Here is a 62,182-nt window from a genome sequence, read left to right as displayed (position 1 = left end):
GTATTTCCTCTTTGTGGGGCTTCTCAGGTGGTTCAGTGGGTAAACAATCCGCCTGCAATGCAGGAGATGCAGGTTCGATTCCTGGGTCAGGAAGACCCCCCTGGAGGAAGGCGTGGCAACCCCTGCCAGTATACTTGCCTGGAGAACCCCTTGGACAGAGGAGCCTGGTGGGCCACAGTCCATGGGGTCTCAAAGAGTTGGAGATGATGGAAACGACTGAGCATTCATGCACACACATGTCCTCTTTATGGCATGAGCTAAGAGACAACAGCGCTCAGAAGATCAATACTTCAAAATGTGATTGTGACTCATGCGATAGCTTAGACTACTTATAGGACTTCTCCCAGGGAAGCACCACCATCATCTTAGCGCAGACTCCAGCATGACCTGGACCTTTAGGATCTTGTTCCTGCCTTCCCCTTCCAGCCAATCCCTTCAGTGACCCCAGCTCTCCCCGTTCATCACCCTTAACCATACACATCCCACACAAACAGGGTCTCATGACTTTTCAGAACTCATGCTGTTCTGGCCACCATGCTGGCCACTGGAGCTCTACTGTCCCTCACCCTTACTTCAGTTCCTGTCCAGCCCCATGTGCACTGCTACCCAGCCCTTCCACTTCCCAGCCCTTCCAACTCCCTATCAGCCTTTTTTGTCAACACCCAGGACTTTGCTCCTGTGCTAATGCCACAGTGAAGGGGGTTCAGTCCTTTATCCTTGTGCCAGCCTGGGGTGTTGAGAGGAGATGGATATGTGGGTAGTCACAACATGGTGGGCTGCATGTCCTGACACCAAGTGGTCTGAGGGGCAAAAGGGCTCCTAGCCCAGGGCTGCTCCAAGTCCACATCCAACCCGAAACAGAGACGAAAACGACCATCCTGTGGTCTGGCTGCTCCTCTCAGATTGCAGCTGTGAACCACATGGGCACTGGACCCAATCATGATGGACTAAGCTTGACTTGATTCCATGACCCTCCCACATGTCACACCTTTTTCCTTTCCCACTGACAGCCACATGTCTTGAAAGAGTCATCTATACTCTACTTCCTCACCTGTAGTTTGTCTTCCCATGAGTCGCTTGTCAAGGTTGTCAAATCCAGTATCCAGTTCTTTGTTCTCATGTTGCTTTTTTGTTCAGCAGCTTTCAACTCAGCTGAAGGAAAACATTCTCCTGTATACCTTCCTCTCTCAAGTTCATGACTACAATTCCCCAGGCTTTCCTTCTACCTCTATGGCTGCAACTTTGTTCTCCCTTTGCTGACTTCTCTTCAGAAGCAGTCCTTCCTCTGAATGTTCGCATACCCCGGGGAAGAATTATCGTATTTCCATTTATACTCTTCAGGTGTCCTCTTCTAGGCTCATGCTGCAAGTACTATCTATGTTGTTTTCGTTTAGGCGCTAGGTCATGTCTGATTCTTTGCAACCTCATGGACTGTAGCCCACCATACTACTCTGGCCATTAGATTTCCTAGGCAAGAATACTGGAGCGGGTTGCCATTTTCTTCTTTAGGGGAATCTTCCTGACTCAGGGATCAAACCCAGGTATTCTGCACTGGCAGGTGGATTCTTTTTCACTGTGCCACCAGGGAAGTTCCATAAGTACTATCTGCGACTCATGGGGTTGCAAATAGTCGGACACGACTGAGCGACTGAACTGAACGGAACTGATACACCAATGACAAATGTTTATTTCCCAGTCTGACCTCTCTCCTGAGCTTCGGATCCTACATCCAGCTTTCCCCTTGGCAGTTCCCATTGTACATCTAAGAGACATCTCCAATGAACCATGGTTCTGTGGACCTTAGGGGTGCTTTCTCAGCATCCATTCCATCCCTCCCCCCACCTTTTGTAAGCATACACTCCTGCCCACAGCTCCAGAGACTGTCTCTGATTGGTGAAGAAAACTAGTATAACCCTATTCCCACTTGCGACAGTGATTGGTGTCCTAAATGGATCCAATCAAATTGAACAAAAGTTCAGAAACTCTGTTTGATGGTTGGGTAGTCGAAGCTCCTTCTTCTGGTGGGTGTATAGCCATTTTACTCCACTGCAGGAAGCCAGATTGAGGACAAAGCCAGACTAAGGATTCAAGGATCAAAACATGCCTGAAATCTGGACTTCTCAGGAATCAGAGTCAATACATTCCACCTGATGTTTAGACCAGTTTTACTTGTACTTTCTGTTATTTGCCAGTTGAAGCATCATGAACATATGAGAGAAAACACAGAACTCTCATGTTCCTACCACTCTTCAACCCACTTTTTTGTGGTCCTGCCCATTTCAGTTCATGCCACCCCAATCCATTCAATGGTTCAGTCAAAGTCTTCCAACTCACCCCTGACTCCTTTCATACTCCTCTCACACCCTTTGTCTGTCAGCAGCTCTTTCAGTTCTGTTTTCAAAATATAGAAAGAGTTCATCCTCTCCTATTCCTGGCCCACTACGGTCTACTCTCTCTCAGCAGCCAGATGAATCTTTGAAAAACCTAAATTAGATTACATCATGAGCCTGCTTTAAAATCCTGCAACTTGGAATCGAATTCAGAGTCCTTCCCAGGCCGACAGGCTGTTTGGGCTCTAGCTCAGCCTAGCTTTCTGTCACATCCCCTTCCCCTGCCCGCTCCCAGCTGCACTGGCTCCCTCCTCCTCAAAGTCTCCCCGTACTCCCCTGGAAGGCCTCGGCGCTGCTCTTCTGTACCCTCACTTCTTGCTGTGGTGGCTTCTCTATTTGTCGCTCAGGTCTGAACTCAGACGTTCCCTGCCTCAGGAGGACTTATCAGAGGACCTCGTCTCACGGTGCTTACCCAGTCAAACCCTATCTTAGTGCCTTGTTTTATTAACGGCACTTATCCCTGTAGGAAATTGTCTTGTTTGTGCATGTGTTCACTTCTTTATGGTCTGTCTCTCTCCCTCTCCTGGTTGCTCCTTGATGGCAGGCCCAGTCATAGTAACTGTTATATCCCAAGACCTAACATGCATTGCATTTGGACAGAGTGTGAATCTCTGCAGTGCTTCTGGCCATGATAGAAGCAGCAGATGGCTGAGTCCCACTGCGATGGAAGACCTGAGTCCTTGACTAGGCTTCTGGACAGAGTGCGGGTGTGGAGGCAGATGACGGGGAGCAGGGGAGAATCCGTGAGGCTTTCAGAGACCTGGGCTCCAGATAGTGGTTCACATTAGTTCCTAGCTGTCTATGGAAAAAGCGTCAGAGAAAAAGGGCCTGAGAAACATCTGCGGCTACAGTCATGGGAAGCCCCAACTCGGAGAGGCCTTGGGGCGGGGTGTGTGTGGGGAGGTCTCCAGTCACCCTGAGGCCTTTGGTCACAGATTCCACTACTGCTGGGGCCCAGAGGCTTTGGCGTCACCAACCACCTTGACCACTGTCACCCAGAAAGCAGGCATTCTGTTGCAGAGGGAGGGAGTGAGTGGGCCATCACAAGGCCTCTGGGCAGATCCTGGAACTGGCCGGACTGAGGCCACCCGGGCCCAGGCCAGGGAGGGGCCGCTGCATTTCCTGGCACACACTTCCTTTCTCCTTTTAGAGGAGCAAATGTCACTGGGGCCTTGGCCACAGCTTCCTGCCTCCTTCTGAGATCAGAAGCCACAGCTACAGTCTCGGTGGCTACCCTGCCACACTAGCTTCAGAGACCGGGGCCAGGCACACTGTTCCCACCCCCACCTTTTGCAAGGTGTGTGCTCTATGAGCAGGGCATGATTAGTGACACTTACCTTGGTATCTTGGGGAGGGGAAGCTCTGGCTCTGAGGGACCAGATAGCTCTGGCAGAACTGCACTCAACACAGGCCACGCAGAGCTTTCCGCTACTCCAGCTCCCAGCTCTGGAAAAAAAAATCACTGATTCGCTAAGCAATGAGCATGGACGCAATTACTGTGATGAGGGCCCACCTGTAGTCTGACATTCCTGGGCTGTGAGCTTCACTCAAGCTGTCTCTGGTTCCAGGAGGGACACTGCTCCCTCACCTGGCCCTGCCCTCCAGCCGTAGTGAGCCATCTGTGGTGCTCTATGGAGCCACTCTCTGTCATGGTTGCTACGCGGCTTTCTCTGCCTACAACACCTTTCCCTGCTGTCTTCTTTCCTGTCAGCTGACTTCCCATCATATCCTTCAAGAGTCACTGGAAGCCCTCCATCACCCCTCACCAGCTGGGTGGGGACACTTCTCTTTGCTCCCACTGTCCTGGCACTACAGTGTGTTCTCAAGCAGGCTGCCACCAAGACCCTCAAGGGTCCACCTTGGCCACCATATTTTAATTCATTATCCCTCCCTCCTCACCATTCCCAGATCCCTTATCTGCTCTACTTTTTCCAAAGCATTTATCACCTTCTAACATACCATATCAGAGAAGGCAATGGCACCCCACTCCAGTACTCTTGCTGGAAAATCCCATGGACGGAGGAGCCTGGTGGGCTGCAGTCCATGGGATCGCTAAGAGTAGGACACGACTGAGAGACTTCACTTTCACTTTTCACTTTCCTGCATTAGAGAAGGAAATGGCAACCCACTCCAGTGTTCTTGCCTGGATAATCCCAGGGATGGGGGAGCCTGGTGGGCTGCCATCTATGGGGTCGCACAGAGTCGGACACGACTGAAGCGACTTAGCAGCAGCAGCATTGTATTGTCTTTCTCCCTGCCAAGATGCACAAGGGCAGGGATCTTTGGCTATTTTGTTCACTTATGTATCCTAAGCCCTCAGAAGAGCATCTGGCATTTAGTGAGTGGTCAATGAATATTAGGGCTTCCTAGGTGGTGTTAGTGGTAAAGAATCTGCCTGCCAATGCACGAGATGCAAGAGACACAGATTCTATCCCTGGGTCAGGAAGATCCCCCGGAGAAGGAAATGGCAACCCACTTTAGTATTCTTGTCTGGAAAATTCCACGGACAGAGGAGCCTGGTAGGCTATACTCATGGGTATCAAAGAGTCAGATATGACTGAGCGTGCGTGCACACACACACATACACACACACACACTACATATAAATGGAATGAATGAATGAACCACAGTTGTCTGTTTACTTGTTGGTGAGCTCCTTGAGTGCAGAGCTTAAAGATAAGGAATCTCTATATCCTCAGTACCCAGTGAAGGATTGTGCGCAGAGCAGGACTTTCAGCCCGTCATGCAAGACTCTCATTATCTCTCACCAAGATTCTTGCCAGCCTCATCCTGCAAAGTAAAGCAGAAAGGAAGTGGTTATGGCTAAAAGGGTGGCCTCATGAGTTGGCTTTGCCATCCTCACCATGGGTCACTCTTCTCTACCCGATCTGACAATCTCTGGATCACTTCACAAACGGGACAGATGCCCAAATCTCTTGCCAATCAGTGGAGAGTTGAACTTGCATATGAGTGACTCTAATATCTGAGCAAGTGTGTGAACTTTATCAGCATGAGTTGTGAGACCACGATATGCCATGGGTATACTCAGAATTAATTGAGGGAGATTACAGGGGACTGGATGTGTGTGGGAAGGGAATTTCCTACAACTGTCCCAATTCCTGGAACAACAGCAGAGAGGGGAACTACATATTATAAATCAAGGAGGAAGGAATCAATTCTTCATTAAATGGTGATAGAAAAAATGGCTATTTTGGGGGGGAAAGCCTGTTAAAACCCCTACCTCACACTATCCAACAAAATTAACTCCAGTTGATTAAAATGAAATGTAAAAAAAAAAATAGAAGATAAAACATATATCCTCTCATTTCGGGAGAGGATTTTCTAAGAATAAAAATCAGTGAAAGAATTTATCCAAGAGAAATCAAAGCATATATCCACATAGGGACTTGCACTTGACTCGTAGCAGTTTTATGTGCTGCTGCTGCTGCTGCTAAGTCGCTTCAGTCGTGTCCGACTCTTCGTGACCCCATGGACTGCATCCTACCAGGCTCCTCTGTCCATGGGAGTTTCCAGGCAAGAGTACTGGAGTGGGGTACCATTGCCTTCTCCACTCATTCCCTCTGCTGCTGCTGCTGCTGCTGCTAAGTCGCTTCAGTCGTGTCCGACTCTGTGTGACCCCACAGACGGAAGCCCACCAGGCTTCCCTGTCCCTGGGATTCTCCAGGCAAGAACACTGGAGTGGGTTGCCATTTCCTTCTCCAATGCATGAAAGTGAAAAGAAAGTGAAGTTGCTCGGTCGTGTCCGACTCTTCGTTTTATGTGCAGTAGCCCCCAAACTGGAAACAACCCACATTTTCACTACTAGATAAATGGTTAAACAAATTATATGAAGCACTACTCAGCAATATAAAGGAAGGCTCAGTTGGTAAAGAATCTGCCTGCAATTCAGGAGATGTGGGTTCGATTCCTGGGTCGGGAATATCCCCTGGAGAAGGAAATGGCAATCCACTCCAGGATCTTTGCCTGGAAAATCCCATGGACAGAGGAGCCTGGTAGGCTACAGTCCATGGGGTCGCAAGAGTCGGACACGACTTAGCGACTAAACCACCATACATGGATGGACCTAGATACTGTCACACTGAGGGAATTAAGTCATAATCGTATGATATCACTTACATGTAGAATCTTAAAAAATGATACAAATGAACTTATTTACAAAACAGAAATAGACTCACAGACATAGAAAACAAACATGGTTACCAAAGGAGAGCAGAGATAAATTAGGAGCTTGAGATTAAGATATACACACTGTTGCTGCTGCTGCTGCTGCTAAGTCGCTTCAGTCGTGTCCGACTCTGTGCGACCCCATAGACAGCAGCCCACCAGGCTCCCCTGTCCCTGGGATTCTCCAGGCAAGAACACTGGAGTGGGTTGCCATTTCCTTCTCCAATGCATGAAAGTGAAAAGTGAAAGTGAAGTCGCTCAGTCGTGTCTGACTCTTAGAGACCCCATGGACTGCAGCCTACCAGGCTCCTCTGTCCATGGGATTTTCCAGGCAAGAGTACTGGAGTGGGGTGCCATTGCCTTCTCCAAGATATACACACTACTATATATAAAATAGGTAAAGAGGAAAGACCTGCTGTACAGCATAGGCAACTATATTCAATATTTTATAATAATCTATAATGGAAAAGAATCTGAAAAAGAGCATATATAAGAGAAGAGGAACAAAAGACCCTCTTAAAGAAGGTTAAATAGAGAAAAAGTTGGCTTAAAACTCAACATTCAAAAAACTAAGATCGTGGCATCTGGTCCCATTACTTCATGGCAAATAGATGGGGGAAAAATGTAAACAATGACAGACTATTTTCTTGGGCTCCAAAATCACTGCAGACAGTGATTATAGCCATGAAATTAAAAGATGCTTGCTCCTTTGAAGAAAAGCTATGACAAACCTAGACAGTGTATTAAAAAGCAGGGACATCACTTTGCTGACAAAGGTCAGTCTAGTCAAAGCTATGGTTTTTCCAGTAGTCATATACAGATGTGAGAGTTGGACCATAAAGAAGGCTGAGCACTGAAGAATTGATATTTTCAAACTGTGGTATTAGAGAAGACTTTTGGGAGTCCCTTGGACAGCAAGGAGATCAAATCAGTCAATCCTAATGGAAATCAACCCTGAATATACATTGGAAAGACTGATGCTGAAGCTGAAGCTCCAATACTTTGGCCACCTGATGTGAAGAGCCGAAACTCACTGAACAAAACCCTGATACTGGGAAAGATTGAAGGCAGGAGGAGAAGAGGGTGACAGAGGACATGATGGTTGGATGGCATCACTGATTCAATGGACATGAGTTTGAGCAAACTCCAGGAGAATATGAAGGAGAGGGAAGCCTAGTGTGCTGCAGTCCATGGGGTCACAAAGAGGCAGACACGACTGAGTGACTGACCATAACAAAACATTATATATATATATATATATATATATAAATGTATATATAAATATATATATAAACAATCACTTTGCTGTGTACTTTAAAACAATCTTATAAATCAACTATACTTCAATCAAAAAATCATTAAAAAAAGGACGGCACTATTGATACATACAACAGCACAGCTAAATCTCAGAATACTCCTGCTGACTAAAGGAAGCCAGGCAAAGAAAACTACATACTGTTTGAGTCTATTTACATAAAATTCTAGAAAACGTAAATAGTGGTGAATGGGTAGGAGGAAGAGATTATAAATGAGTATGAGGAAACTTCTTGGGGTGATGCATATGTTCACAATCTTGATTATGGTTGCAGTTTTACACTTGAGAGTGCTGTGCGTGCTGTGTGCTGTGCTTAATCGTTCAGTCATGTCTCACTCTTTGCAACCCCATGGACTGTAGCCCGCCAGGCTCCTCTGTCCAGGGGATTTTTCCAGGCAAGAATACTGGAGTGGGTTGCCATTTCCTCCTCCAGGGGATCTTCCCCACCCAGGGATTGAACCCGCGTCTCCTACATTGGCAGGCAGATTCTATAACACTGAGCCACCTGTCAAGCCCTTACACTTGAATACATATGTTAAATCTTACAAATGGTACAATTTTAAAATGTGCAGTTTAGGGACTTCCCTGGTAGTCCAGTGGTAAAGAGACGGAATCCATGTCTGCCTGCCAGTGCAGGGGACATGGGTTCCATCCCCAGTCCAGGAAGATGCCATGTGCCTTGGGGCAATTAAATCCCTGTGCCACAACTACTGAGCCTGCGCTCTAGAGCCCTATAGCCAGTGCTCCGCAGTAAGAGAAGCCAGCTCAATGAGAAGCCTGTGCACCAAACTAGAGAAGCCCCCACTGACTGCAACTGGAGGAAGCTCACACATGGCAATGAAGGTTCAGTGCGGCCAAAACATAATAAACTTTTAAAAATTATTTTTAAAAATGTATGTCAGTAGTATCTAAATAAAACTGCTTTTAAAAAATCAGTGAACAAAAATCACACGTAAAAAGGAAAACAGATTTTTAAACTTCTTTTCAAGTTAAACCTTATATATAATAATATGTACAGGTATTATGTGTGCAATTCAATGGTTTTTTTATATATGTATACACTTCTGTAAGCGACACTCAGATCAGCATCTAGGATATTTCCAGTACTCCAGAAGGCTTCCTAATGGTCCCCCATTGCCTAATATCTCTCTGAAAGTAACCCAGAAAGGCCAGTATACATTCTAGCATACAAATTTAAAACTTCTACGTATAAAATATCAATCACCATGAATTACATTAATAAGTAATTAACATGCTGTATATTTTGCACAAATATCACATACAAAGTGCTGCTAACCTTAATATATGGAAAGCTCTTACAAGGAAAACACTTGACCTGCCAGTGAAAAAATAGGCAAAAGACATGAATGAACAAGTCATGAAGGAAGAAAGGAAGGAGAGAGAGGGGAAAAAAAGAACAGAGAGAAAGGAAAGAAGACATTCAACTACTCAATTAATCAACAAGAATTTATGATGTGACTGTTGTCACCTAGACATTGAGTTGAGATTATATACGCAAAGAAGACACAATTCTAACAGTGTAGTGAGAAAGGTGGACAACTGACCATTAAAAGCGGCAGTCCAGTGGTTAGGACTCCACGCTTCCACTACTGAAGGTGAAGGTTCAATCCCTGGTCGAGGAACTAAGATCCCACAAGCTGCGCGGAGTAGGGGAAAAAGGGAGAACAAAGTCTTCAATCCGCTGAGGAAAAGCACAGGGGCTTTCTGAGCCCCGAACAGGTATCTGACCCAGCTGTCGAGGTTTCCTGGAGGAAGAAATATCTCAGCTAAAGCCTGAGACAGCAGGAGGAGGGAGATGTGGGAAGGTGGGGGTCGGGGGAGGGGAGGACACCAGCATTCATCCTAGAGTGCAAGAATAAGAGAAGAAGGCCCGGGTAGGAGAGAAAGGAGTGTGAGCTGCAGGGGCAGAGGGAATGACGGGAGATGAGGTTGGAGGAATAAAGAACCATGGCCTTGAGCACCAGTAACAGAGAAACCCTGGAGCATTTGAGGAGCAGGAGAGTGAAATCTCTAGACTTGAATGCCCACATGCTTCAGCTGGAGCAAAGCCTCCAGCAGTGCCCTCTTTAAGGGCAGCCTTCTTGGGTAGTGGGCTCACAGCACACACTGGCACAGGAAAAAAGGGAGAGATGAGGCTGGGGGGAAGAACGAAACTGCGACCCAGACCTCACTCCCCTCCTTTGTCACTTGAGGTCCCTGGGCTCCTGGCTTTCCTTATTAAATTCCTTTATTTCCCAAGTAACCAAAGAAAGAAGACCAGATGACAATTACATAAAAGGAGAACATTTGGAAATACTAAGCTAGTTGTGTTTTCCCAGTAAATTCTGCTGCCCCACAAGGCTTCCCCAATTCCAGCAGCTGGAATATGAAGCACAAAGGACTTTCAAGAACAGCTGTTACCTCAGAAACATAGAAAAAGCTTTAGACTTTCAAAAGCTCAGACTCTGAGTGTATTCAGGACACAGGGAACAAATGCAAGAAGATTTAGGGCCAGGTCTTTTGCCCTAATTGATAAAGGTCTCCTGGGCTGGTGGGAAGGAGCGTTTGGTGTAGATGGAGCCAAAGTCCTGTCCCTTCCTTAAGTTTGGCCAGAGGGATTTAAGGGATCTCAGTGTATAAGGGTACTTCTCTTTGGTTTGGCTAGAGGTCTTCCAAACTAGTAGAGGAGAAAACTTGATTTTTTAAAAAAAAGAACTAACCCAAAAGAACAAAAATAAATAAATAAGGCAGGACAAATGAAAGTCACTATGTAAAATGATAAAATTTATCCAGAATACGACAGCAATATTAGATTCAAATTTAAAGCAGCTAAACATTCCAGTAAAAGATAGACTGTCAGACTAGATTAAAAAGCAAAAGTGGTGGGACTTCCCTGGCTGTCCAGTGGTTGAGACTCTTGAGTTCCCACTGCAGGGTGCACGGGTCTGATCCTTGGTCAGGGAACTAGGATCCTTCATGCTGCTCGGTGCAGCCAAACAAAAAAGCAAAAAGGGAGACATATCCAAAGTGTAAAAGAAGTTGAAAGCAAAAGACTAAAGAAGGATATAACACACAAGCAATAGCAAAGAAAGTGAAGTAAGACAAAATTGACTTTAAGACAAATCTTTTTAGAAACAAGAGGATTTTAAAATTCATTGTCACTCTATAACAATGAACAGTTCAAGAAGGTACAATCTAAATATTATATGTATAACTTCAAAATATATAAACGTAACTGACAGAACTATAAGGGTAAATAGACAAATTCACAATCATGGTGGAGACTTTTCACATACACTCTGTGACTGACAGAATAATATACCCCAAATTAAGTAAGGATATAAAGATTTGAACAACATAGTGAGAAAATGTCCCAAATTTTGATAAATGCATTTTGTATAAAAATGCTTTACTCAGTAACTAAAGAAAATAGAATCTTTTCAAGTATACATGGAATATTTATAAAAGTTGACTATATACTATCCATAAAGTAAGTCTTACTTTACCTGGTAGCTCAGCTGGTAAAGGATTCACCTGTAAGGCAGGAGACCCCAGTTTGATTCCTGGGTCAGGAAGATCCCCTGGAGAAGGGATAGGCTTCCCACTCCAGTATTCTTGGGCTTCCTTGGTGGCTCAGATTGTAAAGACTCCTCCTGCAATGCGAGAGACCTGGGTGCCATCCCTGGGTTGGGAAGATCCCCTGGAGGAGGAAATGACAACCCACTCCAGTATTCTTGCCTGGAGATTCCCATGGACAGAGGAACCTGGCGGGCTACAGTCCATGAGGTTGCAAAGAGTTGGACACAACTGAGAGACTAAGCACAGAGGACAAAGTAAGTCTTAACAGATTTCCAAGGGTGACATAATATGGAGCTCCACTATCCAATATGGTAACCACCAGGCACATGTTGAGGAATTGAAATGTGGTTAGTCCTAATTATGATGTGTTGTGTGTGTAAAATATACACTGTATTTTGAAGACAGGACAAAAAAAGGAAAGGAATCTAAAATACAGTATGAATTCTTTTTATACGGATTCCGTGTTGAAATGATACTATTTTGGGTATATGAGGTTAGATGAAACACATTATTAAAACTAATTTCCACCTGCTTCTTTTTACTTTTTTAAATGTGGAAAATTTTAAATTACATATGTGGCTTTCTATTGTATTTCTATTGAGTAGCACTGATAAGGAACATATTATCCCTCCGAAAAACAATCAAGAAGGGACTTCCCTGGTAGTCTAGTGGTTAAGACTCCAAACTTACAAGGCAGGAGGTCGGGTATGATCCCTGGTCAGGGACCTCCATCTCATATGCTGCAACTAAAAGCCCATGTGCTGTAACTAAGACCCAGCTCAGTAAAAAAAAAAAAAAAAAAAAAAAAAAAAAAAAGGAAATTAATTTTTAAAAATTGAGAAGAAATTAGTAGAAAAAAAAGAAAGAAAACTAGAAATCCCCAAACACATGGATATTAAGAAATGCACTTCAAAAATAGCCCACATGTCAAAGAAGAATTCAAAATGGAAATTAGAAAACATTTGAACCGAATAACAAAATTCAAAATGCAATCTAACCAAAATTTGTTAGATGTTACTAAAGCAGTACATAGAACAAATTTTAGAGCAGGGCTTGGCAAAACCTAACCAAAACTCAAAATCCAGCCCAGTCTCATTTTGTTAAAAAAAAAAAAAAAAACTTACAGGAACGCAGGTTCTTCCATTTGTTTATTTATTGCCTGTTTCTGAGTTCATGCTATTATGGCAGAATTGAGCCATTTTGGGAAAGATCTGTCAAATATATTTACTATCTGGCCTTTTATGGAAAAATTATTTGGTTCAGAGCCTTAAGTACATATATGAGAAAAAAGTAAAGAGTGTAAAGTAACAGGTTAGGCATCCATGTCAAGAAATTTGAAGAAGTGCAGCAAAATAAACCCAAAGAAAGTGAATAAAGGAAATAATAAAGAACAGATGGAAGAGATCAGGCGCATTCAGGGTGGTATGGCCATAGACAGAGAGCAAACAATAATGAAATATAAACTGAGCATATGCTAGAAAGGATTAACAAAGCTCAAAAACTGGCTTTTTGAAAAGTTTTAAACAATCAACAAACCTCTAGTGAAATAATAAAAAATAAGTAGAGAGAAGAAAAAAGAACCAACATCAGGACCATCACTACTGACACTGCAGACATTAAAAAGACAGTAGCACAATTTGGAAAGTCATATGCAAATAAAATTTATAGAAAAAACAACAAATTAAGTTAAAATTATAACCTCAAAATTGACTCAAGGAGAAATAGAAAACATGAATAATCTTATAACCGACAAAATGATGGATTCAGTAAAGAAACTCTGACCCCAGGTGGATTCAAACAAGAACTTCTTCCAAAATATTCAAGGAAGACATAGTTCCAATCTTACACAACCTCTTCCAGAAAATGTAAAATTAAGAAACACTGCTATGATATACCCAAACTGGACAGATGATTGAGTCTTTGTCTTTGAGAAGGCAATCTTACTAGAATGATGATATTCTTTATTATCTAAACACGGGGACATTTTAGAGTGAAAGAAAATGCTATTAATAATGATATTAGGATGACAAGTTTTAACTGCGGTTGTCCCAAGTAAATCAGGATGTAATGTTCCTCTCAATCTCACTCATAAACACAGATGCAAAAATCCTAATGAAAACTAGAACACACGGAGACTGGCACAAAGACAGAAATATAGATCAATGGAACAAAATAGAAAGCCCAGAGATAAATCCACGCACATATGGATACCTTATCTTTGACAAAGGAGGCAAGAATATACAATGGATTAAAAACAATCTCTTTAACAAGTAGTGCTGGGAAAACTAGTCAACCACTTGTAAAAGAATGAAACTAGAACACTTTCTAACACCATACACAAAAATAAACTCAAAATGGATTAAAGATCTAAACATAAGACCAGAAACTATAAAACTTCTGGAGGAGAACATAGGCAAAACACTCTCTGACATACATCACAGCAGGATCCTCTATGACCCACCTCCCAGAATATTGGAAATAAAAGCAAAAATAAACAAATGGGACCTAATTAACCTTAAAAGCTTCTGCACATCAAAGGAAACTATAAGCTAGGTGAAAAGACAGCCTTCAGAATGGGAGAAAATAATAGCAAATGAAGCAACAGACAAACAACTAATCTCAAAAATATACAAGCAACTCCTGCAGCTCAACTCCAGAAAAATAAATGACCCAATCAAAAAATGGGCCAAAGAACTAAATAGACATTTCTCCAAAGAAGACATCCAGATGGCTAACAAACACATGAAAAGAAGCTCAACATCACTCATTATCAGAGAAATGCAAATCAAAACCACAGTGAGGTACCATTTCATGCCAGTAGAATGGCTGTGATCTAAAAGTCTACAAGCAATAAATGCTGAAGAGGGTGTGGAGAAAAGGGAACCCTCTTACACTGTTGGTGGGAATGCAAACTAGTACAGCCACTATGGAGAACAGTGTGGAGATTCCTTAAAAAACTGGAAATAGAACTGCCTTATGATCCAGCAATCCCACTGCTGGGCATACACACTGAGGAAACCAGAAGGGAAAGAGACACGTGAACCCCAATGTTCATCGCAGCACTGTTTATAATAGCCAGGACATGGAAGCAACCTAGATGTCCATCAGCAGATGAATGGATAAGAAAGCTTTGGTACATATACACAATGGAGTATTACTCGGCCATTAAAAAAATACATTTGAATCAGTTCTAATGAGGTGGATGAAACTGGAGCCTATTATACAGAGTGAAGTAAGTCAGAAAGAAAAACACCAATACAGTATACTAACGCATATATATGGAATTTAGAAAGATGGTAACAATAACCCTGTATACGAGACAGGAAAAGAGACACTGATGTATAGAACAGTCTTATGGACTCTGTTGGAGAGGGAGAGGGTGGGATGATTTGGGAGAATGGCATTGAAACATGTATAATATCATATATGAAATGAGTCGCCAGTCCAGGTTCGATGCACGATACTGGATGCTTGGGGCTGGTGCACTGGGACGACCCAGAGGGAGGGTATGGGGAGGGAGGAGGGAGGAGGGTTCAGGATGGGGAACACATGTATACCTGTGGCAGATTCATTTTGATATATGGCAAAACCAATAAAGTATTGTAAAGTTAAAAAATAAAATAAAATTAAATTAAAAAAAAGAAAACTAGGACACACAAACTATAATACATAAAAATGGTAATAATATATGATAATCATGTTGGGTTATCTGGAATACAGATTATGTTAACTCTAAAATAAATTAACTTGATTCATTACATTAACAGAGTAAAGAAAAAAATACATGATCATCTCAATATAGGTGGAAAAATTTTTGATACAATCGATATCCATTCATAACAAAAACTATCAGCAAACTTAGGAATGGAAGGAAACTTCCTTAATCTGATAAGGGATATGTGCAATCTACTTAGAGGAAACATCATACTTAATGGTAAAATGATTGAATCTTTCTCTTTGAGATCTGTAACAAGACAAGGACGCATGATACCACTACTTCTATTTAACACTGTATAGTACGTCCTAGCCTGTATAGTAAGGAAAGGGGAAAAAAAGATATGAAAATAAGAAAAGTAGAAGCAAATGTCATTATTCACAGACAATTTACTTGTATATAGTAAGGAAAGGGGAAAAAAAGATTTGAAAATAAGAAAAGTAGGAGCAAAATGTCATTATTCACAGACAATTTACTTGTTTATGTATATATATATGTATTTACTTGTATATGTATATGTATAATATGTATATGTATTTACTTGTATATGTATATGTTTAGAAAGATCTATAGGTAAAGTTTAAAGATTTATAAGAGAGTTTATAAATTCCTTGGATACAAAATCAATCTATAAAAATTATGTTTCTCTATACCAGAAATATATTAATATGAATTTTAAAGAAGGTATCATTATTAATATTACACCAAAACACCAACTTCCTTAAGAATGAATCTAACGAAAGGTGTAAAAGTTCTCTACTGAGAAAATTTTAAACTTCATTGAGAGACATTAAAGAAATAAAAAAGGACATACTAAATTCATGGGTTATCTCTTAAAAGGATATCATTATGCTTAAAATGATTTACAGGAAAAAAATGCAATCTCAAACTCCCAAAATTTTGGGAGGTAGGGTGGGGTTAAGGCAAAAATTGACAAGCTGATTTAAAACTGATGTGGATAAAGAATAGCCAAGACACTCTTGAGGAAAAAGGACAAGATGGGAGAATTTGCTCTACCAGATATGTCATATATTATCATAAAGATGAATTATAAAATTTAAGATGGTGTGATATTGGTTCAAAAAGAGACAAACAGACCAATGGAACAGAATAGACAACCCAGAGAGAGATCCACACCCACATAGAAGTCAACCCTTGAAATATGCTCTAGATAGTCATGCAATTCAACAGAGACAGGACAGACTTCTCAAAATGGTATGGTACAAATGAGTATCAGGACTTCCCCGGTGGCTCAAGCAGTAAAGAATCTGCCTATAATGTAGGAGCTACAGGAGACACAGGTTTGATCCCTGGGTTGGGAATATCCCCTGGAGGAGGGCCTGGCAACCCACTCCAGTATTCTTACCTGGAGAATCCCAGGGACAGAGGAGCCTACAGTCCATGGGGTTGCAAAGAGTTGGACACAACTGACACAACAGAGCATGCAGACACAAATGTACCAGTATGGAAACACACCAGAGCCCTACCTCATACCATCCCAGGCCAATTAAACACATCAGTGTGAAAAGGAAAACTATAAAGTTTTTATATAGTATTATATATGAGAAAACCTATGGCCTTGAAGTAGGGAAGTAAGAAATTACTAAATAAGACATAAAAAGCACTACTAACAAAGGTAAGATTTGACTACATTAAAATGAAGAACTTTTGTCCTTCCAAAGATACCATGGATTGACAAGATAAGAAAAGGTGTGGGAGAAGATATATGCAATGTATACAATCTGCAGAGCGTTTAAAGAAATCCTACAAATAAGAAAGTTTCAGACAATCCCAGAGCAAAACATTGGATGCGTACCTCACATCAGAGGAAATCCAAATGGTTGATAAACATATAAAAAGTTCTTAACCTCATTAGTAACCAGCACACAAGGCAGATTTAAATCACAATGCTGCTGCTGCTAAGTCAGTTCAGTTGTGTCCAACCCTGTGCGATCCCATAGACAGCAGCCCACCAGGCTCCTCTGTCCCTGAGATTCTCCAGGCAAGAATACTAGAGTGGTTTGCCATTTCCTTCTCCAATGTATGAGAGTGAAAACAATGAGGCATTATATTTTTCTACCAGATCAGTAAAAAATTTTCAAGTCTGGAAAACCAAAGAGAATGAGAAAAACTTATAGAGTGAAGAGAGTTTAGCAAGATGGTAGAACCATTCATTGCCTTTTCCACCAGCCTCTTTCCCTCCTACCCTGAGCAAACTCCATGCGAGATCTAAACCTACTTAGATGACATTCCCAAATACCACGGCCAGAGCCCGCCATGAGCAGCAGGTTTCAAGCCATTAGAGCCGTCTCCACATGGTGCTTTCACCTGCTTGTACCTGACTGCCTGGGATCTGGGCCCAGAATGTTTCTTCTCCCAGGACTCCCAGGCTAGTCCCCAAACCCCCATCTAGGACTTTAGCACGGGAGGAAGCCGACGTGGTTCACCACAGAAACCTCTGTGCCTGAGACACTTGTTCTCATTAACAGAGAGAACTGCAGCTGTAACCAAGCCACACAGGAGGGCAGGCACTGCTCTCGGGGTGGGTGAGGCGGCTGGGAGGGCCACACAGAGGCGACCATGACCTGGGTCTCAGGATGAGGAGGCATTCACCAGGCAGTGAGAGGCCAAGGACCCCCAGCCGAAGGAGGACCAGGGATCGGGGTGGAGAGAATGCAGTGACTGGTACCCTGAGGGCCCTGTCACTACACTGAGTAAACCTTAAGAAGAGTCCCAGGTCAGTTAAGAAAACATCCAGGCTAGATTTTTTTCATAAAAAAAAAAAAAAAAAAATATATATATATATATATATATATATATATAATGTAAAATTTACCATTTAAATAATTTTTAAGTATACAGTTCAGTGGCATTAAGTGCATTCATGTTGTTGTGAAACCATCACCACCATCCATCTCCTTTTCCATCTTCCCAAACAGAAACTCTGCATCTAATAAAGGAAAACTCCTCATTCCCCACCCTCCCAGCCCCTGGCAACCTCCATTCTACATTCTGTCTCTGGGAATCTGATTCTTGAAGTACCTCAAGCACATGAACAGACTGCAGTATTTGTCCTTTTGCGTCTGGCTTGTTTCACTTAGCACAATGTCTTCAAGTTTCATCCATGCCATGGCATGTGTCACAATTCCCCCGCTTTTGAAGGCTGAATAACATTCCATTGTATGTATTTACCATATTGTTGTTTGTCCATTCATCTACTGATGAACACTTGGGTTGTTGCCACCTTTTGGCTATTGTGAATATTGTTGCTACTGTAGACTGAATGTTTTTGTGGTTCCAGAATTCATATGCTGAAATCTCATCCCCAGGGTAATGGTATCCAGAGGTGGGGCCTTTGAAGATGATTAAGTCATGAGGACAGAGACTAAATGAATGGGATTTGTGCCCTTATAAAACAGACTGAAGAAATCTGCTAGCATCTTGATCTTGGACTTTTCAGCCTCCAAAACTGTGAGAAATAAATTTCTGTTATTTTTTAGCTACCCTGTCTATGGTATTTAGTTAAAGCAGCCCGTACAGACTAAGATAGCTGCTTTGAACACTGGTGTATTAATAAAGACGAGATGTTTCAAAGCGAGGAACTAATGCAACTTCAGTTAAGAAAACAACCATTAGAGAATTCCCTGACAGTCCAGTGGTTATGACCCCTGCACTCACTGCCAGGGGTCCAGGTTCAATCCCTGAGTGGGAAACTAAGATCCCACAGGCCATGTGTTACGGCCAAAGAAAGGAAGAAAGAAAGAAAACAGCCGTCAGAGAGGCCGGTGCAGTCACAACTACCAAGTCCTGAGAGACCCACAGGCTCCAAACCCACTTCCCATCTTCAGTCCCTGACATCGTGGCCCTGTTGGCATGTTCATCTGGGCAGAAATAAAGTGTGGCTTTGCCAGTTACAGGCCTTCCAACTCACCCCAGCCTCATGGAGTACTAGGCACATCCATCAGAAAGACAGGAATGTGACTCAGTAGTTAAGCCTGAAAAAGTTTATCAGCGTTGAAAAAGTCTTTCACAAATCGGTGAAACTCTAGTACATGTAGAAGACACAAGAGTCAAGCAAATGTTTCAATCTACACTCCAGCAGATACACTATAAGATGAGTTATGTTAGAAACCAAATCGGGTCCTGTGCACAGAGCAGAGGAGGAGGTGGAGGACCCAGGAGGCAGGCACAGCTCAGAGAGGGTAACTGTCCAGGATCTTAAGCTCCCAAAGAAGTGTCCTTGAAGAAGACACGTGTGAGTCAGAGACAGAAAATGTATGGTGAAAATGCACCCACACCCTCCTCTCTCAGTCTGGCGGAACTGTCCCCTACTTCTGCACGAGTGGAATTTTATCCATAGCTCATAGGTCTCCTACAGAAGGAGTTAGTTAGCCAGGATGTTTGAATTGTGAAGCAAATGTGTGAAAAGTATTGACATTGAGTGAAGGGCATGGAGGGACCTCAGCAGAGATCTCAGCAGCTGGGCTTAGGATGCTCAGGAACTGCAAGGGCTATGGCAAGACTTCCATGAGGCAGGGCACACAAGAACATCACTTTTGTTTTTTCTAATTACTGCCTTTAAGTGAGTCCCTTCCTACCACCCTTTCCTGACTGGTCAACTTCTTGGGGAGACGCTCAACTCTTGAGCCACTTGGGATATAAATGAGAATTAGTGCAACTTAGAGACAATTTGACATGCATTTCTTCCCCTCCCCAGGGCTGGGTGTATTGGGTGAGGAGGAGGAATGAGACTCATGGCTCCTGCATGACAAGCAGTACTGCCATCCTCTTGTCTGCTGTTGCTTTTCATCCTGGGCTTATCTGGCTGTGAGGTTCTCTGTGGTGGGTGCGTCCCTGTGGGGCACATGTATGCACCCTTCAGGATTCCCTGCAGGACAGGGAGGAACTCCTTACTTCACAGCTCCCCATCAAGTGAAAGGCCTTTGCCTGACCTCTTCTGAGACCCCAGCTCCATCACTGTGGTCATCCTGTGATTCTTTCCTCATGGGTCCCCTTGCCTGGCAGGCAGCCTTCTTCACTTGGGGTTGCAGCCCTTTGAACTTCCAAGTGTCCACTCAGGTCAGAAGAAACCATACATTCTTGCTTCCCCAAACTGTGGTAGCACAGAAGGTTCTAAACCCTCTGTTCCAACAGTTTTCTTGGCTCAGAGAGACACAGGGTTGGGTGCCGGTTCTCTTTTCCAGAGCAATACAGTAAAATCCTACCCTGTTAAACTGTCATTTAATCTTGAGGGCGTAGTTTAGAACAAGCCTGTGATGTGGTATTCAGTCCTTAAGTCACGTCTGATTATTTTGTCAACCCATGGACTATAGCCCGCCAGGTTCCTCTGTCCATGGGATGTCCCAGGCAGGAATACTGGAGTGGGTAGCCGTTCCCTTCTCCAGAGGATCTTCCTGATCCAGGGGTCAAACCCATATCTTCCGCATTGGCAGGCAGATTCTTTACCAATGAGCCACTTGGGAAGCCCTCAGAATAAGCAAATGGCATCTAATCAACAACCAATTAGGTAGGAGGCAGTGCTACAGCCGCTAATTGTATGGCCATTAGAGCTATTTATACTGAATCTGATGGGAAGGTTTTAGAATATAAAAATGAGCACATTTCATATTGTGTATTGTGGGCTATGCTTTTCTTATGCTGTAGACCACCCCCTCCCGCCCTGAGTATGGCTCCCAGGAGATGGAGGAGGGAAGGAAGTGTGAGAGAGAACTTAAGGTCTATTTAAACAGGAGTGAGGGGATTTCAGGGGACTAGGATCCCAAACTCAGAGAAGGCAATGGCACCCCACTCCCTCTTGCCTGGAGAATCCCAGGGACGGGGGAGCCTAGTGGGCTTCGTCTATGGGGTCGCAAAGAGTCGGCCACGACTGAAGTGACTTAGCAGCAGCAGCAGCAGGATCCCAAACTGACAAGGATCACTTGTTTCCTGGCCTGGAAGGAGCACTGTGGATCCTCAGTGGGAATTTCCTTAGGAGGAAGACTAGGCTATGTTCCTCCTGGAGCCTGGGCCAAGTAGGCTGACCACTGGAGGGACAAAGAAGGGGTGACATGAGTGGAAAGGTGTCCAGAAAGGCCTCTCTGACAGCGGTGGGCAATAGGCTGGGAGGTTGGCCTGGGAGCTGTGGTGGGGACTCAGGCAGCCAGGCCTGGCTGTGGGTGTCAATGGGAATGATGAGAGGTACTAAGAAGCAGATGCATGTGGTGGGGAGACAGCGATGAGCAGGGGGTGAGGCTGATGGTGGTGACCAAGCCAGAAGCAGGATCTGGTTAACCCAATCAGGATATAGGACAGGGAAATACTAGGGAAACACTAGCAGCCAAAACCCCAAGAGGAATCAAATCCACGGCATTAAAGAAATTAACCACAGAGTGTGGGAAACATGACCCAGACCCTAGTCAGGTGGAGAAACCTCTAGAAATGCAATGCTGGGCACAGAGTGACTCTACAAAGTGATTGTTTTTCCCAGAAAAGGAACCCCTTGAAATCTGAGACACAAATGAAAATGGTGTCATACTCCCTGTGAGCTCCGCTCAGAGGCTCCCTAGAGGCCTGCATTATTAAGGCAGATAACTCCTATGACACAATTGTTGGTCACCCTGAGACCAGACGTGAGCACCTGGCTCAGAATCCAGATGTTCAACAGCCAAGATCCATGATGGAGCAGAGCAGTAACTGGAACAGAAGGAGGAGGACTAAGACCCAGGACTTGAGCCCAGTTCTGTGCCCTGGGAGGACAAAGGCCTGAACTCAAGGACTCTACAGAAGGTTGTGAGGGTTTGTGGGAAGCTCAGTAAGCACTCAAGGGCATCATCCTGAATTTTCAGGAAGATACTCAATTTCCTCAAAAACCTGTTACAGTCTCTTGCTAGGATGTGCTCTACTACTCCCTTTGAAGAAATCAGAAATTTGGGTCAGATGTGGGGAAGGCAGAAGGTAAGGCAGGTGCTGTGCTCAGTCTGGGCAGTGGGCACCCCAGCCCAGTTGGCACCTTACCTGGGATGTGGCCATGGGGACCGTCAAGGCGGGACCAGAGACAAGAGAAGGCAGTCAGCCTTTGGGGGAAGCTGGGAAGGCAATGGGGCCTCTGTGACTAAGCAGGTATCAGGTGGCAGCTCTGCCCCCAGCCCAGGAGGGGTTGGTTGCCAAGGAGGGGCAGGAACTGGGAAACAGGGGCAGCAATGCTGCTTCTGATTTGGAAAAAAGAAAGACACGTTCACTCATTCTGATCTGGAATGGGCTCTGCTGGGGACGTGGAGACTCCAGAGCTGGAGGGACCCTCCCCAGCCTCACATATCTCAAGCTTCTTCAGATTTTTACTGATAGTTAGAAACACATTAAAGATACCAACAGACTTCTCTCAGGTGTTCCAGAAGGCAGCCAGGTTAGACTTCAGATAGGCCTTTCTCTGCAGGGACTAAGAGTGTGTGTGGCAGGGCCAGGGGGGCAGTGTCCTTCCTGTGGTCTTGTCTGTCACCCCGCTTCCTCCTTTCTGGCAAGGTCCCCAGCAGAGCCCTCTACCATCTCCCACAGCCCCCTTCCTTACCAGCTCTATCCTGACCCCAACCCCAGGAAGCACCCAGCTGCCCTAAGGGCATACACTTGAGGTGGTCAGAGCGTGGTCTGGCAAAGCCCGGTCAAGGCAGGACTCATCCCATCCTCTGGCTACAGGTGGGCTGGGGAGGGGGCTTGGGTGAATGGAGAACTCTTTTCTAACCAGCTGCCAGAGAAGAACCCAAAGGAAGAAAGCCAGCTTTGCTAAAATAAAATTTTAGAACTCCCACACTTGGGGAAAAACATCCACTACACAACTCTACACGAGGCAAAGAATAGACTGATGGACATATCTGCCATTAAGATGCCAGGTAAAGTTAAGACTTGGGTGAGGAGAAGGGGACGACAGAGGATGAGATGGTTGGATGGCATCACCGACTTGATGGACATGAGTTTGAGTGAGCTGACTTGAGTGGGAGTTGGTGATGGACAGGGAAGCCTGGTGTGCTGCAGTCCATGAGGTCACAAAGAGTTGGACATGACAGAGTAAGTGAATTGAACTGAACTGAGATCCATTAACATGCCAGGTAAAGATGAGACCATGCAGGTGTGTCTGACCCCAAGGCACCCAAGCCCAGAGCAGGGACCAGCAATATGAAGGCAGTAACAGCAGCAGGGAGACAGTGGGCCCTCAGATTCAGCACTCACCTTCAGCATGGGCCACTGATAAAGTGTTTAGATTCCTGCAGGGGAGAAGAGAGAACCCATGAGCGCCACTAGCCTGAGGTTGAGCTGGGCGGCCCCTCCCCCATGCCCAGCGTGGCCCCAGCTACTCAAAGAGTTGATAGTAAGGTTATTCTGGATTCCAGAGGGGACATACCAAGAAAATCATGCCTGAGGTTGGTTTCAGGGGTTTCTAAGGGCTGGGGGTTTGGGAAGCTGAAGGGAAGGAAAATGAAGAAGCAGGAGGCAGAGGAACTGCCACATCTCTGAGCTGCTGGGAGCAACTGTGGTCCTCCCTGATCCTCTGGAAATCTGAAATGGCCTGGCCTCTCTTATAGGCCCTGTGGCATGACGGGAGGGACAGATTGGGAAATGGGGTGATGGTTGGGTGTGCGAAAAAGCCCCAGATGGGCTGATACCCTTTTCTGATATAGAAAGCTCCACAACAAACAAATCAATCTATACATAATTTTCTGGAACTCAAGATCAGTAAACCTTGAAAAATTGTTCTCAAAGGGGTATTTTTTTCTTTCTTCTCTTTTTGGCCACGAGGTCTGTAGGGTCTTTGTTTCCTGACCAGCAACCAAAACCTGTGCCCTTGGTAGTGAAAGCCTGGAGTCCTAACCATTGGACCACCATGGAATTCCCTCAAAGGATTTCACTTTAACCTTACCAAGGAAGATAAGAGCCACTGTCCCCCCAGACAGCGTGGTTGCAGGCGAGAGGGCAGCCTGGCTCTGAGTTCCCCCAGGCTCGTCTGTGCCTCTGCCCAGCTGGGATCTGGTCCTTTTGTCCTTCAACAGCTCTGACTCTCTGCCAATCACCCTCACTGGTCTCCTGCTTTCTGCTTGACAGCAAGACAGGATTTTGCCTGTCTTGTTCGTGTTCAGTCATGTCTGACTCTTTTGCAACCCCATGGACTGTAGCCCTCCAAGCTCCTCTGTCCATGGGATTTCGCAGGAAAGAATATTGGAGTGGATTGCCATTTCCTTCTCCAGGGGACCTTCCCGACCCAGGGATCAAAACTACATCTCCTGAGTCTCCTGCATTGGCAGGTGGATTCTTTACTACTGAGCCACCTGAGAAGCCCAAGTATTATATACTGTATTCTTAAAATGAAATAACGCAGAAAAAAAAAGTCATTAAAAAAATCATGTGCGTGCATGTTCAATTGGTCCCAACTCTTTGCAACCCCATGGACTGTGGCCTGCCAGGCTCCTCTGTCCATGGAATTTTCCAGGCAAGAATACTGGAATGGGTTGCCATTTTCTATTCCAGGGGAATCTTCCTGAGCCAGGGATCAAAACCTGAGTCTCCAGCATTGGCAGACAGATTCATTACCACTGTGCCACCTGAGAAGAACATCGCAAGGAAAATAAAATACATTTCAGTTCAGTTCAGTTCAGTCACTCAGTCGTGTCTGACTCTGCGACCCCATGAATTGCAGCACGCCAGGCTTCCCTGTCCATCATCAACTCCTGGAGTTCACCCAAACTCATGTGCATCGAGTCGGTGATGCCATCCAGCCATCTCATCCTCTGTCATCCCCTTCTTCTCCTGCCCCCAATCCCTCCCAGCATCAGAGTCTTTTCCAATGAGTCAGCTCTTCGCATGAGGTGGCCAAAGTATTGGAGTTTCAGCCTCAGCATCAGTCCTTCCAATGAACACCCAGGACTGATCTCCTTTAGGATGGACTGGTTGGATCTCCTTGCAGCCCAAGGGACTCTCAAGAGTCTTCTCCAACACCACAGTTCAAAAGCATCAATTCTTCAGCACTCAGCCTTCTTCACAGTCCAACTCTCACATCCATACATAACCACAGGAAAAACCATAGCCTTGACTAGACGGACCTTTGTTGGCAAAGTAATGTCTCTGCTTTTCAATATGCTATCTAGGTTGGTCATAACTTTTCTTCCAAGGAGTAAGAATCTTTTAATTTCCTGGCTGCAATCACCATCTGCAGTGATTTTGGAGCCCCCCAAAATAAAGTCTGACACTGTTTCTACTGTTTCCCCATCTATTTCCCATGAAGTGATGGGACCAGATGCCATGATCTTAGTTTTCTGAATGCTGAGCTTTTTTTTTTTTTTTCCTGGAAAATTTTAATTTTATTTTATTTTTAAACTTTACATAACTGTATTAGTTTTGCCAAATATCAAAATGAATCTGCCACAGGTATACATGTGTTCCCCATCCTGAACCCTCCTCCCTCCTCCCTCCCCATACCCTCCCTCTGGGTCGTCCCAGTGCACCAGCCCCAAGCATCCAGTATCGTGCATCGAACCTGGACTGGCAACTCATTTCATACATGATATTTTACATGTTTCAATGCCATTCTCCCAAATCTTCCCACCCTCTCCCTCTCCCACAGAGTCCATAAGACTGTTCTATACATCAGTGTCTCTTTTGCTGTCTCGTACACAGGGTTATTGTTACCATCTTTCTAAATTCCATATATATGCGTTAGTATACTGTATTGGTGATTTTCTTTCTGGCTTACTTCATTCTGTATAATAGGCTCCAGTTTCATCCACCTCATTAGAACTGATTCAAATGTATTCTTTTTAATGGCTGAGTAATACTCCATTGTGTATATGTACCACAGCTTTCTTATCCATTCATCTGCTGATGGACATCTAGGTTGCTTCCATGTCCTGGCTGTTATAAACAGTGCTGCGATGAACATTGGGGTTCACGTGTCTCTTTCCCTTCTGGTTTCCTCAGTGTGTATGCCCAGCAGTGGGATTGCTGGATCATAAGGCAGTTCTATTTCCAGTTTTTTAAGGAATCTCCACACTGTTCTCCATAGTGGCTGTACTAGTTTGCATTCCCACCAACAGTGTAAGAGGGTTCCCTTTCCTCCACACCCTCTCCAGCATTTATTACTTGTAGACTTTTGGATCGCAGCCATTCTGACTGGTGTGAAAGGGTACCTCATAGTGGTTTTGATTTGCATTTCTCTGATAATGAGTGATGTTGAGCATCTTTTCATGTGTTTGTTAGCCATCTGTATGTCTTCTTTGGAGAAATGTCTATTTAGTTCTTTGGCCCATTTTTTGATTGGGTCATTTATTTTTCTGAAGTTGAGCTGTAGGAGTTGCTTGTATATTCTCGAGATTAGTTGTTTGTCAGTTGCTTCATTTGCTATTATCTTCTCCCATTCTGAAGGCTGTCTTTTCACCTTGCTAATAGTTTCCTTTGATGTGCAGAAGCTTTTAAGGTTAATTAGGTCCCATTTGTTTATTTTTGCTTTTATTTCCAATATTCTGGGAGGTGGGTCATAGAGGATCCTGCTGTGATGTATGTCAGAGAGTGTTTTGCCTATGTTCTCCTCTAGAAGTTTTATAGTTTCTGGTCTTACGTTTAGATCTTTAATCCATTTTGAGTTTATTTTTGTGTATGGTGTTAGAAAGTGTTCTAGTTTCATTCTTTTACAAGTGGTTGACCAAATTTCCCAGCACCACTTGTTAAAGAGATTGTCTTTAATCCATTGTATATTCTTGCCTCCTTTGTCAAAGATAAGGTGTCCATATGTGCGTGGATTTATCTCTGGGCTTTCTATTTTGTTCCATTGATCTATGTTTCTGTCTTTGTGCCAGTACCATACTGTCTTGATAACTGTGGCTTTGTAGTAGAGCCTGAAGTCAGGTAGGTTGTGAATGCTGAGCTTTAAGTCAACTTTTTCACTCTCCTCTTTCACTTTCATCAAGAGGCTTTTTAGTTCTTCTTCACTTTCTGCCATAAGTGTGGTGTCATCTGCATATCTGAGGTTAGTGATATTTCTCCCGGCAATCTTGATTCCAGCTTGTGCTTCTTTCAGCCCAGGATTTCTCATGATGTACTCTGCATATAAGTTAAATAAGTAGGGTGACAATATACAGCCTTGACATACTCCTTTTCCTATTTGGAACCAGTCTGTTGTTCCATGTCCAGTTCTAACTGTTGCTTTCTGAATGGGTGAATTTAACTCAGATGACCATTATATCTACTACTGTGGGAGGGAATCCCTTAGAAGAAATGGATTAGCCATCATGGTCGACAAAAGAGTCCGAAATGCAGTACTTGGATGCAATCTCAAAGACAGAATGTCTCTGTTCATTTCCAAGGCAAACCATTCAATATCACGGGGATCCAAGCCTATGCCCCCACCAGTAATGCTGAAGAAGCTGAAGTTGAATGGTTCTATGAAGACCTACAAGACCTTTTAGAACTAACACCCCAAAAAGATGTCCTTTTCATTATAGGGGACTGGAATGCAAAAGTAGGGAGTCAAGAAACACCTGAAGTAACAGGCAAATTTGGCCTTGGAGTACAGAATGAAGCAGGGCAAAGGCTAATAGAGTTTTGCCAAGAGAACACACTGGTCATAGCAAATACCCTCTTCCAACAACACAAGAGAAGGCTCCACACATGGACATCACCAGATGGTCAACACTGAAATCAGATTGATTATATTCTTTGCAGCCAAAGATGGAGAAGCTCTATACAGTCAGCAAAAACAAGACTGGGAGCTGACTGTGGCTCAGATCATGAACTGCTTATTGCCAAATTCAGACTTAAATTGAAGAAAGAAGGGAAAACCACTAGACCATTCAGATGTGACCTAAATCAAATCCCTTATCATTATACAGTGGAAGTGAGAAATAGATTTAAGGGACCTGATCTGATAGACAGAGTGCCTGATGAACTATGGATGGAGGTTCGTGACATTGTACAGGAGACAGGGATCAAGACCATCCCTATGGAAAAGAAATGCAAAAAAAAAAATACATTTACAGTATAGTAATGTATTTATTCGGAGAAGGCGATGGCACCCTACTCCAGTACTCTTGCCTGGAAAATCCCATGGACGGAGGAGCCTGGTAGGCTGCAGTCCATGGGGTTGCTAGGAGTCGGACACGACTGAGTGACTTCACTTTCAGTTTTCACTTTTATGCATTGGAGAAGGAAATGGCAACTCACTGCAGTGTTCTTGCCTGGAGAATCCCAGGAACGGGGGAGCCTGGTGGGCTGCCATCTATGGGGTCACACAGAATCGGACACAACTAAAGCGACTTAGCAGCAGCAGCAATATATTTACTGGGGCTTCCCAGGTGGCGCTAGGGGTAAAGAACCTGTCTGCCCATGGAGGAGATGTAAGAGATGTGAGTTCGATTCCTGGGTGGGGAGATCCCCTGGAGGAGAGCATGGAAACCCACTTCAGTATGGTAGGAGACAGTCCATGGGATTACAAAGAGTCGGGACATGACTGAAGTGACTTAGCATGCATGCACTGTATTTATTGGTTCCATAAGTATATGCTGTCTGTTTCTAAGATGACTTGTTTGTCAGCACCGACAACAATGCTATCTTATACAATACCAAACACTGTAGATGATATGTGTATTACTAACAGTAGACATCAAAAATGAGAAGACAATGTGAAAAAGAAATTCATATTTTTTACAGGTATAATAATTCAGGCACTGATAATGAAGAAGCAGCAAAATGATTGCTTTACTGCAGCCCAGTGTAATAAACAGGATTACTTCATGGTAGCTTAGCCTATCCACCAATGAATGAACCATTTATACAGCTGTTATGGCATACAGTATGGCAGTCATATTCATAATACAGTACTGGAAATACTGTTACATTAAAAAAAAATCCACCTAACTGTGATGATAGGCTGATGTGAAATTTCTCCAAATACAAGAGAAAAAGGCATATTGTACCATAATATAATCCTTTGAAAGCAAAGATATGAAATAGTAAGAAAACTAACACATTATTAATTTTGTGTTAAATATTTCACTCACTTTACACCTACATAAGGACAGACTAGTATCCACATATATTTTAAGCATTCATGATATAAGTGTTTCTTAATTTTTTCAATATTTTTAGGCTGCACAGCTTGTCTGTCAGTTTTTTCAAACTGTTGCCAATCTCCAATATATATTTATTGGGGGGAAAAAATCTATGTATAAGTGGAACCTCTCAGTTCAAACCCATGTTGTTCAAAGGTCAACTATATTTTTTAAGAGCCTGAAACATTGATACTTGCATTTAAGTCCCAACACTGTCACCTCACAGTTTGGGGGCAGCTTCTTTGAGAAGGAGGACTGTGGGGCTGAGGGCCTTATATACCTGTCCATCCCCTGCTCCTGGTTTTGTTTGAGATAAATATAATGAGCACAACAGGAATGAATGCATGTCCCAAATCTTTGTGTTCCAGGTGAGAAACAAGAGTGTGACAGGCACCAAATGCTTATACATTTATGAATAACAAGAATGATATGGCCACCCCCAGTTCCCCAGCTATTGAAGAAGTGCCAAGTAGGCTTGAGGTCAACAGACAGCTCTACTTGGGGACGCTACCTCTGTGACTTGCCTGGCTCCAGACCATCCTTGAGATCTTAGCTGCCCCACAGTCCAGCATGGAGGGGCTGCCCCATTTCTGGGTTCCCTTTGCCACCCCACTCCCCACCCCACCAGGCTTATCGTCCTAAACTGTGCTTCCGCATCTATCTTCTCTATTGGACTGGGCTTGGGGAGGAGGTCCACTTGGCACAGATGTGTCCCCAAGAAGGCCGTGTCCCTGCAGATTGGAATAAAAAGCTGAGGGTGCACAGGTTGAGGCTGTCCAGGCCCCAGGGAAGGAGTACAGAGCTGGGAAAACTAGGCCTTTCATCTGGGCCCCCTCAGGTGGCTCTTTGCTGTGCTCTTACTCAGGTGGGCATGTGAAACCTGATGGTACTGCATGGCCAGCCAGGAGCCCTGAGCTGCCTTTTGTGTGGATAAAACCAGACGGTGTGGTCAGGGCCACCAGCGGAAGCACAACTGAGACCACAGAGAGACTAAATCTGACACAAGATGCCATGGAGAAGCTGGCAGAAGAGCCTGTCATGATGACTCAGGCCTGGGTCCCTGACAGTGGTGGGCACCCAGAAAAGTCCAGCAGGCCTGTGGGGACAAGGGACAGGAAGGAGCAGGAGTGGACCTCTTGATGAATGGGTCCCAGGGGCCACGACCTCAGACACTGCACCCTACTCTGAATGTATCTAGGCCACAGGCAGGACCAAGCCAGGCTGGCAGGGATCCACAGGCCAAGGCCCAGGGACCCATACTGAGACTCACAGGGTCTCTCTCCTACAGACCCCATCCTGCCCCAGCCCTAGCAGGGCCTCCCCGTGCATCCGCCCAGGGCTGGGAGCCATCAGCTCATTTCCCTTCATGATTGCAATCAGCCAGCCTGCAGAGGAGGTTTTCCCTTTGCTGGGCTGATGCAAATGCCTGGGCTGGAATCACTTTCTAACAGGGGGTGGCCAGGCCTCTCCCAAGGGGTTGGGCAGGACTGTGGCCTGCAGGGGAAGAGAGGGGGGTTTCTGTAATTTCACATGAAGCAGTTCCTTTAGAGTCAGGCAAACCTCAGAGGAGACTCCTGGAGGAGGCCCAGGCTCTGCCTGGTTCCCCTGAGAGGCTGCTGGAGGTCTGTGGAGAACACCCATTTCTCTGTCCTCCACAGGGGCACCCCTCCCGCTGCCCACCCCCCTACAATCACATTCGCTTAGAGGAATGTGACTCTGTTCCTCACACACACGATGAGACATCCTTGCTCCCCTCCCTTCCCTTCATGGCCTCCTCCTGTTGCCCTGCCTCAGGAGCCTGCCTTTCTACACTCTGGCTCAGTGAAGCCCTGATTTCTCCTAACCTCCTCACCCTCTGATCCCCAGATGCCAGCCCCTCAAGGTCATCCCTAGCAGTCAACTCACAGTCCCCGATCATGCCACCCTCCATGCCTCTAACCCCACCTCCCCAAACCCTCAAGGGCGGACTTCGCTTTCTATTTCCTAGGGAATACAGAAGCTATTGTCCCCTCCTGCCACAAAACCCACTGCAACTTCCCAGCTGGACAGACGGGGCCCACCCAGGCAGCCCTTCCCTGAGCTCTCTGCTCAGGTTGGTGTGTGATACCTGATGTTGTGATTCCTCCCCGTGACCATCCCCTTCAGGCACCCCCTGCATGGCCCGCTGTCCAGCTCTCTCACCCATTTCCAGCTCATCTCCAGCAGAGAGATATTCAAGTTTCCCTGCCTGAAAAGATCCCTCTCTGACTGCCTGACCCCTCTAACTGCCTCTGTCTCTCTCTCTTCTTCCCTTCAGAATAAACCTTTGAAGAGCCATCTATCTGTCTTACCCTCCCTCATTCCTCAGCCCACTGCCACTGGCTTCTGCCCCCACCATACATTAAAACATTCCCCCCTCCGCCCCCGCAGAGGCTCCAGTGGCCTCCTTGTCCTTAACCCAGGACAATAATCCCAGGGGCCACATCTTATCCTTACCCTACTCCTCCTCCCACCACCCACCTGGCATTACCTCCTAATTTGCCACTTTCCAGTGCTATTGTGGTGGGTTCTCAGCCTCTGGGGTCAAACAGACTTGCTTGCATTCAGTCCTGGTGATGTTGCTTCTTAGCTGCAGGAACTCCACCTCTCTGAGACTCAGTTTCCTCTTCTGTAAAATGGGGTAATAAAAGTCTCTGCCTCGGGGCTCACTGCAAGGATGAAATGAATTAACCACTAACAAAGAACTTAGCACCCAGCATTTTAGTAAGTGCTGCTCAATGAAAGTGAGCTGTTAAAAGTCTCTAACTGCATCTGGTTCTTTTGCTCCCCACCAGAATCAACTCACTCCAGCCTTCCTACTCTCTGCGTTTCAGAGAATGCTCCCGACTCCTCACCAGCCAACCTGCTGTCCTGATTTTTCCCAACCATTCTCCCCACAGTAGCTAGACTGGGATTCCTGGGACTCAAACCTTCTAGGGACCACACATACCTATCCCTGGCTGAAAACTCCACAATGCTTCCAATGCTCCTAGCATGAAGCCTAAACCTACTCCTCCTTTAATAGATTTTATAACTATTTTTAAAACAAGAGGCAAACTACAATGGTCAAGATTTGCAATAACAAAGTTGTAAAATTTTCTACGCAAAATTTTTCTTTGCTTAGAATACAATCTGAAGTCAGGACCTTCAGAGAAGCCTTGTGGGAATATTCAGCCTCCATAGTTTTCAGTTTCCCTCAGTATGCCGATTTACATAAAAAGAGAAGCTTTTCTCTATAAGAAATCACATTTTGTGTGTGTGTATGCACAGGTCCCAAAACTCTTACATAGAATGTAACACCAAACCACAGGTGAGTATGTAAGAAGCCCTGGGTCTCTGGGGCACAAACCTCCACCCATGCTTGAGCTGAATACTTTAAATCAGAACTTTAATTCTTATTTTTCTTCCCCATTTTCAAGTTGAAATGTAGTTAACGTACAATATTATGTATCACAGATGTACAGTAATTCACAAATTTTAAGTTATACTCATTTATAGTTATTATAAAATATTGGCTATCCAAATATACCCATGTTATGAAATATACCCTTGTAGCTTATTTTATACCTAACAGCTTGTACCTCTTAATCCCCTGCTTCTATATTGCCCCTCCCGCCTTTTCTCTCTTTGCCCGTAGCCAGTGGTATGTTCTCTGTATTTGTGAGTCTGCTTCTTTTTCTCTTATATTCACTAGCTTGTTGTATTTTTTAGATTCCACATGAGTAATATTATACAGTATTTCTCTTTCTCTGTCTGGCTTATTTCATTTAACATAATGCCCTCCAAGTCCATGCATGTTGTTGCAAATGGCAAAATGTCATTTTTTATGGCTGAGTAATATTGCATCACACACACACACACACACACACACACACGCTAAGTCACTTCAGTCACGTCCAACTCTTTGTGACCCTATGGATTGTAGCCTACCAGGCTCCTTTGTCCATGAGATTCTCTACACAAGATTAGCGGAGTGGTTGCCATGTTCTCCTCCAGGGGATCTTCCCAACCCAGGGATCAAACCCGCATCTACTGTGGCTCCTGCACTGCAGGCAGATTCTTTACCACTGAGCCACGAGGGAAGCCTATATGTGTGTGTGTATATATATATCAGTACACACATATATCACATTTTCTTTATCCATTCATCTGCTGAGGGACACTTAGGTTGCTTCCATATCCTGGCAATTAAATCAGAACTTGCTAAATGTCATGTGAATTACCTGAGGACCTGGTCAAGAGGCAATTCTGAATCAGAAAGTCTGGGGTGAAACTTGAGGGTCTGCACTTCACACAAGCCCCCAGCCAATGCTAAAGCTGCAGTTTCGAGGTCCAAGCTGAGTAGGAAGGCTTTACGTCTGTCTCTACCCACAAGACTGTGCGTCTCTCAAGGAGAGGGGCCGTGTGTGCTTTAACCACAACGCCTGCACATCGCAAGTACTTCATATAAGTTTGTTGAATGAATTGTTCTTAATGGGTACCCAGTCCTCAACCTCCTTATGTCTTTCTCTTGTCTCATTTCACTCATGCCTTTTAGACTCTCCACTTGCTTTTCGAGAATACTCTGGGCCCAGATCCGAGAGCTGAGCCAGGGGCCTGCGGCCACAGGCGTATTGTCATGGCCTTACATCACAGGCTCTTCACCTGCCTCTGCTGCAGCCACATCCTGGTCCTTGTCTTCAACAGATCTGCTCCTGCTCAGAAGCCTGAAACACCCAAATTCCCCTACCTCAGCATAACCTCCTACCCTTCATCTCCCCACACTGATCACATCACAGTGCACCCCAGCCCCTGGCTTTTGCATCCTGACTCTCTTCTTCCTCCCACCGCACGTCCAGTGATCTCAAAGAACTCTTCCCTATGTCCCTGTGACATCCCTTTACCAAACCCCCCTGCCCCAAGCCTATGTTAGGGCCTGACATGCCCCATGGGGCAGGGGTTCACCTCTTCTTTCAGGACCTGCCCTCTGGGCCCCCCTCCTAGTCTGCCTTCTTCCTATCTGGGTGCTGCTTCTCTGGTCCTTTGAGGACCCCCTAGGGTCTGCCCTGTTCAGCAAACCCTTCCCGCCAACCTGCATCAGGCGAATCACCTTCAGAACAGACTGGGATCCAGACCCCTGCAACACAACTCTCTCCTTTATTCACTGGCTGCCAGATAAATTCCTGCCTGCTCCACTGGGCCTTCACGTGGCCACCCATTCAGAACAGGCAGTGCCAGGTGGGGTGGGCAGCAGAAGGTCAGGGCTGTCCAGGGCATGGCAGGACCACATCCCACTGGGCAGGAGCTCAGAGTCAGCGGACCCTCACCTGTCAGAGAGGATCTCTTACCTATCCCCACTCTGCCCAGTGACCCGCCTGTCTCTTAGCCTCCCTGGCAAGATAAGGAGATACCCTTTGAGTAATTTTTTCTCCGAGTTTCACTGATCTCAAGTACTAGAAAGTGATGAATAAGTCTGTGGTTTGCTATGGAGGTTCCATGTCAGATAAAGATTCTTCCGAAGCCCGCCCTCCCCTCGCTTCCCTGGGGCACGGGCACACTGAATAAAAGTCGGAGGCTGTCTCAGACACTTCAGAACGCCACAAGGACCTGGACAAGACAGAATCATCCTGCCAGCCCAAACATGAGCAGTCTCTCCATCTCGCACCTGCTTCTGCTCCTGCTTGCGCTCCATGCCCCTCAGGCAAAGGGGTTGCCTGTCATGACATCGAGGGCTCCATATTCTATGTTGATGAGGGAAATTATGGATGACCTAAAGAAAATAACTCCGAGTCCAGAAGTGAGTAGCTGGGATAAGGTTGGCAAGGGGCAGGGAAGGGCTGGCAGGTGCCTTGGGCCAATAGGACTCAGGGGCTCTCTCTCTCTCTCTCTCTCTGCCTCACCAGGGCTCCTTGAACTCAGATGAGAAGAATTTCCTGACGGTAAGAGTTCAGCCCCACACATGGGTGCACTTGGGTGGGTTCCCATCTACTTCCTGCCTGGCGACCTCAGGCATGTCACGCCACCTTGGCTAGCCTCTGTGTTTTCATCTGTAAATAGGGTTAACAGCACCTATCTCGGTGGTGGTGTTGTGAAAATTAAACACACACTGTGCGTCAAGTTCTAAGACCAGTGTCTGGTGCTTATCGAGTGCTCGGGACATTTCCCCGGTTATGGCTGTAATAATGAAAATGATTTTTCTTAATTACAAAATGAAAAGGCAGCTCTAGATGAACAATACCAGGGGCCTTAAGCTCAGTTTTCAGTGGGGCAGTTTCTGGGCTGGCAGACTAAAATTTCCCACAGGATCACGCCTGCCACCTTCTTTTTCCTTAAATAATTGAGTCATGTTTTCCAATGCCAACCAGCACTAGTCGTCATCACTTTCAGCTATTTTTCCTAAAGTGGTTATTTCACCTTTGCTCACATGGCAATTCTTGGGTAAAACAAGAGGTAGAATCTCTCCTGAGTCCATTGGCCATTTGCATTTCCCCTCTCTTAGGCACTAATAGTTCACACGCTGCACCCCTTTCCACACTGGGGACAATCTCTGTGATTGTCTTCCTGATTTCAAGGAGCCATTAATTCAGTCATGGCCTTTTAGCTGCAAATATTTCCCTTAGCCAGCATTTTGCCTTTTTAGAGTCTGTTTGGGGAAATATTTTTTTCCCCCAAGTGCAAAAAGTTTCACCCAGGACCTTCATGCAGCTCACAAGAGCCACAGGCTTGGGACGCGGGTGATGTAAAGCTTGTCTGGGGGTGTGCATTCACCTCTTGGCTGGTGACCTTTGGAGCAGTTCAGGGACACATCTGAGGCAAGAAGGGGACTAGGAAGGGGCTGTCCAGGGATGTCCCCAAAAGCAGACTTGAAAAACTGTGAGGGTGACTTCAGCCCAGCCATAAGGACACTCTCCAACTTTCCCCCCTTACATGTATTCTTTGTCCCCTTAGAAAGAGAGCCTTCTGCAGGCAAACCTGAAAGCATTCATGACATTTGCCACAGATACTTTTGGAAAGGATTCAAAAATCATGAAAAATCTTAAGGTATGTGAAGCTGTCAAGGGCTTGGGGATCCTTGACCCTGCCCTTCCTCTGGCAGGAGGGTAGCATGTCTTGCTTGTTATCGAGGAGAGTCTCTGACTGTTTGCTTTGGTCTCTCCCCACAGGAATTCCAGCCAGTGCTGCCCACAGCCACACCCACGGTAAGCTGCCCCCAAAATGCCCCTGAGGTGATGCCCTGAGCTGCAACTTGACCCCAGGCTGTCATCCACCTTCCAACCTGGCTCCATCTGATGATGCCTCCTTCTTTGTTTCTACACAGGAAGATCCAATTTTTATTGAGAACAAGAACTTGGGTGATTTCCGGATGAAGTTGGAAGAATATTTGGTTAACATTAGAAAATATCTGAAGTCCAAGAACATATGGTTTTCCTAACATCTTAAGTCTGAAGCCCAGTTCCCTCTCTGAAGCCTCAGAACATCAGTGACAACAGACTGTCCTAAACTTCTTCGATGTTTCTCACATGGTCCAGGCCTGGAAGAATTTTCTCCTGTGGAGTCAGATGAATCGTTAATTATTTATTTCCTGATATGTGTGACCCCCATTTGTCCTTTTGGGATTATGTTCTTATTTTTAATCTATTGAGACTTATTTATTTATGTATGTATGTATTTATTACCTTGTGCAAATGTGAAGGGTATTTATTTTAGCAGAGGAGTCATGTTCTGCTCCTTCTGGACAAAACTTAAGATGGGGACTTGGGAATATGTTCATTTGTACCTCAGGTTTGAAACTGAGGTACACATCTGTGAAAATAAACTACACTCTCTGAACAAATGCTTTGTTGCTAGTGTCTCAGTTTGACTCAGGTCTTAGTAACTCTCTCACCTGATGATTTAACATGCCTCCCTGCACCGGATGGGCCCTTGTACCCACACCCCGGCAATCTGTAGTCCACTGAGGAGCCAGATTGAATTTTAGAAAAGGCAAATGTGATCAGCTTGGTTTATACTTAATTTTCCAGTCCTGGAGGGTCTTCTGGACCTTGTCCAGAAACAGACAAGGTCTGTGTTGTTTAGTCACTAAGCCATGTCCAACTCTTTTGTGATCCCATGGACCATAGCCCACTAGGCTCCTCTGTCCATGGGATTTCCCAGGCAAAAATACTAGAGTGGACTGCCATTTCCTTCTCCAGGGACTCTTACTGACCCAGGGATCAAACCTGCATCTCCTGCATTGACAGGTGGATTCCTGACCACTGAGTCACCAGGAAAGACCCATACAGAGTCCTGCTGCTGCTGTTGCCAAATCACTTCAGTTATGTCCGATTCTGTGCAACCAACCCCACAGACAGCAGCCCACCAGGCTCCCTCGTCCTTGGGATTCTCCAGGCAAGAACACTGGAGTGGGTTGTCATTTCCTTCTCCAATGCATGAAAGTGAAAAATGAAAGTGAAGTTGTTCAGTCATGTCCAACTCCTAGCGACCCCATGGACTGCAGCCTACCAAGCTCCCCCGTCCATGGGATTTTCCAGGCAAGAGTACTGGAGTGGGGTGCCATTGCCTTCTCCAATACAGAGTCCTAGGGTAGCATAAAAGGCCTGATTCTACCTAGTGCTTCTATTTTCCTCCTCTCACAGCTACCTATCTTATCAATGCTCCAGGTAACAGAAGTGCTGTGGCTTCCTAGGTGAACCACACACCTTTTTTCACACCTCTAAACCTTTACCCACACTGTTACTGCAGCCTCACATGCCCTGATCCTGATTCAACATGCCCAAGTTCATTTAAAAAAGCTGTTTACTTGAAGTAACAAGTAACACTCTGAGTATTTAAAAAGCCCTTTTCCAGCATATTTTCTAATGCCTAGTGAAGCATTAGGATGCTTCAAAAGGATGAGTGAAGGTAGTAAAAGAGAAGATGTAATCTAGCTTTTGAATCACTAATAGAGCAGACTGAAACCTTACTAAAGTAGACCAGGAATACCATAATAAAGACAAGTCATTGAGCCAGGACCATACTACCTTGATTACTGTAGCTTTGTAGTATAGTTTGAAATCAGGTAAGTTGATTCTTCCAGCTCCATTTTTCTTTCTCAAGATTATTTTGGCTATTTAAGATAGCGGACATGGAAGCAACCTAGACATCCATCAACAGATGAATGGATAAAGAAGCTATGGTACATAGATGCGATGCAATATTACTCAGCCATGAAAAGGGATGCATTTCAGTCAGTTCTAATAAAGTGGATGAACCTAGAGCCTATTATGCAGAGTACAGGAAGTCAGAAAAAGAAAAACAAATATCATATACTAAAGCATATATAGGGAGAAGGATGGCACTAATAAACCTGTTCATAGAGCAGCAATGGAGACACAGAGATAGAGAACAGACTTATGACAAGGGTGGGGGAGAAGAGGGAGAGGGTGAAATGAATGAAGAGAGCAGCATGGAAGCGTATACACTAACATATGTAAATAGATAGCCAATGGGAATTTGCTGTATGACTCAGGGAACTCAAACTGGGGTTATGTAATAACCTAGATGGGTAGGAATGGGTGGGAGGTGGGAGGGACATTCAAGAGTGAAGGGGACATATGTACACCTATGATTAATTCATGTTGATGTATGATAGAAATCAAACCAATATTGTAAAGCAACCATCAATTAAAAATAAATAAATATATTTTTTTAAAACTCAGAAACAGTCTCCTGTATCTTATGAAGGATGTGAAAATGTGTGCAATAATTCTTTTTAAAAAACTTACTATAAAGTGTCAGTGTTTAGGGGATTTGGAATCTTATTGAAAAAGAAAAAATGAACATATGGAAGAACAAAAGACGAGCTCAAATGTTGCATACCTCTGGGTTATTCACACTACTCAAGGACAGAGCCCTGAAAGAGATGGGTGGGCAGGGACCCACTGGGAGGACTGCCACTGTCGCCCTGGGGTGGCACAGACTGATCTGAATGACAGAGGCTGGGGCATCACTGAATGTGGCTTCAGTCTGCCACCTGACCCTTGGGGTCCCCCTGACCCTTTAGCTCTGAGTGCCTCCCTCTCTGGCTCCCCTGCATCCTGCCCAGTGTACTTTCTCCAGTCTGTGGGTTCAGGGGAGGCGGGGCAGAGCAAACTTTCTCCTGTCGCTATGCTAAGGAGCAATGTCATCCTCTCTGACTCCTCACAAGTCCCATAAAGGCTTTGGGCGCTGAATACCTAGGAGTCTGGCCCTCTACTGGACGCAGGGGATATGGCAGTGACTTACTTTGCCAACAAAAGTCCGTCTAGTCAAGGCTATGGTTTTTCCAGTAGTCGTGTATGGATGTGAGAGTTGGACTGTGAAGAAAGCTGAGCTCTGAAGAATTGATGCTTTTGAGCTGTAGTGTTGGAGAAGACTCTTGAGAGTCCCTTGGACTGCAAGGAGATCCAACCAGTCCATTCTGAAGGAGATCAGCCCTGGGATTTCTTTGGAAGAAATGCTGAAGCTGAAACTCCAGTACTTTGGCCACCTCATGCGAAGAGTTGACTCATTGGAAAAGACTCTGATGCTGGGAGGGATTGGGGGTAGGAGGAGAAGGGGATGGCAGAGGATGAGATGGCTGGATGGTATCACTGACTCGATGGACGTGAGTCTCAGTGAACTCCAGGAGTTGGTAATGGACAGGGAGGCCTGGCGTGCTGCGATTCATGGGGTCGCAAAGAGTCGGACACGACTGAGTGACTGAACTGAACTGAACTGAGAGGGAGGGAAGGTGTTCAGGGAGCTTGCTTTAGATTGAATGGCCTTGGAAGGTAACATATGAGTGACAAGAAACTGCCAGCCACAGAGCAACCAGGGAGAAAAGAGCTCTGGACAGAAAGGACATCAGCTGTTGCCCAGAGACTGAAATGAGCTGAGAGCACCACAGAAGGGAGTTCACTTCTCCCTCAGCCTCTCCCTCCCCTCCTCAAGTCCAAGCCCTGTGTCAGTAACCAGTCACTGCAGGAAGTGGTCAGACAACACAGACTCCATGCAGAGAGATCAGAGGATGTGGAGTGTGAGGTCAGCATAGGCAGGTCCTGGGTGGAGGTGACATGCTTGAGAAGTTGTTGTTCAGTCACTAAGTCATGTCCAACTCTTTGCAACACTATGGACTGCAGCATGCCGGGATTCCCTGTCCTTTACTATTTCCCAGAGTTTGCTCAAACTCATGTCCATTGGGCCTGTGAAACTTGAGAAGGGGGTGGGCCTTTTTGGATTCTGGGAGGTTCTTCATTGCCCTTCTTGTAGAATAGTCCAGGCTGCTCCAGGCTGAACTGGGATAAACATGAGCCCAGCACACTCAGTTTCATCCTTGACCCCAAAATCGCAGACCCTGCCTGGGTCTAGCACAACCAGGTCCAAGCACAGTCCTGGTCTGTGGCCCAGAACTAACAGGTGGTCAGTTCCCAGCTGAGTTGGGGTATTTTCGTGTCATGTCCATCTGCCTGCAGGGAGATGGCTGATGACCAAATGGTAGGTCCTGGGTCAGTCTCCCACAGGTCTTAGCCAGAGAATCCCAGGGACGGGGGAGCCTGGTGGGCTGCCGTCTATGGGGTCGCACAGAGTCGGACACGACTGAAGCGACTTAGCGGCAGTAGTAGCAGCAGACTGTCCTTGGCGCCAGCTCTATAAGTCTAGTTGCCACTAGGGGGCGTCAAAGCCCCATCATAAATTGCACAAAGGCCAAGTGAAGGCCAAAGTTGCCACCCTTCCAAATCCTAGGTGAAAAGGATCCAAATCCTTTTCAGCAGGAAAGTAGATAACAGGAATTTTATTTCTTATTTTAATTAAAAAATATTTTGGAAAAGAATCTTAACTATGTATATATATATATACTATATATATAGTATACAACTATAGTATATATAGTGTGTGTGTATATATATAGTATATAACTAAATCATTTTGCTGTATACCTGAAACACTGTAAATTAACTATTCTTCAATGTTCAAAAATAGTATTTTTTATTGCAAGGGTAATATGAGAGAAAATAAATACTTTGTGTTTTGTTTGTTTGTTTAAATAAACTTGGAAATACAGAAAAATAGAGCAAAAAGAATTGCCAGGAAGGCAAGTTCCTGAGGAGAGAACTCAGAGAGGCATCACCCACCTCCCTCCATGGTGCGAATCTTCTTGTTCCAGAAACAGGCTCTGCCCCTCCCACCCTGGCATTTCACTTAGTTCAGCAAGCACCCCAAAGACCCTCCACAGCTTATCCAGGCTGGAGCAGAGGGTTGGGGAGACACTAAGTCAGGCCTGGGGGCCTCTTGGCTACTCCCAGTTGGCCCAGGATGGTGTGGGGCGGGTTATTACATACAGAGCAATGGACAGATGGGTGTGGATCTCAGCAGAGGTGCTTCTCTCAGGAGGTAATGTGGAGGGAGCTTGAGAAAGGAGTAGGAGCTCATCAGGCAGCCAGAGATGCAGAGAGGGATGTCAGGCAGATGGTGCCAGGGTGCAACGGTGTGGAGTCTGAGAGTATAGGGTGAGCTGGGGGTCACAGGAGGCTAGGTAGCCTATAGGACCACAGTGTGGGTGCCTAATGGCCAGGCGGAGACAGGTCCCCCAGAACTCCTTTGGTCACAGCCTTTGTTTTCAGAGTCTGATGACCCTGGGCCCTAGGCACCTCTGGGTCTCAGCCTGGTCCCTCCTCAATTCCCCCCTCTCTTTGCTCAGCCCAGCCCAGCCACTGTGGAGACAGCAAGACTAGACAACCATGACTGAGGAGAGGGGGTTGTACGGAGATGGAGGGAGAGGATGGGGCCACATCACTGTGTTTAGGGCCAACAGGAAGAGCCAAGGCAGAAGGAGAGATGCTGGAGGAAAGAGGGGGATCTCTGGAGCCATGGTGGGAGGGAGGGAGAGGCAGAGGTTGTGTGGGCCAGAGCGGTGGGTTGAGTTCTCACCATGGGCTGGGCCTCAGTTTTTCTCCTTGAAAACCTCAGGTCAGACTCATGCCCACTAAGGCACAGGAGCCCCTTAAGTCTGGTCCAGAGACCACCTGGAATCTCTCCCTTGACTGAAGCCAGGCCTCTAAAAGTACCTACTGCCTACTGGCTCCAGCTTTAGGGGTGCCCGGCACAGCTACAGTGCTTCAGTTCCATCCTGCATTCACAGAACCACCACATGGTTCCTCTACATGAATATTTGTCCCTTCTCCTACCCAGCACACCCCCACTCTCCACGTCTGCACACAGTGGGCTTAGATCCATGCTTGCTCCCATCCCCACGCCTCATGGAGCTTCTGAGAGAGACCACTGGCTCACAGCCATACCCTGCCTTGGCTGGTAGTCAAGGCATCCTCCCTCCCACCAGCTCCTCAGAGATCCCAGACTCAGCTTCCACCTCCAGCCTCAGCTCAGGCTGTGGTCTTCCACAGGCCTTCCTGCTTCCCAGGGTCCACAGAATTCCAGTCTGAGGTCTTCTCGCCACCTCCTCAGACAGGTGCCCTTGAACTGGCTGCCCCTGGGACTTCCTTCAGCCAACAACAGGCGAGTGTCTCCACTCAGCCTGCCCTGGAGGGCACCACGTGGGCCGTGCCAGAGATGAAGTAGGGCAGCCAGGGACAGCAGACTGTGACAATGAAGACGTGCAGCTCTGAAAGGAGCTGTGTTGGGAAAGGAGCACGGCTGGGCCTGTGCCTGCGGCCAGGATGAAGCATGGGGTTATAAGAGCGCCTGGGAGCAGGGCGCTGTGGCAGAGTGCTGCGAGTGAGGGTCCACATCCGGGGGTGATGGTGGCAGGGTGTTCCCTCTCCTTCCACTGTTTATGTCCTGTCCCCTGTGGCGAGAAGGACCAGGGTCCCCTTGAGTGTGGTAATAAAAACAATGGACCCCTCAGAGGGGGTCTGAGCCTTGAATGAGAGCGGGGAAAACATTTCGGACAAGCTCACCCTATGCCAGTGAGCATCCAACAAATGTGACTCTGTTTTCCTCAGGCTGAGGGCTAGACTCAGTGGCTGCTTTTTCCTACAAGGCAAAGCCTTAGGCTCCTGGCAGTCTGGGACCACCTCCTCCCATGCCGGACAGGGGGCAGGACTAGGGAGGACAGTGCCCTACACCCGTGTTGTCAGTTGACTCTCTCCAGGAAAATCCATGTGACTGAGTCATTTCCTAGTCAGCTGACCTTAAATCCCCAGGCTGCCTGGCAGGGTTTGCTCCTGGGGGTTGCTTGTGGGGTGGTGCTGGGGTACTGAGGAAAGGTCTGAACAGGAAAACCCCCTACCACACCCACCAGAAGCTTCCAGAGACTGGCCTAAACTCCAGCGATCACTCCCCTCTCATCCTCTCTTTCCAAAGGGTGATAGAAGCTGGAAGGGGGAGGCACCCAGTCAGTCAAAACAGAAAACATCCCCCCATGCAGCCCCGAACTTCTTTGTTAGGTCCTGCAAAGCGGACCTTCACCTCCTTGTGGAGATAAGCCAACTGGGGTCCAGAGGTGGAAATCACAGTCTGAGGTCATGCAGTGAAAAGTGGCCAAGCTTGAAGGCAGGCCCGTTGGCCTCCAACCCTTCATTCAACACAAAGGCGGTTGCTGTGCCCCCACAACCCTATGCAGAGGACTTGGCACAACCCTTGCTAGGATGTGGCCTGAGGGAGTGGGAAATGAAGGTGTGTTTCAGGGAGTGTGTGTTTATGAGTCAATGGCCCTAGGGATGGGAGGAGAGATCCTCTAGGATGACCCCTCTGGTCATCCTAGAGACACTGTGTGGGCCATCTCCCTCCCCTGCCCCACAGTTCACTGACCCCTTTGTCACTTACTCCTGCTGGGAGGGGCTAGGTGGCCTCTGGGGAAGGTGCTGAGAGGAGGTAGGGGGTTCTGCCCAGAGGCAAAGGTACATAGCAGGGAGCTCGCGGCTCAAGGCCAGAGCCCTCTGGGACCTGAAGAACAGAACTGGAAGCAAGAGACACACCTGCCCAAATAGGACCTCAGGGTGAGTCAGAGGGAGCTCTAACACTTCAGAAAAGACCCGAAGGAAGCTCATTGTAGAACCACCCATCTTGCCCAGCAGAGAAAGCTTGCATCTGCAACTTTGGCCAATCAGCTCCAGGAGGGCTGGTGAGATAGCCAGGCTAGGGTCCCCAGCCTCCCGCCCAGTGCCTTTGCCTGAACTCCAGACCCAAACAGAGAGAAGTGAGGGGTACCTTAGGACTTTGGGAAGTTGTAAAGGCTTCTGGTAAAGATTTCTCCTTTTAATTTTTAATGAAGCCTCCAATGTCTCCCCACCCCACCCCCACCCCCACACACCAAGGAGGCAGGTAAAGGCAGAGGCCCCTTCTAGGTATCTGATGACACTCCTAGCTGGGGAAGAGCTTAAGGGACAGAGATTCACAGGTGGGGGATGCATTTCCAGCCCTGGAGGGGGTCCTCTGGGAGGGTGAGGGGCATAGGTTGGGGGAGGGAAGGCCTGGTGCACCTACCCTTGGTATGTCATTACCTGAGTGTATAGTTGTTGCGTGCTGGGATATAGCAAAGAAGCCCCACGGACCAAGGAGTGAAGTGAAAAGAACACCTCATCATCCTTGGGTGCTAAGTTGCTTCAGTTATGTCTGACTCTATGGGACCCCACGGACTGTAGCCCACCAGGCTCCTCTGTCCATGGGATTCTTCAGGCAAGAATACTAGAGTGGGTTGCCATTTCCTCCTCCACGGGATCTTCCTGACCGAGGAATTGAACCCATGTCTCTTATGTCTCCTGTGTTGGCAGGCGGGTTCTTTACTACTACCACCTGGGAAGCCCCAGAAAATACATCGTCCCTGACCCGGAATTGAACCCGGTCTGTGGCAGTGAAAGTGCCGAATCCTGGCCACTAGACCACTATCATCCTTGGCCCTGCCTTAAAGTTGGCATCCCTGGGTCTGCCCAAGGCCTGGCTGACTCTGTACAGCACTCAGGAACTTCCTCTTCACCAGTGACTTCCACGTGTCTTATGCCTTGACTTCTCTCTGACCTTTGGGCCCATGTGGCCACGAGTGAGTCTTCTGAAGTTCCCCTGGCCTCTCAAACTTGCCACATCCAGTCCAGTCTGGACTGACTCCCCAAACCTCTCTGACACTTTGGGTCTCCCCCATCCCAGCAAATGGCCCTACTGTCCACCCAGCTGCCTGAACTAGAAGGCTGAGGGTAAGAGGTTCCTCACTCACCTCCTAACCCCAACCCACACATCCAGTGAGTCCCCTCAAGGCTTTCTCTTAGCTTGCTTCACTCTCATTTCATGACTGACCCCTCTGGGCTGTTCACTTTCTGTTCATGTCTTGATTGATACCTATGAGTCTGGTCCTTGCCCTCCCTGCCCCCTACCCAACATGAGCATCAGAAGTGAGCTCTGAGAGCAGAGGGCTGTGAGCTCAACCACACACCCACCTCTCTGAAAGGTGGGCTATATGGATGCAGAGCTCACACACACATGGTTGGGGGTTAACCACCTTCAGATTCCCCTAGACCAATCGAAACTCGCCAGTGCCAGGGGTCTTGAGATACCCAGAGAGCAGGACCACAACAGCTCTCCAGGACAGCCTGGCCTTTCACAGCGACATCTCTTTCAGGGAGGGCAAGCCACTCACAGTGCTGTCCCCACACTGGGTTCTCCTGAGGGTTCCCCCATGAGCCCAGAGTCTGGGTGCTGGTTGGGCTCGCCACCTTGCCACATCTGTCGAGAAAGATGCTATCTGGGCTGCAGCTGGGCAAGGAGTAGCTATCCCTGCAAATTACAGTAAGCCTGAGTCCCCTGCCCTGTTTAGACTTTAGAAAACTCCCAAAGCGATGCCTCCTACCTGGGAGGATTCTCCCGTGAAGTTTCCTGGGACAAGCAACAATTTCCCATGTGAGGTAGCAATAATTAAATCCATTGTACAGATGAGGGAGCTGAGGCTCAGGGAGGAGGGACTTTCTTGGGGTACCCAGGGATCAACGGTGGAGTTAATCCTGAGACAGAGATACCTGGATGTCAGGCTCTGCTGGGGAAATTCTGCCTTCGGCCCCCAGGGCTTCCTAAGGATAGTGACAGGCCACCCTAGCTTCCCTGCCAACACCTGGAGGAGTCGCTCTTTATAAATGCCCTGAGGGGGACATCCCTCTGCTGGTCTAGCCAGGTGACTAGCATTTCCTGGCTTTCTGATCCGAGAGAAGATATCAGAGGCTATGGGCTCAAATCCCATCTCTGCCATCAGTGATTGTATGAACTGGGTGGGCCACAGCTCTCCTGGTCCTCAGGTCCCCAGGGAGGAAAAGGGCCACCACCCCATCAAGGGGTGGCAGGCCCAGGGAGGGCAAGATCAGCTGAGATGCTCATGCAAAGGTCCCATAGGATGCAAGGCACCCTGAGGCCCATTTCCTTCCCCCGTGATAACTTCCTCTGTGAAAAAGATGCCAAAGAAACCACAAGCCCCTAGCTTCCTTCAGAGTCTGTGGGAGGGACACTCATAGGAAACCCCTTCCAGAGGGTTTTCTCCTGACCGGGTAGGAAAGGGGCCAAAGAGGAGTCACACTGCCCATCTTGGTCCTCGCCCCCACCCTCCCACAGTCCCACTGGGGGCCCTGAGTCAGTGTGCCCGCTCAATGTTATCACTGCCACTTTCCATGCAGTGCAATCTAGGAATGCCTGCCCGTGTCACAGCGTCAGCCCTGATGTCATCTTTCCAGAAGGAAGACGCGTGGCTGCCCATGAACCTCATCGTCAAACCCCTGGACTTCTGTCCTCTGTGTGCCGACTTCAATGCCCACAGGCCACCCTGCTGGTGTGGACCTCCCCTGTGGCTCCTGCTCCTCCTTTCCTTCTCTCCCAGGACCACTGGTCAGTCTGTTGCCCAGCTATCATGCCTCTGGCCCCTAAATACTACTGCCCTAGCCTTCAGCCCTTCTTCTCAGATAACAGGGCCCTCAGATCCTACAGACCTGCTTTTTCATCCCCTGGGTCCTCACCTCGGGCACATGGGCAGTAGCTCTAACCCTCCTTGCTTACACTCCACAGCACACTGTATAAGCCACCTCCTCTTCACCATGCTATTGCTGTTGTTTGGTCACTAACTCGTGTCACCTCTTTGAAACCCCAGGGACTGTTCCCATGGGACTCCCTAGCCAAGAAAACTGGAGTGTGTTGCCATTTCCTTCTCCAAGGGATCTTCCCAATCCAGGGATCGAACCTGCGCCTCCTGCATTTGCAGGCGGATCCTTTACTTCTGAGCCACCAGGGAAGCCCCTCTTCACCATACCTATTCCTAAACCTGTTTGCGCCCAAGACACTCTCCCCCTAAACTATCCTCCTCCTCCCTCCGGCAGCCTGACTTGCCACCTGACTCTACTTGCCCTCTCGGCATGCATCGGGAAGCAGCGTCTCCCAGGAAAAGGCTCTGGTGCCCTGTGACCACTGAGCTGGAAGAAGGGGTTCCTTGAGACTCCTTAGCTCTGAATTTCCTCCATCCCAGCCTGGATCATACAATGGGAGGGTCCACTGCTCCCCTACAGAACTGAAAGGCGTCAGGGTTAGATGAAAGGACCAGTGGGAGGGTCTCAACTTCCTCCTCCTCAGCACAGGGCTTGGTGCAGACTGGACGAGTTTGTTGACTACTTGTCTGAGCTGTGACAACTCATTTCGAGGAGGAAAGTGACCTTCCATCTCAGAGAGGCCACCCCAGCTCTTTGCCTCCCTGGCCACAAGCTTAGCGATAGACTGTGGCCCCTGCTTCCCACCACACAGTCTCCAGGGCACTGTCTGACACAGACTCTCACTCGGTGTGGCACTTTCACCTCTGTTCCCCCTTGAGCGTTCCCTGTTAGGGCCCGAGCAGAGGTTTCGTGGAAAAGGTAGAGGAAGGGCCAGGGTTTGAACATGCCACACTCTTATCCCCAGTTTGGCCACCTAGAAATGTTCCAGCAGGCGCAAATGAGTAAGGTTGGCCTCACGGTGTGCCCCAGATCCTGGAAGAGACCTCACGGAGGGCAGGGGTCTGGATGGCCAAGGCCTGGCTTCCCTGTACAAGGACAGCAACTCTCCTGCTATGCCATGAAACTTGCTAGGACTACAGGTTCAGGCCACAGTGTTCAGTGAGTTCTACCTGCTCCCCAGGGCTGTCCACTGGGGCTCAGCAGCATGTCCTTGCTTATGTCTGACACCATCAATCAAGGTTAAACCAGCATCTGGGGCCCTGAGACATCATTACCCAGTGTGGGGAGTTCCTCCCCTATCAGAGAGGCACCTGCAGAGGCATTTATGCAGAGGCATAAAATACCCCCCCTCCTGACACATCTGTAAGTATAGACAGCAACCACACAGGCACATGGACACTCAGATACGGAAGTGTGTGGACCCATACCCCTTCAATCATGAAACTTACAGCATGGGGAAGTAAACACCAATTCATGCCGTCCTCTCCAAAGTCCATTGTGAAAATCAAACACTTGTTAGCCCCTCAAGAGCTTGTGACCTTTCCAGAAGCAGTTCCTGTTCCACAGGGAGGCTGCTGAGCTGGAGGTGGGCTGGCACTGGGGCCACGTAGGACGTTAAACCCGGAAAAACCTTGGTTAAGAAGCCGTTGTCCCCTGTACCTCCTGTGGATGCAGCCACGACCCTGCTGGTGCCTGCAAGAGGCTATAGATAGGAGCACAGTGCCCACCTCAAAGGGGACAGCATGCCCTGCAGAGGGAAGCAAGGTTCATACAACTCAGAAGAGTCACTCGGCAAGGTGGTGTTGGAGGCAGGCTTTGAACTCAGAACCCTGACCCATCCCAGGTGAGAGCCCCAACCCACCTATGCAGCTTGGGAGCTGAATATGACTGTGTACACCAGGACTGCTGCTTTCAGATCTGGAATCTTTCTGGCTGGACATGCATACGGTTGTTACTCCCTCAGTTCACAGGAGCTGTGAGGCAGAGGGCCCTGGATGGGCACAGCTCGCTGACCGCTCTAGATCCTTGGTAGGAGCTGAGGTCAGCTGTCAGAGGACCATGTCATTGGGCTGCAATCTGCCTAGGCGGGCAGTGAGGCAGGCCTGTGAGAGTCTTTCTCACACTCCAATCTCCCCCTGTGGCCAGAACTGTGGGCTCTAGGAGGAGAAGGGGAGACTGGGGTCAGAATGGGCCCCACTGTAGCTCAGCCAGCCCAAAGGCTTCTTGGGACACAGGCAGGATGGGGAGCCAAGGGTGGGGGCAGGGGCAGAAGCCCAATCCAGTGTCTTCCAGGCCCCGCCCTGGCCACTTGAGGCCAGGAAGTCCAAGCTGTACCCAGAGGCCCCTCAGAGGGAGGGGGAAGCCTTGGCAGGTCAGACTGCTGGGGAGGGCTGGAGAATGCTCAAGAAAGCAGGCAGGTGGGCAGCCAATTCTTGGAAGGGCTCATTAGTGAAAACCCCCAAGCCTGACCACCTGGGGGAAAGGCTCACCGTTCCATGGTAGCTGATAAGGGCCAGGAGATTCCACAGTTCAGGTAGTTCCCCCGCCTCCCTGGCGTTCTGTGGTCACCATTAATCATTTCCTCTAACTGTGTATATAAGAGCTCTTTTGCCAGTGAGCCCAGTGCTCAGAGAGAAAGGCTAAAGTCCTCAAGAGGATGTGGCTGCAGAACCTGCTTCTCCTGGGCACTGTGGTCTGCAGCTTCTCCGCACCCACTCGCCCACCCAGCACTGTCACCCGGCCCTGGCAGCATGTGGATGCCATCAAGGAGGCCCTGAGCCTTCTGAACCAGAGCAGTGAACCTGATGCTGGGATGGTGAGTGAGGGAGGGAGCACAGGCCATGCCTGGGCCACCCTGCTGGCCTGGACTCATCCTGCCTGTCAGCTCGATAACAGAACATTTTCCTTTCCTACAGAATGAAACAGAAGTCGTCTCTGAAATGTTTGACGCCCAGGTAAGATGCTTCTCTCTGACACACCTTTTCCCAAAGGCCTCTGCCCTGGGGACTGACTCCATTTTAGACGGACCCTTACAGGGTTGTCCGCTTTCTCTCCAGCCAGCTGGCTGCCAGAAGGAGGGTTGCTTAGAAGGCCTTGCCCCTGTGGCAGTCATGTGGACTCCTTTATTAGCTGAGCAGCCATGGACAGACCTAGTGTTCAAGGGTATCAAGGTCACCAGGGGACTGGCGGGGGTTATGTCATGAGACAGGGGCTGTGGGCTTGGGACACTCACTGTGCCCTGAGACCAAGCTCTGTGGACACCGTGCTGGCCACTGAAGGTCACAGAAGATTTTCAGGAACAACTATGTTTGCACAACAGGTTTGGGCAAGCCCCCCGCCCCCTTCCCCCTAAAGGGTGGAAGGACCAGCGATCTCCTTTTCTGGGGCTGGGACCCTCTTGAGATACCAGACCAAGGGAATGTGGCTGTGCCGGCTGGGGGAAGCCTGAGCTGAGTGGTGAGGGCGAGTCAGACTCATCTGTAGTGGACGGGGGGACAAGGCTGTGTGTATGACAGGGCCTAGCCTGAGCTTAGTCAGGAATAATCCTGTGCCCCTCCCAGGCCCTGCTCTTGGGAGAGTGGGATGAGAACAGGAAGCAGTGATGGGGAGGATGTCCTGGGCCCACCAGAGCACACTTGGCCACTGTTCACCAAGGAATGGATATTTCCCACAGGAGCCAACGTGCCTGCAGACTCGCCTGAAGCTGTACAAGAAGGGCCTGCAGGGCAGCCTCACTAGTCTCATGGGCTCCTTGACCATGATGGCCACCCACTACGAGAAACACTGCCCACCCACCCCGGTGAGTGCCCCCACTAGGTGCCAAGCAGGAAGGTCTCCTTCGAGGAGGGTGGAGAAATAGTGGGGCGAGACTTTTGGCTGTGGGTATTTGGGACTCCAAATGGTTTGAATCAACAGATTTGTAATAATCAGCCCTTCCTGAGAGGGAACCACTCTAGGTGTTAAAGCCCTGGAGCTCGAGAGACTGTATCATGTCCTAGCGGGAGCTGGTACCTTGCTTGTCATTACTGTTAATGATGTCAGAGGTGAGGCAAACACAAGGAAACTCAAGACCTGCCTAAGGCCCAGAGGAAGTTCCACAGCCCAAGTGCCTCCTCCTAAAAGGACTTTCCCCTGGTCCCTCCTGGGCTGCCTGGATTGCATCGGAGCAAGGAGGAAAGCTTACTTGGAATGGAAAAAGGCCCCAAACAATCCTTCCCTGTGGGAAAAGTGAGGTCTGTGGCCTTGAAATGTGCTCATTCTGGGCTCCTAGAGACAGCTGGGGCTCAGCTTTGTGCCCTGGCATGGGACCAAAGACGCAGAGGCCCAGCTGCCCAGCAGACCAGTGTCTGTCTTGCACTTTTATTGGGCCCCTGGTCCAGCTGCCACTGACAGCGCTGTGCACCCTTTGGGGGGCACATGGGTGGCAAGATGTCACCTGACCCACGTCAGGAGGCGGGCCTCAGACAGGCTTCTGACCTCTGAGTTCTAAAAGACAGCACAGAAAGATGCTGACACCTCCCCCATGTTACCCACTCATGCCTGGACTCAGGTTTTTTATTTCCTTTTCTTTCTTAAGGAAACTTCCTGTGGAACCCAGTTTATCACCTTCAAAAGTTTCAAAGAGGACCTGAAGGAGTTCCTTTTTATCATTCCCTTTGACTGCTGGGAACCAGTCCAGAAGTGAAGCAGGCCAAACCAGCCAGAAGTGGAAGCTTACCTCACAGATCGCTGCCCTCCTACCCACAAAGAGCCAAACAAAACTCAGGATCTTCACACTGGAGGGACCACAGGGAGGGCCAGAGCTGCAGGGGGCCGCTGGCTTGTTCAGGGCCATGTTGACCCTGATACAGGTGTGGCAGGGGAAACGGGAAATGTTTTACACTGGCAGGGATCAGTAATATTTATTTATATATTTATGTATTTTAATATTTATTTATTTATTTATTTAAACTCATACCCCATATTTATTCAAGATGTTTTTCTATAATAATAAATTATTCAAAGTCTGTTCTTATTTGTGCAGTTTTCCAGTTTGTTTTCAATCATGAGCAAATGTTCAAGGTGCTCTCCTCCCTGGCCCAGGGCAGGGAGGGGAGGAAGCTGGGAGTTGGGGGACGGGGCTGGGGCCTGCAGATAAGGCACAAATTGGACACTGAGCACTGTCAGAGCACAGGGGAGGCGGGAGCCCACCTGGGTATGACATTCTGCATGAGTGGACATGCTTCCCTGGATGCTCAAAGGTTCCCACCCCAGAGAGAGGTTTCCAGGTTCACTTGGAAGTCCAAGTAACCCAGACAGTGGGAATCTTGCTCCATAGAAGAGTCATCATCCTTCTTGGGCAGGTGGGGGATTCCTGAGGCTTGGCTGGTCACTGGCTGAATGGGCCCTTCAGAGGCCCAGACCCTGGCCATGCCCCGCCCCTCACACTCAGGGTTTCAACCACTCCCAAGGTGAACCAGCAAATAGACTAGCTGTTCAGGGAAAAAGAAACAAAACCACAGGGGTCAGAGCTCAGCATATTTACCAAATTTTCCTCCAAATGGGTGATCTTAATCTTTGAGTGTCAGAATGTAAGTACATAATTTGTTAGTACATGGCTCTCGTGTGGCATTTTTCTGAGTTGGTTTTTGTTTTTACATTAAGTTCTGCATGCAATCCGGCACCTTCCCCCCAAATCCATGCCCTTAAGACTGGGAAAACAGTATTTCTCCTTCCTGCCTGTGCTTTGTCAATGGGGCTGGAGGTCTTGTTCCCGAACCTGTCCTCCAGTGTCCCTTCTGGGGTCTGTGAGGAAGTGGGTCTCTCCCTAAGTGTCAAGAGGGCAGCATGGCCAGCCTTTACCTTGACGGGTGGGCCTGGGGAAGCTTATTTGGTGAGTTTTAGCTCCTGCCTGGTTTTTTTCTACACCCTACTTGCTTGCTCTGCTCAAGCCACCAACTGTAGACAGCACCAGTCCTGGTCAAAGACCAGGCAGAAAGGTCATGACTTTAGATGCAATTATAAATAAAAATTCTTAGACCAAACCTGAATTTTAGCAAAGACAAGAATCCACAGAGTATGATGTAGTCATAGAAAATGAAAAACGCATCTTGCCCAGAGATAACGTAGATCCTCGCTGCCTTCTACATAAACCAATGATAACTGATAAGAGATTTAGCATTTCCTCAGACTCTCATATAGAAGTACATCTCCTCACAGAAATGCTATCAAGCCCAGGGTTCGGATCAGCTTGGAGCCACCTTAATCATACCATGTTCCTGTACATGCTCCTGGCTTGTGTGTCATGGGTCTTGGAAAGCCATTCCGCCCCGATGAAGATAATCAGTGGGTCTACCCAGGACAATCACACAGCAGTCTGTGCTGAGATTGAGAAAGAACTCATGGCTGACAACATTACATACAAGGTAAGTCTGGGTCTTCATCAAATATCACTTTACTCTCAGTGGCCCTCTGTGTTTCTAACCAACTTTCCCTGCTTCCAGGGCTCCTTCGAAAGGCCTCAGAACACCAGTGAGGTAAGGAGCAGTCACCCCACGGTCATTTCTGACCCCACTTGAAAGGGAAATCCAGGGCAGAGACAAGAACAAAAGTTGTTGAGTCAAGAAATCTGGGGAGAAAGTTGGGAGTTTGAAGATGAAGTCTCTGGCTCAGGCAGCAGATGAACCAGCAGCCAGGTTTTGCCGGGCTCTTTGATCACTATCCCAGAGCAGCCCCATGCCTAGGGAAAGATCAGAAACCCACTGCAAACCTCAACTATCCCTGGTTACCCTGGCCTGAATTTGAGTCCAGGGTTCCATCTGGCCAGGGTAACTAGGGATGGATAAGGCTGAGGGTCAGCGGACCCTCAATTCAATGCCCCCAACCCTGTTTCAGGAACTCTGCTATGGGAAGTTTATAGAGGGCTTCATCTCCACCCTGAATAACATCTCTACGAAACACAAGAATGACTGTCACATAGAAAAAGTCTGTAAGAACATGAGGCAACTCACCGAAATCTGCCCAAAGCTGAAAGTAAGTTGTTCTTAGGGGAACCTGAGACATCATTTCTCTCACCACCACAGCCGGAAGCCCAGGGGAGCAAACAGCTTCTTAGGGCCCCCATTTGCTACGTGTGAGGCTTCAGATACTAATTTGTCATCCAAAAGAAGTCCACTCACTGACAGGGACCGAGGCTTAGGGGAGTGGGGATTCAGGGGCCATTCTAGACACTTTTGTTTACCCTCTGCCAAGCCCGTACACACAGGAATCGGTGTGGGACAGGTCAGGGCGTGGACTCAGCCTGGGAGAGGGAAGGGCACTCGGGGCCAGCCCCAGTCAGGTGGCGAGTCTTAACTGGGCTCTGGTTTGCGCTGCTCTTGGTGCCCTTTCTTAGGCTAAGGAGCTCCACTGGGAGCCCATGGTGTGGGGATGGGTAGCCACTAAGGGGGAGATGTTGTGGGGAAACGACTGAGGGTCCCTGCTCTTTGCCCACCTTACTGTTTGTCTCCTGTGTCCCCCAACCCTGTGTGCTCTTGTGTCCCTGTCCTGGGGAGCCAGGAGACCTCCCTACACTCTGCTGGGTCTCTCCCTAAAGCTACGGATGACCCTCAGTCCTGGGGCTCCACCATCATCAGATGGTGCCCAGTGAAGACAGATGGGGAGGGTTTGCCTAAGTCACCTCCTAGGTAGATAGGTGGGTCTTACAGGGCCCTTATGGCTGGGAGAACAGAGTTTGCTTTTACTTGTTTTTTTCTGCTAAGAAGAGAACTTAATTATGTGTTTCTTATTTAGCTAACGGGACACAACTGTATTACTGAGAAAAGTAACTTCTCAAAGTTCAAAGAAGCTTTAAAGAGTGTTGTCGTATCTATAGAAGGATGGAAATCTTGTAAAAGGATCAAGGACATCCTCTGAGACCTCGTCCTCTCACATCCTGATGCCCTGCGAGTTTCAGGAGATGGGGCTGGAGGAGCTCAGGAACAATTTACAGCCGGGGTGGGGTAAGAGTTTGCTGGCCCTGGGTCAGCAGATGGGGCTGAGGGTGGTAACGGTAGGGGTGTGCTTGAGGAAATATTTCTGTAACTGATGCATCAGCAGTTGTTGCCTTAATAAAGCTGGGGTAAGGAAATGCTGGTAAGAGTTGTGATAGTGTTCAGTCTCTCTGGGGCCTTGATGGACTGAGAGGGGTAAGGGGCTGGGACTGATGGCCCCATAACCAAGGCTCCTGACCTGGAGGGCCAGGGGTCTCTCAGGAAGGGAGGCCCAGGAAGGCGAGTGGGAAGGCCACCTCATCTGCCCTTGGATGTGCTTCTAGTGCCAGTGGACACGCGGTAGGAGCCCCACCGATGCTAGTGCAGCCTGTTTCTGCTCCTCTTCTCCCTGGTCCTTTAAAACTCAAATCACATCTATTCCCAGACACCCCTCCCCAGGCTCACTCAGCACCCATCCACACCTGATCCAAAGGTCCAAGGCCCTCCCTACTTGGGTTTCTACTGCAGCTCTAAGTTCACTTGATCCTCATCCTCCCCCTATCCCCCCACCGGAGGACTCAGTGTGGCAACAGAAGAGTCAACCCTAGTAAATGGCTCAGGAGCAAGGGGGATTTCAGGCTACTCACAGAGGACTCAGCACAGTGGGGGACCTGGACCAGGCTAAGGGGCCCATGGGGGCCCAGAACATTTCCAAACCCTCAGCTTCATCTCAACCAGCAAACAACTGACTTCAAAGCCCCTCTCCTGGCTTACTGAGCTCCTCACAAACCCTCCAAGGACACTCTCCAAGCATCTCCTTGACCTAACAGCCCACTCCCCAACTATTAACACCCTTGCATCCCCAAAGCATGGGGCCTTGCCTGTGGGGGATCCACCAGTCACTCAGGTCTTGAAATGCTGCCACATTGGGCTACCAGGCTCTGACCCCTACCCACTTTCAATTCTAACCCTAACCCTAAGTATTCGAACCATTTATTAGATGTGACTGGGATTACCCCACAATCCAAATAGCTTCCTACAATCCAGACCTTCAGACCCTGAACTCGTTCAACAAACCAGGAAAGATAAAGATCTACTATTCTGGAATATAAATAGGCATCAAGCTGTAACCAAAACTAAGCCCAGGTGGGACTTGTATAGAGTCTGCAAATCTACCTTACTCTGCTGTAGAGCTTCAGACTGTGCCTGCAGCCAACACTCAGACCCACTACAGCCTTCCCCACCCTCATCCCTTGGCCCATGATTTTCAGACCGCTTGCAGCTCATCCCCACTGTGAGGACCATTTTAGGCTGGAGGTCAGCCTCAAGTGTGACTGAGGGAAGTGGCCAAATTATCTCAGAACATTGAGCGTGGCTCTGTGATTCAGGTTCAGTCACTACAGGGCCAGGGGCCAAGGTTGGTTTGCGCCAAGAGAAAGCCCATGGTCCAGTCCCCAGAGGCTATGAGTTTCTGTCACCTGGGCAAACCACACAGGTGCTCAGAGTTTCCAAGACCATTTCTCTGTGACTGGCAGCAGGGTCTGTGGGATGCACGGCAGCATGGGGTCACTGAGATATGCTGGCAGGAAGAACTGCTACTTCAGTGCCCGGCCTCCTCTCAGCCTGAGACACCTGACAGTAGGAGGTCAGGGGCTTGCATGAACACCCCTGTAATCTCAGGGCTGTGTTCAGGACAGCAGGGTATGCATGAGCCTGGCTTGCCACTAGCTTGCTGTGTGACCTTGGACAGATGCCCCAGTCTCTCAGTCAAAATCCACAAAGGTAGGGGTGACTCTGGCCCCGGAGGCTGGACTACAGCCTAGGTTCAGAGTATTCATCAAGCTAGAGAACCTCAGAGCACCTGGCTCAGTTCAGTTCAGTTCAGTCGCTCAGTCGTGTCCGACTCTTTGCGACCCCATGAATCACAGCACACCAGGCCTCCCTGTCCATCACCAACTCCCGGAGTTTACCCAAACTCATGTGCATCAAGTCAGTGATGCCATCCAGCCATCTCATCCTCTGTCATCCCCTTCTCCTCCTGTCCGCAATCCCTCCCAGCATCAGGGTCTTTTCCAATGAGTCAACTCTTCGCATGAGGTGGCCAAAGTATTGGAGTTTCAGCTTCAACATCAGTCCTTCCAATGTACAGTCAGGACTGATTTCCTTTAGGATGGACTGGTTGGATCTCCTTGCAGTCCAAAGGACTCTCAAGAGTCTTCTCGAACACCACAGTTCAAAAGCATCAATTCTTCAGCGCTCAGCTTTCTTCACAGTCCAACTCTCACATCCATACATGACCACTGGAAAAACCATAGCCTTGACCAGACGTACCTTTGTTGGCAAAGTAATGTCTCTGCTTTTCAATATGCTATCTAGGTTGGTCATAACTTTCCTTCCAAGGAGTAAGCTTCTTTTAATTTCATGGCTGCCATCACCATCTGCAGTGATTTTGGAGCCCCCCCCCCAAAAAAAAAGTCTGGCACTGTTTCCCCATCTATTTCCCATGAAGTGATGGGACCAGATGCCATGATCTTAGTTTTCTGAATGTTGAGCTTTAAGCCAACTTTTTTACTCTCCTCTTTCACTTTCATCAAGAGGCTTTTCAGTTCCTCTTCACTTTCTGCCATAAGGGTGGTGTCATCTGCATATCTGAGGTTAGTGATATTTCTCCCGGCAATCTTGATTCCAGCTTGTGCTTCTTCCAGCCCAGCATTTCCCATGGTGTACTCTCAGAGCGACTGGCTCAACTCTAGGTAAAAAGGTTGACAGAGAGGCTCTGGTGCCTCTCCTGAGAGAGAGGAAAGTCAGGAATGAACACAGTAGGGAGGCAGCCATACTACCCGGACTAACTATCTTCATCCCTCTGAAAGCCTTAAGCCCTGGCCAAGGCCACCAAACCCATGAAGAGACCCTGCAGTGAAGGCCATTTGTATTTTTCATGTGCCCCAGTTTTCCCTCCAATTAATCTCAGTTCTGGACAGTGGTCCTGGGGAGCCTTCTGGGGCTGGAACTAGGTAGGAGGGCCATGTGGGCACTGCTCTGGAGACCTAGGCAGGTCTGAGCCCACAGCTCTCTGGGAGCCTACTGGCCCTTCACCCTCAGGACCTAAGGACAGGCTGGCACATCATAAAGCCGGAGCTCTAGGCCAGACACCTAGGCACAAGAAGCATGGCTCTGACTGTCCTGGGTACTCTCTTTCCCTAAGAAGCTGGGAAACAAGTTCAAATTGTATTCTTTTATGGGAGATAACCATGGGCAGGCCTATGGCAGGCCCACTTTAACCCCAAGGAAACACTCTTGGCTTTGCCAGGCCCACCTCTAGACCAGAAGGAGGAAAAGGGCTACGTGGTCTGAGGAGATGGGCTCATGCATACATCAAGACTTCCCAGGACACAAACAGTCCCTTCCCTTCACAGGGATCTCCCCAGGGGCCACCCAAATGTGCTATAGCCTTCTGGTTCCTGGGGGCCCCATCCCGCCTCAGAAATCAGTGGTACTGAAGATGGAACCAGGAATTGAAGCCTTTCACTAAAGCAGCAGGGCAGCCCTCTCTCAGGCTAGGCCCTGAGAACTGGAATAGCCCCACTGGCAGCCACATGGCAGCTTCTATCAGGGCCACAGTGTGTTCACATCCTTTGACTCTGCATTCACATTCAGGGAGATCACTTGAGAGACAGAGGAGAGAAGCTCCACAGAAACAATCTGCCTGTCCATGAAATGAAACAAAGGACATGAAGCTAACATGACAACATGTCAAAGCATTTGTGAAAGGCCCAGAATGCTATCATTGTCAGGATGACCCCGCTGTGGGCCAAGAGCTGGAAGGGAACTAAGATTATGATTTAGATGGTGGGATGGCAGGTTGAGTTTTCTCCTTGGTTTTCTACCCTGTCATGGTTTTGAGTGTGGCCTTGGAGGAGAAAGGCTGAAGGCCAAGGCCAGTGGGCATCATATGGTGCCTTTGCTTATAGAAAATCTGCATCCTCAGTGTCCCCAGATAAATGGGGTGCTCAGTGGTGGCTTGCATTGCATTGACTGATTCCCCAAATTGGTTGTTCAGCCAAGATGCTGGTGATTAGCTTACAATGCAGACTGTATCATTCACAGCCCATGCTTGTGCATGCTCAGTCATCTCCAACTCTTTGCAGCTCCATAGACTGTAGCCCGCCTGGCTCCTCTGTCCATGGAGTCAGGCAAGAATATTGAAGTGCGGTGCCATTCCCTTCTCCAGGGGATCTTTCCGACCCAGGACTGAACCCATGTCTGAAGGTCCAGAGCACCAGTACTTTCTGAGATAGCATGGATAGCAAAAGAGGCCTGTCTGCTCCTCCTTGGAAGGCAGGACAGCTCTCAGTTTGGGCCTGGAGATTGCACGGTGCTGTTCGGGCATCCTTGATTACCTTTACAACTGCCCTGTGTGTGGATTCTCACTTTGGGGCTTATACAGCTGGCCTGCCAGCCAGCCCCAGGTGAGCAGGACTGGCCCTGGAAATCAGGGCCTGAGTCCTTACACCTGCGGCTTCCTGCATATGCGTGTGCTTGGGAATTCAAATCCATATGACTGAAGTGGAAGGCAGGGGCTGCATGGACCAGGTACGTACTGTGCCTACCTGGGCTTCTGAGCAAAGCTGTTTTGTGTGTTGAATGCACAAGGCTGGTTGTTGTAGCTCCAGAAGCAGCCGCTCAGGACCCTCCCACCTTGTTACATGGGCTTCACAAATAAGGAATCTGGCATGTAGGTTGTCTTGGGCCTCCATTTTCTTATCTATGAAGTGGGGTTGTGGCAGGTACAGAGAGGCCCCAGCCTGACACAAAGAGGCCCAGCTAGATGCAGGGCCCTGACACCTAAGGTCTAGGTCAGAACACTGCTGAGAGCAGCCTGATACTGGCCCTCTTCCTCTAAGGAGAGGTGAGGCTGGAACGCTCATGGCATCCAAGTCTGCAGAGCAAGTCCGAGCAGAGCCAACACCCAAGAGGGGAGCTGGGGATGAGGAAGGGCCATCTTACCCACTGTTGGTGCTGGCAGCCGTCTGCCCCAAGACCCAAAAAGACCTGGGACTTCCTCATGACCACACAGGAGGTGAGCCAGACAGAGAATCCTAGACCTGGTTCCACAGAAGCCTTCTTTCTAGGCTCTCAAAAGGGCTACTGAGCACAGACTTCACCGCTGGAAAAGACTGACCAATTTCACTCCTATTAGGAGACCCCTGAGTTATGGCTGCCAATAAGGATGCAGCTTCACAAGTTATTTTTCATTGTGGTTTGAGATAACAGTTAAACAGTTTCATGATGTTGCCACTGATGTTATCTCTGGCCCAGACCTGTTCTTTCAACCTAGAAATGATTAATCAAAAAATTTTCTCCCTTTTCTCTTTCTTGACTTCAAAGGAAGATGAGCATAAACTCCCTAGGTTCTGCCTTCAAACATGGCTCCTGAGCCCTCACCTAATGTGAAGGTTGGCATTTCCTTCAAGATCCTAGGGTTCTTCTAGAGGCTGAAAACAAGCCTTTTAAAATTATTTAACTTAAAAAAATCACTTATTGAACAATAAAGTACACAAATCTTAAGTGTACAGTTCAGTGAATTTTTATATATGTTTATACTGATAAAACCAGCACTCAGAGCAAGACGGAGAACATTTTCCAGCACCCCAGAGGCTTCCTGTGCTCTCTCCCTCCTAGTCAGTATCCACTCGCCTAAGTGTAGCCACCTTTTAAGCTCTATCACCATATAGTCGTTTTGCCTATTCTTGAACTTAGATGAAGTGGAATCATAGGCTGCACTCTCTTTTATAATTTACTTCTTTTGTTAAATATTCTATCTCTCTGGTTGTTGCATGTAATTGTAGTCTGTTCCTTTCTGTTTCTGTGTAGTATTCCACTGCATCCCAAATACATTTTCTTATTTTTCTGCTGATGAATATTTTGGCCATTGGTGCTTTCTGGTCAATATTAATAAAGCAACTACAAACACTCTTGTCCTCGTATTTTGGTGAGTGTATGTATGCATTTCTGTTGGAAATGTTGAGTATGGTGTGGGATTACTGGGTCATAGGATTTGCATATTTTAGCTTAGCTGCTACTGTCACACTTTTTTCCAAGGAAGTCTTTTATAAACAACATTGTTGCTGGTCTTCCTGCCTTTTATAGGTACTGCTTGTCCATCAGACACTGGATCTCTCCTTTCCCTTCACATGATCCAAAGCTATTTCCTGAACATTCTCCTCATTATTTGAATTCTTCTCTACATTGTTCAGTCTTGCCCAACCATCAACATTCTGACAAGCCAACTGCTGGGAAACAAAACCCAAATCTGACTAAGTCTGGTCCAAGGGCCAAGGGGACTGTCCTTGGGAGGCTCAGCTTGGGCAGGCTGCACTGAAGCACGTGCACCGAGATGAGCAGAAATTAGCCAGCTTATTGCTCACCAGCTCCACATGCTGTCCTGGCTGTGGGTAGGCTGCCTCGACTTTCAGTGTCTTCCATGTCTCACTGGGGGAGTCAGCTCAAGAAGGGCCCAAACGGTGACATGCCACTGTCCTAGAGGAGAGACCAGGTCAAACCAGTCTGGGGTCCTCCTGGGGTCTCAGCTCCCTGGTCAGTCTCCTGCCATGTCCTGGTGCTTTCACCTTCCTGCCCCCGTCAAATCTTTCCACGTCTCTCTATCACACAGCCTCGCCCTGGTGCACCCACCCCGCACCGCCACAGATGACTACCACGGCTGTCCCATGGACACTCATCTCTAGATGGATCCCTCCTGCTGCGCTTCCAGGCAGTCAGATGGATTCATGTACCTATTGATTCACTCAACACATTTTCACTGAATCCTACAAAGTATCAAGAATTATGCCAGGCTCTGCACAGAACCCAACACTTGAGGTGCCTACCTTTAAGTGCATTAGTCTGGCTATGGGAAACAAAACCCAAATCCGACTAAGTCTGGTCCAAGGTTGGCCAGGGGCTCCCTGCTGGCTCAGTGTGAGCACCTTTGGTCTGTTCTAAGACCTGCCACTCTAGGCACACAGTCCTAGAGACCCTTCCAGCCTCACTGCTTATAACCTT

The 62,182-nt window shown here is 47.6% G+C and overlaps 2 protein-coding genes across 2 annotated transcripts; both read left to right on the top strand.

Annotated features, from left to right (window-relative positions):
* The first annotated feature begins 34,906 nt into the window (after positions 1 to 34,906).
* On the top strand, positions 34,907 to 36,697 carry LOC129642101 (interleukin-3). Its single transcript, XM_055566675.1, has 5 exons — positions 34,907 to 35,062; positions 35,169 to 35,204; positions 36,214 to 36,306; positions 36,429 to 36,464; positions 36,584 to 36,697. Exons 1-5 carry the CDS (start codon positions 34,907 to 34,909, stop codon positions 36,695 to 36,697), a joined length of 435 nt encoding a protein of 144 aa, XP_055422650.1.
* Positions 36,698 to 49,756: 13,059 nt separating this feature from the next.
* CSF2 (colony stimulating factor 2) lies at positions 49,757 to 52,130 on the top strand. Its single transcript, XM_055566674.1, has 4 exons — positions 49,757 to 49,986; positions 50,087 to 50,125; positions 50,845 to 50,970; positions 51,748 to 52,130. The coding sequence occupies exons 1-4, from the start codon at positions 49,828 to 49,830 to the stop codon at positions 51,853 to 51,855; spliced, it is 432 nt and encodes a 143-aa protein (XP_055422649.1). The 5' UTR covers positions 49,757 to 49,827; the 3' UTR covers positions 51,856 to 52,130.
* The last annotated feature ends 10,052 nt before the right edge of the window (positions 52,131 to 62,182 follow it).

The sequence above is a fragment of the Bubalus kerabau genome, chromosome 1, assembly GCF_029407905.1.
Source record: "Bubalus kerabau isolate K-KA32 ecotype Philippines breed swamp buffalo chromosome 1, PCC_UOA_SB_1v2, whole genome shotgun sequence".
Lineage (NCBI taxonomy): Eukaryota > Metazoa > Chordata > Mammalia > Artiodactyla > Bovidae > Bubalus > Bubalus kerabau.
The sequence above is the reverse complement of the archived record's forward strand: the minus strand, read 5'-3'. Positions and strand labels throughout refer to the sequence as shown.

What these genes read in the sequence shown, in the direction of transcription:
- LOC129642101 (XM_055566675.1), top strand. Translation starts at nt 34,907, where the DNA reads ATGAGCAGTCTCTCCATCTCGCACCTGCTTCTGCTCCTGCTTGCGCTC. An exon ending in ATGAGAAGAATTTCCTGACG is followed by an intron (nt 35,205 to 36,213) that starts GTAAGAGTTCAG and finishes TTGTCCCCTTAG; the next exon opens with AAAGAGAGCCTTCTGCAGGC. An exon ending in TGCCCACAGCCACACCCACG is followed by an intron (nt 36,465 to 36,583) that starts GTAAGCTGCCCC and finishes GTTTCTACACAG; the next exon opens with GAAGATCCAATTTTTATTGA.
- CSF2 (XM_055566674.1), top strand. Translation starts at nt 49,828, where the DNA reads ATGTGGCTGCAGAACCTGCTTCTCCTGGGCACTGTGGTCTGCAGCTTC. An exon ending in GTGAACCTGATGCTGGGATG is followed by an intron (nt 49,987 to 50,086) that starts GTGAGTGAGGGA and finishes CCTTTCCTACAG; the next exon opens with AATGAAACAGAAGTCGTCTC. An exon ending in CTGAAATGTTTGACGCCCAG is followed by an intron (nt 50,126 to 50,844) that starts GTAAGATGCTTC and finishes TATTTCCCACAG; the next exon opens with GAGCCAACGTGCCTGCAGAC.